Raw genomic sequence first — 72089 nt, 5'->3', positions numbered from 1 at the left:
TGACCACTTTTTTATTAACCGAGTCACTGGTGCTTCCTGCTTTAGTTTTTGCTTATAAGCAGGAATCAGGAGGATAGAGTTATGGTCAGATTTGCCAAATGGAGGGCGAGGGAGAGCTTTGTATGCGTCTCTGTGTGTGGAGTAAAGGTGGTCTAGAGTTTTTTTTCCTCTGGTTGCACATTTAACATGCTGGTAGAAATTAGGTAGAACAGATTTACGTTTCCCTGCATTAAAGTCCCCGGCCACTAGGAGCGCTGCCTCTGGATGAGCGTTTTCCTGTTCACTTATGGCCTTATACAGCTCATTCAGTGCAATCTTAATGCCAGCATTGGTTTGTGGTGGTAAATAGACAGCTATGAAAAATATAGATGAAAACTCTCTTGGTAAATAGTGTGGTCTACAGCTTATCAGAAGATGTCAAGTCAGGCGAGCAAGACTTCCTTAGTATTTGATTTTGTGCACCAGCTGTTGTTTACAAATACAGTGGGGAAAAAAAGTATTTAGTCAGCCACCAATTGTGCAAGTTCTCCCACTTAAAAAGATGAGAGAGGCCTGTAATTTTCAGCATAGGTACATGTCAACTATGACAGACAAAATGAGAAAAAAATATCCAGAAAATCACATTGTAGGATTTTTTATGAATTTATTTGCAAATTATGGTGGAAAATAAGTATTTGGTCAATAACAAAAGTTTCTCAATACTTTGTTATATACCCCTTGTTGGCAATGACACAGGTCAAACGTTTTCTGTAAGTCTTCACAAGGTTTTCACACACTGTTTCTGGTATTTTGGCCCATTCCTCCATGCAGATCTCCTCTAGAGCAGTGATGTTTTGGGGCTGTCGCTGGGCAACACGGACTTTCAACTCCCTCCAAAGATTTTCTATGGGGTTGAGATCTGGAGACTGGCTAGGCCACTCCAGGACCTTGAAATGCTTCTTATGAAGCCACTCCTTCGTTGCCCGGGAGGTGTGTTTGGGATCATTGTCATGCTAAAAGACCCAGCCACGTTTCATCTTCAATGCCCTTGCTGATGGAAGGAGGTTTTCACTCAAAATCTCACGATACATGGCCCCATTCATTCTTTCCTTTACACGGATCAGTCGTCCTGGTCCCTTTGCAGAAAAACAGCCCCAAAGCATGAAGTTTCCACCCCCATGCTTCACAGTAGGTATGGTGTTCTTTGGATGCAACTCAGCATTCTTTGTCCTCCAAACACGATGAGTTGAGTTTTTACCAAAAAGTTATATTTTGGTTTCATCTGACCATATGACATTCTCCCAATCCTCTTCTGGATCATCCAAATGCACTCTAGCAAACTTCAGACGGGCCTGGACATGTACTGGCTTAAGCAGGGGGACACGTCTGGCAATGCAGGATTTGAGTCCCTGGCGGAGTAGTGTGTTACTGATGGTAGGCTTTGTTACTTTGGTCCCAGCTCTCTGCAGGTCATTCACTAGGTCCCCCGTGTGGTTCTGGGATTTTTGCTCACCGTTCTTGTGATAATTTTGACCCCACGGGGTGAGATCTTGCGTGGAGCCCCAGATCGAGGGAGATTATCAGTGGTCTTGTATGTCTTCCATTTCCTAATAATTGCTCCCACAGTTGATTTCTTCAAACCAAGCTGCTTACCTATTGCAGATTCAGTCTTCCCAGCCTGGTGCAGGTCTACAATTTTGTTTCTGGTGTCCTTTGACAGCTCTTTGGTCTTGACCATAGTGGAGTTTGGAGTGTGACTGTTTGAGGTTGTGGACAGGTGTCTTTTATACTGATAACAAGTTCAAACAGGTGCCATTAATACAGGTAACGAGTGGAGGACAGAGGAGCCTCTTAAAGAAGAAGTTACAGGTCTGTGAGATCCAGAAATCTTGCTTGTTTGTAGGTGACCAAATACTTATTTTCCACCATAATTTGCAAATAAATTCATTAAAAATCCTACAATGTGATTTTCTGGATTTTTTCTCCTCAATTTCTCTGTCATAGTTGACGTGTACCTATGATGAAAATGACAGGCCTCTCTCATCTTTTTAAGTGGGAGAACTTGCACAATTGGTGGCTGACTAAATACTTTTTTTCTCCACTGTATACACAGACCGCCACCCCTTGTCTTACCGGAGTCAGCCGTTCTATCCTGCCATTGTAGCGTATAGCCCGCTAGCTGTATGTTGTCCATGTCGTCGTTCAGCCACGACTCTGTGAAACATAATATAGTACAGTTTTTAATGTCCCGTTGGTAGGATAACCGTAATCTTAGGTCATGTAATTTATTTTCAAATGATTGAACATTGGCTTATAGCATTGATGGAAGAGGCAGTTTACTCGCTTGCCGTCGGATCCTTACAAGGCACCCTGACGTACGTCCACGATATCTCTGTCTCTTTATCATTCGAATGACAGGGATTTGGGCCTTGTCGGGTGTCTGTAGGATATCCTTTGTGTCCGACTTGTTGAAGAAAAAAACTTCGTCCAATATGAGGTGAGTAATCGCTGTCCTGATATCCAGAAGCTCTTTTTGGTTATAAGAGACGATGGCAGAAACATTATGTACAGAATAAATTACAAATAACGCGGAAAAACACACATAATAGTACAATTGGTTAGAGGGCTGTAAAACGGAAGCCATCTTCTCCGGCGCCATTTTAGTTGTCTTGTGTCTACATTGCCATTGTTGGGCTGGAAGCAGGTTAAGTGTGTACAGGGCATTTTAGTACAGCTTTGGCAGTTAACAGGCAATAACAAGCTATAGGACATTGATTCATTGATGTTTTAACCTTTTTGGCTTTCAGCATAAACCTGCTCTCCGCCACCAGTACAAAGAGATGATCGAGGGTGAACAAGCAACACTTCATGTATTTTGTATTTTTCCTTTGAGCTTATTGCTTGGACTTGGGGGTTAATTAATGTTATTGCTGGTAAGCAAGGTTTTAATGTCTTGTCTATTTGTGTATGCTTTCCTCCTTTACAGCTTTAATTGTCTGGAGCCTGGTGTTGTTGTGGCCAAGGAGCTTTCACTCAGATGGAACCAGGTTTCCGCTGCTGTGCAATGTTGATGTTCTTCCTCCCAGAGATGTTAAAGCACCTCCCGGACTGGACACAACCCGGCAAATATATATTTTTGAGAAGATTAGGACTTTTGCAATGAAAAGGCCATGGACATTACATGTCCTGCTCCAAAGAGTAGGACAGAAATATGCTCTCAGGCTAGATTCCTTTGTTCATATCTTAACATCACCTGAACCAAAGTTACTCAAAGGATCTTATAATATAGGCCAAGGACTAGATATTGTTTTTACCTTTATGGGTTTGTGTGTTTAATCTTTTTCCCTAATTGTAGGCTAGTACCTTTAGCACTTGAAGTTAATAAAGTATTTTATTGTTGACATATTTTCTTTGTTTTTTAAGCACTACCTCACTGCTTTAGCACATGGCCACATTCACGTGTTCCAATGTGAATTCTTTTAAGAGATGCTTGGGCTGAGTCTTTAGAGGGTGTGAACGATACTAAATGGAACAGCACTGTAGCTGTTCAATGGTATCTTTATACAACAATAGACAATTTAATACTGTAAATGGTTTGACTAATGGGGTAACTTGGTGAGATAATGTTCAGAGAATCCATTTTGGCAATTTGGTGAAAGTATTCCCTTTCTAAATATATGTTTCCCAAAGATTAATGTAGAGCAAGTGTGAAAATCACAGCAAAATGTTAGAAGGCATTTTTCTCAAAAATGGGATTATAAGTTTATTAACTTTTAAAGCAGTATTACTTACCAATGTTTCCTCCAACTACAGTGTATGATATGCCATTTTGAAGTTCTGAGTCTGTACTTCTATCTAATGTAAAAAACACAATTTCAAATTTTGGAACAAAAGACTGAAAAGAGACAGTGGAAAGTATCCAGACCCCTTGATTTTTTCCACATTTTGTTACTTTACAGCCTTATTCTAAAATGTATTAAATAGTTATTTTCCCTCATCTACACACAATACCCCATAATATAAAAGCAAAAACAAGTTTAGACTTTCTTGCAAATTTATAAAAAATATAAAACTGAAATATGACATTTATATAAGTATTCAGACCCTTTACTCAGTACTTTTGAAACACCTTTGGCAGCGATTACAACCTTGAGTCTTCTTGGGTATGACGCTACAAGCTTGGCACACCTGTATTTGGGGAGTTTCTCCCATTCTTCTCTGCAGATCCTTTCAAGCTCTGTCAGGTTGGATGGGGAGCGTCGCTGCACAGCTATTTTCAGGTCTCTCCAGAGATGTTCGATCGGGTTCAAGTCCGGGCTCTGGCTGGGCCACTCAAGGACATTCAGAGACTTGTCCCGAAGCCCCTCCTACGTTTTCTTGGCTATGTGATTACAGTTGTTGTCCTGTTGGAAGGTGAACCTGCACCCCAGTCTGAGGTCCTGAGCACTCTGGAGCAGGTTTTCATCAAGGATCTCTCTGTACTTTGCTCTGTTCATCTTTCCTTAGATCCTGACTAGTCTCCCAGTCTCCCCACAGCATGATGCTGCTACCACCATGCTTCACCGTAGTGATGGTGCCAGGTTTACTCCAGATGTGACGGTTGGCATTCAGGACAAAGAGTTCAATCTTGGTTTCATCAGACCAGAGAATCTTGTTTCTCATGGTCTGTGAGTCCTTTAAGTGGTTTTTGGCAAACTCCTAGCGGGCTGTCATGTGCCTTTTACCTAGGAGTGGCTTTCGTCTGGCCACTCTACCATAAAGGCCTGATTGGTGGAGTGCTGCAGATATGGTTGTCCTTCTGGAAGTTTCTCCCATCCCCACACAGGAACTATGGAGCTTTGTCACCTCCCTAACCAAGGCCCTTCTCTCCCAATTGCTCAGTTTGGCCAGGCGGCTAGCTCTAGGAAAAGTATTGGTGGTTCCAAACTTCTTCAATTTAAGAATGATGGAGGCCACTGTGTTCTTGAGGACCTTCAATGCTACAGACATTTTTTGGTACCCTTCCCCAGATATGTGCCTCGACACAATCCTGTCTCGGCGCTCTACAGACAATTCCTTCGACCTCATGGCTTGGTTTTTGCTCTGAAATGCACTGTCAACTGTGGGACCTTATATAGAAAGGTGTGTGCCTTTCCAAATCATGTCCAATCAATTGAATTTACTACAGGTGGACTCCAATCAAGTTGTAGAAACATCTTAAGATTGATCAATGGAAACAGGATGCACCTGAGCTCAATTTCGAGTCTCATAGCAAAGGTTCTGAATACTGATGTAAATAAGGTATTTCTGTTTTTAATTTTGAATGAATTTGCAAACATTTCTAAAAACCTGTTTTCGCTTTGTCATTATGGGGTATTGTGTGTAGATTCATGAGAAAAAAATATTATTTTATCCAATTTAGAATGAGGCTGTAACGTAACAAAATGTGGAAAAAGTCAAGGGATCTGAATACTTTCCGACTGCACTGTACACACAGAGGTAGGAAGGACTGTAGACAGGTAAACCATCAGTAGTCAATGAGGCATGAACAGAGGTTAACAGACTAGCACATCCAGCAATAAGTGTGTACCAGCATGTGGCATTGATGGAAGGGGAGGGAGGTTGTTTGTGCTGTAGAAGGACAGACAAACATCCAGAGTTCCACTGGAATGTTGGATGCCTAAACAGTGGTGACAACCTGGGGATAGATGGACCGTCCATCATCCAACTCCATACCAAGGGACCGCTACATGCACTAGGGTCCTGAAACAACCTCTAGCCCCTAACCTTACAGTATATCAGACTGTCACAATGTATTATACAGATGTTGGATCACTCTTTTGTCGCAGAGAATGTTCCTGCTGCATCAGGAAATTCAAATGAGCCTTGTGAATCCCTGAAAATGAGCAGTTCTCTTTCTCTCCATGGGGGCAGTCGAGTCATTGGGGATCAGGGCTTGCTAGCAAAATAATATTCTCTCTCGCTCGCTCCCTCAAACGCTAGGCCTAGGTCCTATTACTGCTACATTCAAATGAAAAAAAATGTATCTGAAATGCAGCCATACACATCAACAACCATTATTTTATGTAGCTTAAAGGGGAATTTCACCCTAGCTCTGCTACGGCATATAGTCATTACTATATTTACAACATTGCATTTTTGTCATAAACATCAATATTATCTAAACCACAAGCTAGAACTAGCGCATTTTCATTTCATTGGTAGAATCGGAAAGTTTCATCTGGTCATAGAGAACCACAAAGTCCAAAGTTCATAGTAATTTCAGATACCATCCTGCTAGGTAGATGGCGCCAGCCCACAAACTTGGTTCATAGCGTTGTTTACTTCGAACAACCAACACACAGTAATCTCAGAACTTCTCTAGGCATTTTTTTTTTTACATTTGTTTTTCACTAACATTTCTCATAATGCCAGTGTGGTGTTCTGCCTGGCTGTGGTAATTACAAAGAAGTGTGAAAATCAAATCAAATCAAAATTTATTGGCCACATGCGCCGAATACAACAGGTGCAGACATTACAGTGAAATGCTTACTTACAGCCCTTAACCAACAGTGCATTTATTTTTAACAAAAAAGTAAAAAGAAAACAACAAAAAAAGTGTTGAGAAAAAAAGAGCAGAAGTAAAATAAAATAACAGTAAGGAGGCTATATATACAGGGGGGTACCTGTGCAGAGTCAATGTGCGGGGGCACCGGCTAGTTGAGGTAGTTGAGGTAATATATACATGTGGGTAGAGTTAAAGTGACTATGCATAAATAATTAACAGAGTAGCAGCAGCGTAAAAAGACGGTGTGGGGTTGGGGGTTGGGGGGCAGTGCAAATAGTTCGGGTAGCCATGATTAGCTGTTCAGGAGTCTTATGGCTTGGGGGTAGAAGCTGTTGCAAAGTCTTTTGGACCTAGACTTGGCACTCCGGTACCGCTTGCCGTGCGGTAGCAGAGAGAACAGTCTATGACTACGGTGGCTGGAGTCTTTGACAATTTTGAGGGCCTTCCTCTGACACCGCCTGGTATAGAGGTCCTGGATGGCAGGAAGCTTGGCCCCAGTGACGTACTGGGCCGTACGCACTACCCTCTGTAGTGCCTTACGGTCGGAGGCTGAGCAGTTGCCATACCAGGCGGTGATGCAACCAGTCAGGATGCTCTCGATGGTGCAGCTGTATAATTTTTTGAGGATCTGAGGACCCATGCCAAAGCTTATCAGTCACCTGAGGGGGAATAGGCTTTGTCGTGCCCTCTTCACGACTGTCTTGGTGTGTTTGGACCATGATAGTTCTTTGGTGATGTGGACACCAAGGAACTTGAAGCTCTCAACCTGTTCCACTACAGCCCGTCGATGAGAATGGGGGCGTGCTCAGTCCTCTTTTTTTTCCTGTAGTCCACAATCATCTCCTTTGTCTTGGTCACGTTGAGGGAGAGGTTGTTATCCTGGCACCACATGGCCAGGTCGCTGACCTCCTCCCTATAGGCTGTCTCATCGTTGTTGGTGATCAGGCCTACCACTGTTGTGTCGTCGGCAAATTAATGATGGTGTTGGAATCGTGCCTGTCCATGCAGTCATGGGTGAACAGGGAGTACAGGAGGGGACTGAGCAGGCACCCCTGAGGGGCACCCGTGTTGAGGATCAGTGTGGCAGATGTGTTGTTACCTACCCTTACCACCTGGGGGCGGCCCGTCAGGAAGTCCAGGATCCAGTTGCAGAGGGAGGTGTTTAGTCCCAGGATCGTTAGCTTAGTGAGTAGCTTTGAGGGCACTATGGTGTTGAATGCTGAGCTGTAGTCAATGAATAGCATTCTCACGTAGGTGTTCCTCTTGTCCAGGTGGGAAAGGGCAGTGTGGAGTGCAATAGATATTGCATAATCTGTGGATCTGTTGGGGTGGTATGCAAATTGGAGTGGGTCTAGGGTTTCTGGGATAATGGTGTTGATGTGAGCCATGACCAGCCTTTCAAAGCACTTCATGGCTACAGACGTCAGTGCTACGGGTCGGTAGTCATTTAGGCAGGTTATCTTATTGTCCTTGGGCACGGGGACTATGGTGGTCTGCTTGAAACATGTTGGTAATACAGACTTAGTCAGGGACATGTTGAAAATGTCACTGAAGACACTTTCCAGTTGGTCAGCACATGCTCGGAGTACACGTCCTGGTAATCCGTCTGGCCCTGCAGCCTTGTGAATGTTGACCTGCTTAAAAGTCTTACTCACATTGGCTACGGAGAGCGTGATCACATAGTCATCTGGAACAGCTGGTGCTCTCATGCATGCTTCAGTGTTGCTTGCCTCGAAGCGAGTATAGAAGTGGTGTAGCTCGTCTGGAAGTCTTGTGTCACTGGGAAGCGTGCGGCTGTGCTTCCCTTTGTAGTCTGTAATAGTTTTCAAGCCCTGTCACATCCGACAAGCGTCAGAGCCGGTGTAGTATGATTCAATCTTAGTCCTGTACTGACTCTTTGCCTGTTTGATAGTTCATCGGAGGGCATAGCGGGATTTCTTATAAGCGTCCGGGTTAGAGTCCCACTCCTTGAAAGCGGCAGCTCTACCCTTTAGCTGAGTGCGGATGTTGCCTGTAATCCATGGCTTCTGGTTGGGGTATGTACGTACGGTCACTGTGGGGATGACGTCATTGATGCACTTATTGATGAAGCCAGTGACTGATGTGGTGTACTCCTCAATGCAATCTGAAGAATCCCGGAACATGTTCCAGTCTGTGCTAGCAAAACAGTCCTGTAGCTTAGCATCTGCGTCATCTGACCACTTTTTATTAACCGAAAGTCACTGGTGCTTCCTGCTTTAGTTTTTGCTTATAAGCAGGAATCAGGAGGATAGAGTTATGGTCAGATTTGCCAAATGGAGGGCGAGGGAGAGCTTTGTATGCGTCTCTGTGTGTGGAGTAAAGGTGGTCTAGAGTTTTATTTCCTCTGGTTGCACATTTAACATGCTGGTAGAAATTAGGTAGAACAGATTTACGTTTCCCTGCATTAAAGTCCCCGGCCACTAGGAGCGCTGCCTCTGGATGAGCGTTTTCCTGTTCACTTATGGCCTTATACAGCTCATTCAGTGCAATCTTAATGCCAGCATTGGTTTGTGGTGGTAAATAGACAGCTATGAAAAATATAGATGAAAACTCTCTTGGTAAATAGTGTGGTCTACAGCTTATCAGAAGATGTCAAGTCAGGCGAGCAAGACTTCCTTAGTATTTGATTTTGTGCACCAGCTGTTGTTTACAAATATACACAGACCGCCACCCCTTGTCTTACCGGAGTCAGCCGTTCTATCCTGCCATTGTAGCGTATAGCCCGCTAGCTGTATGTTGTCCATGTCGTCGTTCAGCCACGACTCTGTGAAAAATAATATAGTACAGTTTTTAATGTCCCGTTGGTAGGATAACCGTAATCTTAGGTCATGTAATTTATTTTCAAATGATTGAACATTGGCTTATAGCATTGATGGAAGAGGCAGTTTACTCGCTTGCCGTCGGATCCTTACAAGGCACCCTGACGTACGTCCACGATATCTCTGTCTCTTTATCATTCGAATGACAGGGATTTGGGCCTTGTTGGGTGTCTGTAGGATATCCTTTGTGTCCGACTTGTTGAAGAAAAAACTTCGTCAATATGAGGTGAGTAATCGCTGTCCTGATATCCAGAAGCTCTTTTTGGTTATAAGAGACGATGGCAGAAACATTATGTACAGAATAAATTACAAATAACGCGGAAAAACACACATAATAGTACAATTGGTTAGAGGGCTGTAAAACGGAAGCCATCTTCTCCGGCGCCATTTTAGTTGTCTTGTGTCTACATTGCCATTGTTGGGCTGGAAGCAGGTTAAGTGTGTACAGGGCATTTTAGTACAGCTTTGGCAGTTAACAGGCAATAACAAGCTATAGGACATTGATTCATTGATGTTTTAACCTTTTTGGCTTTCAGCATAAACCTGCTCTCCGCCACCAGTACAAAGAGATGATCGAGGGTGAACAAGCAACACTTCATGTATTTTGTATTTTTCCTTTGAGCTTATTGCTTGGACTTGGGGGTTAATTAATGTTATTGCTGGTAAGCAAGGTTTTAATGTCTTGTCTATTTGTGTATGCTTTCCTCCTTTACAGCTTTAATTGTCTGGAGCCTGGTGTTGTTGTGGCCAAGGAGCTTTCACTCAGATGGAACCAGGTTTCCGCTGCTGTGCAATGTTGATGTTCTTCCTCCCAGAGATGTTAAAGCACCTCCCGGACTGGACACAACCCGGCAAATATATATTTTTGAGAAGATTAGGACTTTTGCAATGAAAAGGCCATGGACATTACATGTCCTGCTCCAAAGAGTAGGACAGAAATATGCTCTCAGGCTAGATTCCTTTGTTCATATCTTAACATCACCTGAACCAAAGTTACTCAAAGGATCTTATAATATAGGCCAAGGACTAGATATTGTTTTTACCTTTATGTGTTTGTGTGTTTAATCTTTTTCCTAATTGTAGGCTAGTACCTTTAGCACTTGAAGTTAATAAAGTATTTTATTGTTGACATATTTTCTTTGTTTTTTAAGCACTACCTCACTGCTTTAGCACATGGCCACATTCACGTGTTCCAATGTGAATTCTTTTAAGAGATGCTTGGGCTGAGTCTTTAGAGGGTGTGAACGATACTAAATGGAACAGCACTGTAGCTGTTCAATGGTATCTTTATACAACAATAGACAATTTAATACTGTAAATGGTTTGACTAATGGGGTAACTTGGTGAGATAATGTTCAGAGAATCCATTTTGGCAATTTGGTGAAAGTATTCCCTTTCTAAATATATGTTTCCCAAAGATTAATGTAGAGCAAGTGTGAAAATCACAGCAAAATGTTAGAAGGCATTTTTCTCAAAAATGGGATTATAAGTTTATTAACTTTTAAAGCAGTATTACTTACCAATGTTTCCTCCAACTACAGTGTATGATATGCCATTTTGAAGTTCTGAGTCTGTACTTCTATCTAATGTAAAAAACACAATTTCAAATTTTGGAACAAAAGACTGAAAAGAGACAGTGGAAAGTATCCAGACCCCTTGATTTTTTCCACATTTTGTTACTTTACAGCCTTATTCTAAAATGTATTAAATAGTTATTTTCCCTCATCTACACACAATACCCCATAATAAAAAAGCAAAAACAAGTTTAGACTTTCTTGCAAATTTATAAAAAATATAAAACTGAAATATGACATTTATATAAGTATTCAGACCCTTTACTCAGTACTTTTTGAAACACCTTTGGCAGCGATTACAACCTTGAGTCTTCTTGGGTATGACGCTACAAGCTTGGCACACCTGTATTTGGGGAGTTTCTCCCATTCTTCTCTGCAGATCCTTTCAAGCTCTGTCAGGTTGGATGGGGAGCGTCGCTGCACAGCTATTTTCAGGTCTCTCCAGAGATGTTCGATCGGGTTCAAGTCCGGGCTCTGGCTGGGCCACTCAAGGACATTCAGAGACTTGTCCCGAAGCCCCTCCTACGTTTTCTTGGCTATGTGATTACAGTTGTTGTCCTGTTGGAAGGTGAACCTGCACCCCAGTCTGAGGTCCTGAGCACTCTGGAGCAGGTTTTCATCAAGGATCTCTCTGTACTTTGCTCTGTTCATCTTTCCTTAGATCCTGACTAGTCTCCCAATCTCCCCACAGCATGATGCTGCTACCACCATGCTTCACCGTAGTGATGGTGCCAGGTTTACTCCAGATGTGACGGTTGGCATTCAGGCCAAAGAGTTCAATCTTGGTTTCATCAGACCAGAGAATCTTGTTTCTCATGGTCTGTGAGTCCTTTAAGTGGTTTTTGGCAAACTCCTAGCGGGCTGTCATGTGCCTTTTACCTAGGAGTGGCTTTCGTCTGGCCACTCTACCATAAAGGCCTGATTGGTGGAGTGCTGCAGATATGGTTGTCCTTCTGGAAGTTTCTCCCATCCCCACACAGGAACTATGGAGCTTTGTCACCTCCCCTAACCAAGGCCCTTCTCTCCCAATTGCTCAGTTTGGCCAGGCGGCTAGCTCTAGGAAAAGTATTGGTGGTTCCAAACTTCTTCAATTTAAGAATGATGGAGGCCACTGTGTTCTTGAGGACCTTCAATGCTACAGACATTTTTTGGTACCCTTCCCCAGATATGTGCCTCGACACAATCCTGTCTCGGCGCTCTACAGACAATTCCTTCGACCTCATGGCTTGGTTTTTGCTCTGAAATGCACTGTCAACTGTGGGACCTTATATAGAAAGGTGTGTGCCTTTCCAAATCATGTCCAATCAATTGAATTTACTACAGGTGGACTCCAATCAAGTTGTAGAAACATCTTAAGATTGATCAATGGAAACAGGATGCACCTGAGCTCAATTTCGAGTCTCATAGCAAAGGTTCTGAATACTGATGTAAATAAGGTATTTCTGTTTTTAATTTTGAATGAATTTGCAAACATTTCTAAAAACCTGTTTTCGCTTTGTCATTATGGGGTATTGTGTGTAGATTCATGAGAAAAAAATATTATTTTATCCAATTTAGAATGAGGCTGTAACGTAACAAAATGTGGAAAAAGTCAAGGGATCTGAATACTTTCCGACTGCACTGTACACACAGAGGTAGGAAGGACTGTAGACAGGTAAACCATCAGTAGTCAATGAGGCATGAACAGAGGTTAACAGACTAGCACATCCAGCAATAAGTGTGTACCAGCATGTGGCATTGATGGAAGGGGAGGGAGGTTGTTTGTGCTGTAGAAGGACAGACAAACATCCAGAGTTCCACTGGAATGTTGGATGCCTAAACAGTGGTGACAACCTGGGGATAGATGGACCGTCCATCATCCAACTCCATACCAAGGGACCGCTACATGCACTAGGGTCCTGAAACAACCTCTAGCCCCTAACCTTACAGTATATCAGACTGTCACAATGTATTATACAGATGTTGGATCACTCTTTTGTCGCAGAGAATGTTCCTGCTGCATCAGGAAATTCAAATGAGCCTTGTGAATCCCTGAAAATGAGCAGTTCTCTTTCTCTCCATGGGGGGGGCAGTCGAGTCATTGGGGATCAGGGCTTGCTAGCAAAATAATATTCTCTCTCGCTCGCTCCCTCAAACGCTAGGCCTAGGTCCTATTACTGCTACATTCAAATGAAAAAAAATGTATCTGAAATGCAGCCATACACATCAACAACCATTATTTTATGTAGCTTAAAGGGGAATTTCACCCTAGCTCTGCTACGGCATATAGTCATTACTATATTTACAACATTGCATTTTTGTCATAAACATCAATATTATCTAAACCACAAGCTAGAACTAGCGCATTTTCATTTCATTGGTAGAATCGGAAAGTTTCATCTGGTCATAGAGAACCACAAAGTCCAAAGTTCATAGTAATTTCAGATACCATCCTGCTAGGTAGATGGCGCCAGCCCACAAACTTGGCTCATAGCGTTGTTTACTTCGAACAACCAACACACAGTAATCTCAGAACTTCTCTAGGCATTTTTTTTTTTACATTTGTTTTTCACTAACATTTCTCATAATGCCAGTGTGGTGTTCTGTCTGGCTGTGGTAATTACAAAGAAGTGTGAAAATCAAATCAAATAAAAAAATTTTTGGCCACATGCGCCGAATACAACAGGTGCAGACATTACAGTGAAATGCTTACTTACAGCCCTTAACCAACAGTGCATTTATTTTTAACAAAAAAGTAAAAAGAAAACAACAAAAAAAGTGTTGAGAAAAAAAGAGCAGAAGTAATATAAAATAACAGTAGGGAGGCTATATATACGAACGAGTTCTTTCACCGTTCTACCCACCCGAGATTTACTCTGATGCTGCCAGTGGTTGGCGGCTATCAAGAATGATGCTTACGGTGACCAAAGATCATTATTCAGGCAGAACGGATGGGGAATCCATTTAGACGACAGCTGAGAAGTGATGCGATACCATCGTTTTCTCCCTTCACAACAAACAGAAGATACTCGATTAAAGGTAATGTAACGTTAGCTGGACTAGGTAAATTAGCTACGTTAGCTAGTGTTACAGTCCTGTATTGAACTCTGAAAGCTATCAGCTAAATCATATAGTTAGCTTTCTTTTGAATACACACTGTCAATACATTTTGTCTATGCCATGGTAGTCACTGCTAGACTGGTAGCTACATTTTTACATTTACATTTTAGTCATTTAGCAGACGCTCTTATCCACAGCGACTTACAGGAGCAATTAGGGTTAAGTGCCTTGCTCAAGGGCACATTTACGTCATTTAGCAGACGCTCTTAGCCAGAGCGACTCACAAATTGGTGCGTTCACCCTATAGCCAGTGGGATAACCACTTTACAATTGGGGGGGGGGGGGTAAAATGATTACTTTATCCTATCCCAGGTATTCCTTAAAGAGGTGGGGTTTCAAATGTCTCCGGAAGGTGGTGAGTGACTCCGCTGTCCTGGCGTCGTGAGGGAGCTTGTTCCACCATTGGGGTGCCAGAGCAGCGAACAGTTTTGACTGGGCTGAGCGGGAACTATGCTTCCGCAGAGGAAGGGGAGCCAGCAGGCCAGAGGTGGATGAACGCAATGCCCTCGTTTGGGTGTAGGGACTGATCAGAGCCTGAAGGTACGGAGGTGCCGTTCCCCTCACTGCTCCATAGGCAAGCACCATGGTCTTGTAGCAGAGCTTCAACTGGAAGCCAGTGGAGTGTGCGGAGGAGGGGGGTGACGTGAGAGAACTTGGGAAGGTTGAACACCAGACGGGCTGCGGCATTCTGGATGAGTTGTAGGGGTTTAATGGCACAGGCAGGGAGCCCAGCCAACAGCGAGTTGCAGTAATCCAGACGGGAGATGACAAGTGCCTGGATTAGGACCTGTGCCGCTTCCTGTGTAAGGCAGGGTCGCTCTCCGAATGTTGTAGAGCATGAACCTGCAGGATCGGGTCACCGCCTTGATGTTAGCGGACAACGACAGGGTGTTGTCCAGGGTCACGCCAAGGCTCTTCGCACTCTGGGAGGAGGACACAACGGAGTTGTCAACCGTGATGGCGAGATCATGGAACGGGCAGTCCTTCCCCGGGAGGAAGAGCAGCTCCGTCTTGCCAGGGTTCAGCTTGAGGTGGTGATCCGTCATCCATACTGATATGTCTGCCAGACATGCAGAGATGCGATTCGCCACCTGATTATCAGAAGGGGGAAAGGAGAAGATTAGTTGTGTATCGTCAGCGTAGCAATGATAGGAGAGGCCATGTGAGGATATGACAGAGCCAAGTGACTTGGTGTATAGGGAGAAAAGGAGAGGGCCTAGAACTGAGCCCTGGGGGACACCAGTGGTGAGAGCACGTGGTGCGGAGACAGCTTCTCGCCACGCCAGTTGGTAGGAGCGACCGGTCAGGTAGGACGCAATCCAGGAGTGAGCCGCGCCGGAGATGCCCAGCTCGGAGAGGGTGGAGAGGAGGATCTGATGGTTCACAGTATCAAAGGCAGCAGACAGGTCTAGAAGGACAAGAGCAGAGGAGAGAGAGTTAGCTTTAGCAGTGCGGAGAGCCTCCGTGACACAGAGAAGAGCAGTCTCAGTTGAATGACCAGTCCTGAAACCTGACTGGTTTGGATCAAGAAGGTCATTCTGAGAGAGATAGCAAGAGATTTGGCTAAAGACGGCACGCTCAATAGTTTTGGAAAGAAAAGAAAGAAGGGATACTGGTCTGTAGTTGTTGACATAAGTGGGATCGAGTGTTGGTTTTTTGAGAAGGGGTGCAACTCTCGCTCTCTTGAAGACGGAAGGGACATAGCCAGCGGTCAAGGATGAGTTGATCAGCGAGGTGAGGTAGGGGAGAAGGTCACCGGAGATGGTCTGGAGAAGAGAGGAGGGGATGGGGTCAAGCGGGCAGGTTGTTGGGCGGCCTGCAGTCACTAGTCGCAAGATTTTATCTGGAGAGAGAGGGGAGAAAGAAGTCAAAGCATAGGGTAGGGCAGTGTGAGCAGGACCAGCAGTGTCATTAGACTTAACAAACGAGGATCGGATGTCGTCAACCTTCTTTTCAAAGTGGTTGACGAAGTCATCCACAGAGAGGGAGGAGGGGGGGTGGGTGGTGGGGAGGATTCAGCAGTGAGGAGAATGTGGCAAAGAGCTTCCTAGGGTTAGAGGCAGATGCTTGGAATTTAGAGTGGTAGAAAGTGGCCTTAGCAGCAGAAACAGATGAAGAAAATGTAGAGAGGAGGGAGTGAAAAGATGCCAGGTCGGCAGGGAGTTTAGTTTTCTTCCATTTCCGCTCAGCTGCCCGGAGCTCTGTTCTGTGAGCTCGCAATGAGTCGTCAAGCCACAGAGCTGGAGGGGAGGACCGAGCCGGCCGGGAGGATATGGGACACAGGGAGTCAAAGGATGCAGAAAGGGAGGAGAGGAGGGTTGAGGAGGCAGAATCAGGAGATTGGAGGGAGAAGGATTGAGCAGAGGGAAGAGATGATAGGATGGAAGAGGAGAGAGTAGTGGGAGAGAGAGAGCGAAGGTTGCGGCGGCGCGTTACCATCTGTGTAGGGGAAGAGTGAGTAGTGTTGGAGGAGAGCGAGAGAGAAAAGGATACAAAGTAGTGGTCGGAGACATGGAGGGGAGTTGCAGTGAGATTAGTAGAAGAGCAACATCTAGTAAAGATTAAGTCAAGCGTATTGCCTGCCTTGTGAGTAGGGGGGGACGGTGAGAGGGTGAGGTCAAAAGAGGAGAGGAGTGGAAAGAAGGAGGCAGAGAGAAATGAGTCAAATGTAGACGTAGGGAGGTTGAAATCCCCCAAAACTGTGAAGGGTGAGCCATCCTCAGGAAAGGAACTTATCAAGGCGTCAAGCTCATTGATGAACTCTCCAAGGGAACCTGGAGGGCGATAGATGACAAGGATATTAAGCTTAAATGGGCTAGTGACTGTGACAGCGTGGAATTCAAATGAGGAGATAGACAGATGGGTTAGCGGAAAAATTGAGAATGACCACTTGGGAGAGATAAGGATTCCTGTGCCACCACCCCCTCTGACCAGATGCTCTCGGGGGTATGCGAGAACACATGGTCAGACGAGGAGAGAGCAGTAGGAGTAGCAATGTTTTCAGTGGTAATCCATGTTTCCGTCAGCGCCAGGAAGTCGAGGGACTGGAGGGTAGCATAGGCTGGGATGAAGTCAACCTTGTTGGCAGCAGAACGGCAGTTCCAGAGGCTGCCTGAGACCTGGAACTCCAGGTGTGTGGTGCGTGCAGGGACCACCAGGTTAGAGAGGCAGCAGCCACGCGGTGTGAGGCGTTTGTGTAGCCTGTGCGGAGAAGAGAGAACAGGGATAGGCAGAGGCATAGTTGACAGGCTGTAGCAGATGGCTACAATAATGCAGAGGAGATCGGAATGAAATGAACTAAACATCTGGGAAAGGAGAGAGCAAGGCCTCCCTCACCAAAAAAATATAACTCTCCCAACTTCCACCTCAGAAACTATAATTGTTTCACTGAACCACCCGAATAAAACTCTCCCAACTTCCACTTTAGAAATTAGAATTGTTGTAAGCTACAGCGGTTCAATGTTTCAAGGACTAGACTCAACTTACTTTATTCAGCTAGCTAACTATGACGCCATAGCTAACTAGCATGCTAGCATCCAATAACACACAGTTTAGCACCAATACTTGGTTACAACAAACTACCAATAGTGTGTTAACACACTAAACAGATAATTCGTGTCCGTGTCTAGTTCTTTCATAACGCAGCAATGATTAAACGTTGGCTAGCTAGCACAAAGATATTGTATTTAGCTACCACAGTACAGCCAGCTGGTAGTGTTGGCTAGCTAGCAATGGCTGCTGTGTTGACTTTGTTTGAAAAACGGCGTCGCTGCGAACGAATGTGGCTGGCTAAAAGGATAATGTATTTAGTTGCTACCGTTGCTAATAGCTACTAGCCAGCTAGTCCAGGAGGTGAGTTAGCTAGCTAGCTTCGTGCTACACCCGGCACCGCCGAATACAAAAGTAACCTACAATAACTACATACAATAACTACCCACAACAGCCCACGATGCCTACCTATAATACCTACCTTCAGCAGAGTCAACATGTTTGTCTGTTCGTTCTAAATTTGGCTAACGTTAGCTAATGTAAGATAGCTAATATTAGCAAATAAGAGTAACACAATCTGGTAGCCATCTCTTCCACTCGTAGCAATTATCAATGTGTATAAATTATATATGGTTAGTTAGTTGGTTCTCAGCTGGCTAGCAATCTTGCTGCCAATTTAGTGACGCTAAAAGCAAGCTGACAATATTGAAATGTCCATGTTAGGTGTGCTAAGCTAGCCAGTCTAATAGAGATCAATACAATTTGTGGGGTGGTTAAATTGTGTGTTGTTGTGTGTTTTGTTGTAGGTGGTACATAATCTGATTCCACCAGCATGTTTCCAACCCCTAGCTCTACACAAGGTGAAGGTAAATTGGCAAACATATTTACAAACTGACAGCAATTTACAGTAAGCATGGCATAAACATGAATTGGGTAGTGTTTGTATGTGTTTGTGTTATGGCGTTAAAGGTGGTTAGATTTAGTTACAGGTGGTTAGATGTAGCCTGAGGACCACAGAGTACCATCCAGACCATGTAATCAATTTAGTCTACCCCTTTTCTCTTCTTAACTTTTCTCTTTGTAAAACTCAGGTTATCTGGAGTCCTTCCGCAGGCCCTGCTGAAAAACACCCCAAAGTTGGAAGGTGCCATTTCTCCTCAATCTCCTATACACAACAATACACACTGTGTATTGCCCTCCTAAGACTTTTCACACCTTCTGTAGCCCCCCACCCCCAGCCCATTCACTTTGTTGAGTGACCTTTGCTCTCAAAACAGCTCCCAATGTCCCTCATTGTCCCTAAACAATACACTAGCCTGTCCCTAAACACTTAGGTCCCATTCGGTTGACACCTTCACCGACAAAGGCGTGCTGCCCTATGAACCTTCCATAAAAAGTGTAAAATGGTAACACCACAACCATGTCTTTCCAGGAGACGTGCAGTACCAGCAAATCTTCTGCAAGAGGTCCAAACAGTTGGAGGTTAAGGTCTATGAGCCCTACACCACTTCCGGCAGTCTTATTACATTTACATTTTAGTCATTTATTTTATCCAGCTGGCCGTACACCGCAGACAGCACTAGACCATTCACCACAAGCACTTGGCTTCCACAGCCCACCATGCCAAACACCATTGCCAGTGTACCAAAGCCGGATAAAGGTCCATAAAATAAATATGGATATTTTTGATCAATCCTCGAAATTTGTCTGCCTTTATGGATTCACAGAAGATATTTATATAAGCTGTACAGGGCATTGTAGCTTCAAACAGATGTTAGACATTCAGATTTATCCAAATAATGTTTATTTGTCAAAATCTAAAATACAGGGGAGTGCACAATATTTAATGCTAACTCTAAAAGAGAACTGGGTATTCAATAAGAATGTAATTTAGCAAAAGCATCATACAAAAAAATACAGTACAGTGTAGTACAGTTTAGTGTTTCTCAGGTGTAGTAAAGTGTAGAGAACTGTAGCTACAGATTGTTACAACAGATAATGTGATTTAACCAAAGATTTTTGGTATCCATTAGAGAGAGTTACAGGATGTAGTACAGACAATTTTCGACTAACTTTGGCGATGCTGTTTTCGTCCTCGATTTGTGGAAACAGGAGTCTCAAAATGTCAGTGTCCAGTTGCAAGGGGTCTGTTTGAATTTAGAAAATGCTCTGTTATTAAAATAAATACTTTTTTGCTTCATTAAGTAATTCAACAGTGTACGCCGCCATCTTGTCTCGATCAATGATTTAATAACTGAGCGTTTTCTAAATTCAAACTGACCCCCTGCAACTGGGCTCGGCCATTTTATGAGACTCCTGTTTCCACGAATCGAGGACGAAGACAGCATCACTAAGGTTGGTTGAAAATTATGTGCTACACCAAACAGTATCTATCCTGTAACTCCCAGTAATGGATATCAACATTTGTTGGTTAAAGCACATTTCCTGGTTTAACAATCTGTAGCCAAGAGAACTGGTGGTCAGCATATGATGAGAGAGGTGGTCATGATGAAATTGCCATTCCAAAGAAACATACAGTAAGTTCAGGGAACGCAGTGGGAGGAGTGTTGTCATGATCATACTGCCATTCTGCGCCTCTTGAGTCACCTTCTGCTTGAAATCCAGCATAATGTCCAATCCATCGAGAGGGATGCAGTTCACGGGATACAGTTCTGCTACAATGACACACGCAGGCAAAGGAATTCTGTTTCTCTCCAAGAATCAACTCCAGGAAGAATCCCAGGCACCACACGGTATATTCTACAAGACAAAAAAAGGTTATACATTATACTTCATTGCACAGTTTGAACTGTACTGGCATAATGCCATTAGGGTTGACTAGTTGAACATGCATACATGTGCATAGGCACAGAGATTACATTTAGAACAATATCTAGCCTAATAACAATAAATATGGCATGAACCTTTGTACAGTGACCAGACCTAGGTAGGTAGGCAGACAGTATCTAGCTACAGCCATGTCTAACAGGCATGCTTAGGCAAATATTTGTGTAGTAAAACCAGATTATCAGTTTTACAACAGTTACATTGTTGTATTATTGTTTCTCCTCACTGTTTGCTAGTAAACTTAGCTAGCTAGCTTGCTGGATAGCCAATAATTGTTTTTACATCTGTTTGGAATCCTATTTTGCATCATGCCTATAATTTTGTGATTTTGAAATGCATCCACGGTCATAATCATAACCAATGTCAACCCTCGTCAATTATATTACATAGCTAGCTAGTAAAACTATTTACAGTTGCTGATGTTACATGTTTGCTAAGAAATGACAAAGGGTAGGCTTGGCGCAAGTTAGCAGGTGACAGGCTAACTAGCTAGCCAACTCCAGTCATGTGCTAACGTTTGCTGGTAAACCTAGATTAAAGTGGCTGGTTGTAATGTTATACCTTGCTGTTAAGTAGCCATATCTATGAAAAAAAGACAAGAGGTTTTACAATCAAGATACAATAGATATCCGATTGTAAAACCTCTTCAATTTTTTGTCATAGATATGGCTACCTCTAGTTGTTTAGCTAACCTAGCTACTTAGCTACCTAAGTTAGCAAAAAGAAAAAAAAAATTGATTCCCCCCCACTGTAACACAGTAGTATTTTAGCCAGTAACACACAATATGAGTTTCAGTAGCTAAACTAGAGTTAGCTAGCTAGCTAGGTGGCTTGCAGGATAAAAAACGTACTTAGCTTATCACCGTATTTGTAATCTGCCCTCTTGGTGCTGTTATCGGCTGTAGCTAAATCCAACTTTTTGTTTCTCATCCTCTTTGCTATATTCCGGTTGAAACATGTATTGTTGAATGTCAGGAGTAATAAAGGCCTAGTTCAAAAATAAATAAAAAAGTACTTTCATTTTTTTTATTAATATACGAAAATAAACATCTATTTATCCCCTCAGCACCCCTTCTTCCCGCGGCTATGTATTGATGGTTTAACGAGACATCAACCGGATAATAATAAAGTGCCATCAATGGTTGTAAAAAGCCCCTTGTTATTTGATTATTTCAATAGGCTATATCAGGCTATCCATTTTACTTATAAATAATAAATAAATTACATTAACTTGTGGGCCTAATGTAGGCTCTGGCTTGTCACTAGACCATGCAGAACTGGACGCAAACTCATGAGGCTCGGAGCCGGAGCTTGCTGCTTGGACCACTGTGCTACGGCAGTTCACAATGCTCTAGCAAGCACTAAGAATGTAATGAATACTGATGATACACAAATGATTTTGTTTTAAGCCTTCTCCAAACCATAGCTCGCCCATAACCTTAACCACTTGGAATTAATGTCTAAACTGTTAACCTTTGAGTTGTTTCTGTTTCAACCCTGTAACCATGCGGAATTAACCCTGCAACCACGCAGTATTAATGCATGAGTCAAAGGGCAGTGGGCCGTATTCAAACCCATCCCAACTCTGGCAAATGTGTGCTAGGGTAAGCAGCTGTTTCCAACAATTGATTACAGACAGATTATTTCACTTATAATTCACTGTATCACAATTCCAGTGGGTCAGAAGTTTAAATACACTAAGTTGACTGTGCCTTTAAACAGCTTGGAAAATTCCAGAACATGATGTCATGGATTTAGATGCTTCTGATAGCCTAATTTACATAATTTGAGTCAATTGGAAGTGTCCCTGTGGATGTATTTCAAGGCCTACCTTCAAACTCAGTGCCTCTTTGCTTGACATCATGGGAAAATCAAAAGAAATCAGCCAAGACCTCAGAAAAAAAATGGTAGACCTCCACAAGTCTGGTTCATCCTTTGGAGCAATTTCCAAATGCCTGAAGGTACCACGTTCATCTGTACAAACAATAGTACGCAAGTATAAACACCATGGGACCACTCAGCCGTCATACCGCTCAGGAAGGAGACGCGTTCTGTGTCCTAGAGATTAACGTACTTTGGTGTGAAAAGTGCAAATCAATCCCAGAACAACTGCAAATTACCTTGTGAAGATGCTGGAGGAAACAGGTACAAAAGTATATACAGTGGGGAGAACAAGTATTTGATACACTGCCGATTTTGCAGGTTTTCCTACTTACAAAGCATGTAGAGGTCTGTAATTTTTATCATAGGTACAGGGATGTAGCTCAATTGGTAGAGCATGGCGTTTGCAATGCCAGGATTGTGGGTTCGATTCCCACGGGGGGCCAGTATGAAAAAATAATAATGTATGCACTCACTAACTGTAAGTCGCTCTGGATAAGAGCGTCTGTTAAATGACTTAAAATTTAAAAAAATGTAAACTTCAACTGTGAGAGACGGAATCTAAAACAAAAATCCAGAAAATCACATTGTATGATGTTTAAGTAATTCATTTGCATTTTATTGCATGACATAAGTATTTGATCACCTACCAACCAGTAAGAATTCTGGCTCTCACAGACCTGTTAGTTTTTCTTTAAGAAGCCTGCCTGTTCTCCACTCATTACCTGTATTAACTGCACCTGTTTGAACTCGTTACCTGTATAAAAGACACCTGTCCACACACTCAATCAAACAGACTCCAACAACTCCACAATGGCCAAGACCAGAGAGCTGTGTAAGGACATCAGGGATAAAATTGTAGACCTGCACAAGGCTGGGATGGGCTACAGGACAATAGGCAAGCAGCTTGGTGAGAAGGCAACAATTGTTGGCGCAATTATTAGAAAATGGAAGAAGTTCAAGATGACGGTCAATCACCCTCGGTCTGGGGCTCCATGCAAGATCTCACCTCGTGGGGCATCAATGATCATGAGGAAGGTGAGGGATCAGCCCAGAACTACACGGCAGGACCTGGTCAATGACCTGAAGAGAGCTGGGACCACAGTCTCAAAGAAAACCATTAGTAACACACTACGCCATCATGGATTAAAATCCTGCAGCGCACGCAAGGTCCCCCTGCTCAAGCCAGCACATGTCCAGGCCCGTCTGAAGTTTGCCAATGACCATCTGGATGATCCAGAAGAGGAATGGGAGAAGGTCATGTGGTCTGATGAAACAAAAATAGAGCTTTTTGGTCTAAACTCCACTCGCCGTGTTTGGAGGAAGAAGAAGGATGAGTACAACCCCAAGAACACCATCCCAACCGTGAAGCATGGAGGTGGAAACATCATTCTTTGGGGATGCTTTTCTGCAAAGGGGACAGGACGACTGCACCGTATTGAGGGGAGGATGGATGGGGCCATGTATCGCGAGATCTTGGCCAACAACCTCCTTCCCTCAGTAAGAGCATTGAAGATCGGTCGTGGCTGGGTCTTTCAGCATGACACCGACCCAAAACACACAGCCAGGGCAACTAAGGAGTGGCTCCGTAAGAAGCATCTCAAGGTCCTGGAGTGGCCTAGCCAGTCACCAGACCTGAACCCAATAGAAAATCTTTGGAGGGAGCTGAAAATCCGTATTGCCCAGCGACAGCCCCAAAACCTGAAGGATTTGGAGAAGGTCTGTATGGAGGAGTGGGCCAAAATCCCTGCTGCAGTGTGTGCAAACCTGGTCAAGACCTACAGGAAACGTATGATCTCTGTAATTGCAAACAAAGGTTTCTGTACCAAATATTAAGTTCTGCTTTTCTGATGTATCAAATACTTATGTCATGCAATAAAATGCAAATTAATTACTTAAATATCATACAATGTGATTTTTTGGATTTTTGTTTTAGATTCCGTCTCTCACAGTTGAAGTGTACCTATGATAAGAATTACAGACCTCTACATGCTAAGTAGGAAAACCTGCAAAATCGGCAGTGTATCAAATACTTGTTCTCCCCACTGTATATCCACAGTAAAACGAGTCCTATATTGACACAAACTGAAAGGCCGCTCAGCAAGGAAGAAGCCACTGCTCCAAAACCACCATAAAAAAGCCAGACTACGGTTTGCAACTGCACATGGGGACAAAGATCATACTTTTTGGAGAAATGTCCTTTGGTCTGATGAAACAAAAATAGAACCGTTTGGCCATAATTATCATCGTTATGTTTGGAGGAAAAAGGGGGTTTCTTGCAAGCTGAAGAACACCATCCCAACCGTGAAGCACGGGGGTGGCAGCATCATGCTGTGGGGGTGCTTTGCTGCAGGAGGGACTGGTGCACTTCACAAAATAGATGGCATCATGAGGAAGGGAAATTATGTGGACATATTGAAGCAACATCTCAAGACATCAGTCAGGAAGTTAAAGCTTGGTCGCAAATGGGTCTTCAAAAATGGACAATGACCCCAAGCATACTTTCAAAGTTATGGCAAAATGGCTTAAGGACAACAAAGTCAAGGTATTGGAGTGGCCATCACAAAACCCTGACCTCAATCCTATAGAACATTTGTGGACAGAACTGAAAAAACGTGTGAGAGCAAGGAAGCCTACAAACCTGACTCAGTTACACCAGCTCTGTCAGGAGGAATGGCCAAAATTTACCCAACTTATTGTGGGAAGCTTGTGGAAGGCTACCCGAAACGTTTGACCCAAGTTAAACAATTTAAAGGCAATGCTACCAAATACTAATTGAGTGTATGTAAACTTCTGACCCACTGGGAATGTGATGAAAGAAATTAAAGCTTAAATAAATCATTAATTTTAAATGTCAGGGATTGTGAAAAACTGAGTTTAAATGTATTTGGCTAAGGTGTATTTAAACTTCCGACTTCAACTGTAATAAAACAATTGATCTAAAAAACAGGATTGTCCCTAACGAAAAATACCTCTACCACCTACAAATATGTAAATGTATGATACGAATTAGCCTGCATGTAGCCTACATAAGGTACGATATTGCATTGTATACAAACATTTTAGTCATTTAGCAGACGCTCTTATCCAGAGCGACTTACAGTTAGTGCATATATTTTCATACTGGCCCCCCATGGGAAACGAACCCACAACCCTGGTGTTGCAAGCACCATGCTCTACCAACTGAGCTACAGGGGACTACAAACATTGTTGCTGGCGGCAATTCTAAATATTTATTCCGATATTCAAGTCATCATGTTGCAGGATTATTTACCTTCTGCGACAAAAGGGGTCAAATTAAAGTCAGACATCTCTAACCCCAACCTTGTATTATATCAGATTATATAAGAGTAAATGTGACCAATCGCCTCAATTCAGTCTTATGTAGCAAAATTTGAAAGAATGTTTTTTACATTGGATAAAAGTAGACCCGGAGCTAGAATATGGTATGTCATACACTGCCGTTGAGGAACAATGGGAAAGTCATTCTGCTTTGAGAAAATGGCCCTTGAATGTTTTGGTACACCTACTGGAGAGCTCTTCTTTGTCTACAGCCATTCAGCATCTTTCACACACTCTTAAGCTTTAGCCCCACCCATCTCTTTAAGGATCCACATGTGAGGCCATGTGGTAAACACACGCTTTATCAAATAAAATATACGTTTATTTGTCACATGCACAGGATACAGAAGGTGTAAACGGTACACTGAAATGGTTACTTGCATAGTAGCAATATCAAACTCAGAAAGTGTCCAGATGAAAATATTGTAGAAATATTTTATCTTTTTATGATGACGCTTACCCGACACACTTGTCTAAATTGATGGGTCATGTGAAGGAAATGCTATAACCACCCCCCAGCCACATCTAGCTAAGTGGATGGGTCACTATTGTCTAGACATGTACACAGGTGCTTCAACAAAGTACAGAGTAAAGGGTCTGAATACTTATGTAAATATGGTATTTCTGTTTTTTATTTTTAATACATTTGCAAACATTTCTAAAAACCTGTTTTCACTTTGTCATTATGGGGTATTGTGTGTAGATTGATGAGGAAAAAATGTGGAAAACGGGAAGGGGTCTGAATACTTTCCGAATGCACTGTATATGAGTATGTGTTAAGATGGCGGCGCTGAGGAGGGTGCACGTCTTGCCAGTTCCTTCTCAACTTTTTTATTGCTATTTTTGCATTAATTATTACTTTGTTTGGTCAGAAGGCAGCACTCAGCTAACTGTACAAGAACATTAGCCAGCAAAAATCCTCTCACCCGGAAGCAGTCTTTATTGTCCTGGGAGATTTGAACCAAGCAATTTTAAACAAATTATTCCAAAGTATCACCAACATGTATCCTGCCCCATGAGAGGAAACAAGGTGCTGGACCATGTGTATACAAACATCTGTGATGCGTACAAAGCCATCCCCCGCCCCCACTTCGGCCAATCAGATCATGTCTCTCTGTTCCTACTCCCCGCCTACAAGCAACAACTCAAGAGGGAGCCACCAACACAGAGAATAGTGAGGCGCTGGACGTGGCAGACTCAATGCTGCAGGATTGTTTCGAGAATATTGATTGGAATATGTTCAAAGATTCATCCACCCCAGGAGTCATCCATCAACATTGAGTATACATCATCAGTCACAGGCTTCATTAGGAAATGTCTTGATGATATTGTACCCAACCAAAAACCCCTGATGAACGGAGAAATCAGTACCATGCTGAAGGCCCATACTGCAGCATTCAACGTAAGCAAGGACTACAGGCTATCACGGACTACAAAGGCACATCCAGCTGTGGGGTGCCCATCGAAGCCTCCCCCAGAGGAGCTTAACACATTCTATGCTCGCTTTGAGGCAGAGAGGAAGGCTGGAGGGAATAGCAGCCGTTTTACGGGCTCCTGACCAATTGTGCTATTTTGTGTGTTTTTTCCCGCTGATCTTAACTTTTTTGCACATAATGTTACCGCCATAGTTTCCTATGACCCAATAGAACTTCTGGACATCAGAACAGCGATCTCTAACCTCGATTTGGATGAGGATTTCAACTTCAATGAGTCGGAGGCGGAAGACATACTGCTTATCCCGGACCAGGCCCAAATCTCTGGCACTCGGAAAAGGAGTGAATAAAACGCCTCAGCCCACCGTTCAATTGGCGAATGTGCAATCACTGGAGAATAAACTGGATGAGCTCTGTTCAAGACTATCCTATCAACGTAATCTGAAGAACTGTAAGATCCTGTGTTTCTCAGAGTCGTGGCTGAACAAGGACATGGAAAATATAAATCTAGCGGGTTTTTCTATACATCGGCAGGACAGAACGGCAGCGGTAAGCTCGGGGGGGGGTCTCTTTATTAACAACAGCTGGTGCGTGATCTCTAATATTAAGGAAGTCTCAAGGTGCTGCTCACCTGAGTTAGAATACATCATGATAAGCTGTAGACCAGTGCTTCCCAAACTAGGGGTCGCGACTCCATGTGGGGTCGCCTGATATGAAAATGGGGTCGTGGGTAAATTTCCAAAATCCTGAAAAAATTTAAATATATACGAAAAATATATATTATAATATCGTCTTTGTATGTCAAAGTCACTGTAATGTGGTTAACCTTAAAAGTCTAAATGAAAATTATTCAAATCTTGTCAGGTTTTGGCCAAGACTGTTCGGGTTTTGGTCACTAGATGTCCCCATTGCACCTTTTTTGTACCTTTTGTTTTTCTTGCTCTAATTATTGTTTGCACCTGTAGGTCATTCCCTTGTTAGTATTTAAACCCTGTGTGTTCCTCAGTTCCTTGCTCAGTGTTTGTAAGTTAGCACCCAGCCCCAGCCCAAGCCTTGTTTTATATAGATATTTCTCTGGTGGGATTTTCCAGAGGTTCTCTGGTTTAGTTCTTGTGTTTTGTTTCAGTAGTCTTTTGAGGTTTGTTTTTCCCTGCTGTTTTTTACCACTTTGTGGAGTTTCTTTTGTTTTTTGGAGGTTGTCCTCTTTGTGCCTCTTGGCTTTATTTTTGGACATTGTGGATTTAGTTTCTTTGCCTGAAGATTTTGTTCTTTAATTAAACCACCATCTCTAGTACAGCTGTGTCTGCCTCATCTTCTGGGTTCTGACAATTATTAGTGACTGTTTCTCGCACCGGGTCGTGACAATCTAAAAGATAAAATTCATCTAGAGAGTGCCCTTAGATCATGGGAAAAGGCCATTGACCATTGCACTTGAATCACTATTGCAGAGACTTTGATATTACCGGCTGCAATTGATAAGGTGAAAACAATGTGTGGGGTGGCAGAGGCACAGAAACTCACATCAATACCTTTGTCAGATAACACTGTTAAACAAATAATATATGTCTGACTGAAAGACTCAAAAACTCCCACACTTATGTTCTCCAAATGGACATTAGCTATGAGGGCAGAGATGCCCATGCATTGACTTTTGTTCACTATACATGCACAAAACTCTGAGATATACTGCAGCAGGTAACTTCTATTGTAAACTACATCAAACCACATCCACTGCGTACACACCTGTTTCATAGTCCCTAAATTCAGAACAAATTCAAGAAAGCGTACAGTGTTATATAGAGCCATTATTGCATGGAACTCCGTTCTATCTCATATTGCTCAAATGAAAAGCAAACCTGGTTTCAAAAAACAGATAAAGCAACACCTCACGGCACAATTCCTCTCCCCTATTTGACCTAGATAGTTTGTGTGTATGTATTGATATGTAGACTACGTGTGCATTTTTAAAAAAATATGTAGTTCTGTCCTTGAGCTGTTCTTGTCTATTAATGTTCTGTATTATGTCATGTTTCATGTTTTGTGTTGACCCCAGGAAGAGTAGCTGCTGCTTTCGCAACAGCTAATGGGGATCCTAATAAAATACCAAATACCAAAAATCAGAGCATGACAATGTTCTATTTCACACTGAGGCATGGTGGTTATCGAGGGGGATTCTTGGAAAGATTTTGAGAGAGGAACTCTTGTCATTCACAATGGATGTAAAAAAAAACAGACTTGGTTGACTTTCTGTGTAAATAAAATAAAATAACAGAAAATCAGTAAGTGTCCCACACTCACCTCCAACGCTTGGAAGACCACTTTGGGACCTACTTCCCAATCCATTTGACTGTGATCCTGGCTCAGTTGACATGCCTGTAAGTGAAATCGAACAGCTGATCGAGCTGTCATGTGACTAAATGCTGCAGACATTGCATTCACGGGTCACTACGGAGGAGTTTTGATTCCTGAATCAAAGAGAATACCCTGCCGTCTCCCTCTGAACATTAATGTCGCATTCAAAACAACTGGGAACATTGGAACTGGGAACTCTGAAATCTCAGACTTAGGTAAATTAGGTTAAGTTAGGTAAATCACCCTTTAATTTCCTTGCACCTTACGTGTGGAATGATCTACAATACATTTTAAATTGGAGGAATTGGTGCCTCCACGGCATTTCAGACGGTTGTTAGGGGACCTTTTTACTGAAGAATGTGTCTGTTTTTTATGATTGTGTTTAGCTTTGTGAATTGTTGTGTATAATAACATGTATTTTATTGTGTATATGAATGTGTAGTTGAATGTGTTTATTGTATTTTTATGTGTATTGTGGTGCTATACAGGGCTCATCTGGAAAAGAGACCTTGGTCTCAGCATTGACTCCTTGTCAAAATAAAGGTTAAATAAAATACTACAGTTCAGCATTCAATGCTATCGTTCCCTCCAAGCTCGTCACCAAGCTCAGAGCCCTGAGTCTGGACACTACCCTCTGGATCCTGATCTTCCTGACGGGCAGACCACAGGTTTTGAGGATTGGCAACAACACCTCCTCCACACTTACTCTTGACACAGGGGCCACCCAGGGGTGTGTCCTCAGCCCTCCGCTGTACTCCCTGTTCACCCACGACTGCGTGACTTTGCACGACACCAACTCCATCATCAAGTTTGCTGACCACGGTTGTAGGCCTGATAACCAACAACAACGACTCAGCCTATAGGGAGGAGGTAAGTGAACTGGCATTGTGGTGCCAGGGTTAGGGTTTGGGTTAGGTCTGATACCAACAGGCCCAGAGAGTTTCTATTTACAAGCCATCAGACTGCTGAACACTTGAACTGGACTGACCACCTGCACTGACTCTCCACACCTTAGCACACATGCACTCACGATCACACACCCGCATGTTACAGGAGTGGGTTGCAGTTCCAGAGCGACCCACTAGGTGTCATCCTCCGACAACCTTAGGCACCTCTTCACTCACAGTCGGGACTAATCACCTTCCTATTGGTGTCACCTGTGTCTATCTGATTCACCTGTGTATTTATGCCCTCACTTCCCTGTTTTCCCTTGCTCAGTTTTCTCTGCTAGTTTTACTATGCCAAGCAGTACTAATTAGTGTCTGATCGCAGGACGTATGGACAGGTACGTGAGAAGTGTTCTCCCTGTTTACTTATTATTTCAGTCATAGTTAGCATTTTGTATTTTTGGCTGTCTGCCTGTTTTTTTTAGTCTTATTTGCTCCGCCTTTCTTTTTAGTCTAAAGTCCGCTATTTTGTATCCTGGCTTCGGGACCATCAGTCAAGTTCCTTGTTTCACCATCTCTGCCTACTGCCTACTGTCTAACCTGCACCACACCTGGGTCACACCTCACACCAACCGTTACACCACACACACGCTACACACACATCACAACTGCTGCTACCAGACTCTTATTTACTATTGCTAATACTGCACAATTTAAACATTTGGCCCCTAATCCCCTCTTCCCTGATACATAAATATTGTGTTATAAATTGTGCCTTCCTGTATTATACTTATGCTAAAATGTTTATTCTATTCTACTGAGCCATTTACTTTATGTTCGTATTCTTATCTTTTATAATTTCTTATTGTTGTTGCATTGTCGAGAAGGAACCTGCAAGTAAGCTTTTTGTTGGACAGTGTATACCATGTGTATCCTGTATATACAGCTAATAAAACTTGAAACTTGAAACTTGAGTAGTGTCTCAAATGTATCATTACCCCAAAACTTATATCAGAGTACTGTCATAACGTATCATAACCCAACCTTATACTCCGAGTCGCTATTCACAATTTCCCCACCATGGGGGAAAACTCGGGGGAGTTCTCAAAGACGACCAGCAAAAAAAGCCGTTGACACTTTATATTAAGGTCCCTTAATAAACCATTTATGTAAAGAGTTTACTTACCATTTTCTAATCATTGTTCCTACATTGGTAAATGTCAATAAGCAATCTCTAAATATTAATTTACCAATTTATAAACACTATTTTAAATGATGTATTAATGATTTAAGATAATTAATAAGGTGTTTAATAATAGGTATGTTCACAATTTGTAAATTATTAATAATGTAAATGTATAGAAAATGAAATATGGAAATATCTAATTTACATAAGTATTCACACCCCTTAGTAAATACTTTGTAGAAGCACATTTGGCAGAGATTACAGCTGTGAGTCTTTCTAGGTATGTCTCTAGAACTTTCCACACCTGGATTGTGCAACACTTGCGCATACTTTTTTTTGTATTCTTCAAGCTCTGTAAAATTGGTTGTTGATCATTGCTAGACAACCATTTTCGGGTCTTGCCATAGATTTACAAGTAGATTTAAGTCAAAACTGTAACTCCGCCACTCAGGAACATTCACTGTCTTCTTGGTAAGCAACTCCAGTGTAGATTTGGCCTTGTGTTTTAGGTTATTGTCCTGCTGAAAGGTGAATTTGTATCCTAGTGTCTGATGGAAAGCAGACTGAACCAGTACTTATAAACCAGTTATAAAGTAGTTATTGTTTAAGCATACGTTTATTTATAAGGAATTTGTTAATGGTTGATTAATGGGTTGACTCACCATTTATATACATTTTTATCAATTGTATTTATTACTTGTTAATGACTTACTAATACTTCAGCTGATGATTCATGTAGATCTTTATAAACCATTTGCTAATTGTTAAACTATTTTGCAGCTCCTAATCTAAAGTGTGCACTATAATACTTTTCAAACTTTTACAAATGAAGTGTTATTCCCCAAAAGCACCATCACAAATAAATCATTTTTTTTCTTCATTTAGGCAGGTCTTAAAGAGCAACTGCCCCTAAAAACCAACATCTCCTTTTGCAAACTGCCTATGTGGTATCGATATGAGTCAGAAACATTTATTATATTGTCAAAATCGACTACAAAGTGTAAATAGGATGATTTTGGTCATAAAGTCAGTCTCGTCCAAAACTGAGTTTTGTAAGTGAGTTTGTCACGACTTACTTGAGGGTTGGGTATTGATTACTATATTACATGCCCACTTTTGCCAATGATGCCCAATAGAGCTCGCCAGCTTGTAGTCCTAAAACCCGGAAATGAGTTACCTCTGGTTCTTTCAGCCATCCCTACATGGAAAATGTATGGGGAAAGAATAGCGTTTTGGGATAAATGCCAAAAATAAGGTCTGAGGTTAACACAGGCTTAGGAGATCTTATACGTTTTGTCCTATGAGTTAATCAGTCAGTTAACATGACCTTTATGAATTATGAAGCCTTTCATGTGCTTAATGTGCTTTTTTCACAAAAAGTGACGTTAGCTGATGAAGATTATCTCATAGAACAAAACGTATAAGATCTCCTAATCCTGTGTTTACCACAGACCTTATTTTCGGCGTTTATTCAAAAGCCTACAAAAACACCATTCATTTCCCCATAGGCTTTGTCAAACGAACCATTGCCGAGTTAGTGCCTACAAAAAGATGCCTTTACTATTTCTCTCTATTGTCCAGAGACAACACATTGTGATCCACCCCAGCTGTCATGTGGACAATGTTGTCAAGTCTGCATATGGGTCCAACGTATGCACATTTCACTCGGCAAAAAGGAGTGAAAATGGGCTTCCATAAACTTGGTGCAAACATCCAATGCATTTCAACAATATTGCCAAATGGCCAGGAATGGATTACATCCGACTGGGTCACTTCTGTGACTGATGTTGGTGAGTATGTTAGCTAAGTAGATAGCTGGTACTACTGGCTACTTTTGGTTATACAACATTATTTGATCACGCTAGCGAGCCAGGCTAGCTATGATACCACAGATGAAGGGGAATGATACTGTAGCTAGCTAAGTACATCAAGCTAACATGTAATGTGATGTAGCATGTCAGAGGAAGATGTGCATAGCTCACGTTAGCTAGCTACCTTGCTAACAACAGCTAACTGTAGCTCATTGGCATTTAGGGTCAATTCAGGGCAGGCATTTGGATAGCCAGCTTGCTTTCAATAATGTTTCAACTTGAACTGGCTAGTTAACGTTACCTAGCTAGCCACCTCATTTAAACTCTTACAAAATATTGATAGCTAACCCGGATTTGTAAGTTAGGTAGCTAGCATTCGGGGGCTTCGTCTGCTAACCCAAAACAACATGGCTGTTCTCATAAAAGTTGATAGTGTATTTTCTAGAGCAAAAATAAATGAAGGATGGTACTTCTCTACTACAAATATAGCTGTTATGTGACTTGTTAAACACATTTTTACTCCTGAACTTATTTAGGCTTGCCATAACAAAGGGGTGATTATTTATTGACTCAAGACATTTCAGCTTTTCATTTGTAATTAATTTTGAAAAATGTTGAAAAAAATAATTCAATTTTGACATTATGGGGTATTGTGTGTAAGCCGGTGACATTTTAAATTCAGGCTGTAACACAACAAAAGGTGTAAAAAGTCAAGGGGTGTGAATACTTTCTGAAGGCACTGTAGATATTGCACATTACATACAAAACATACACACAAATGCAGAGAGAGAGAGAAAGAGAGAGAGAGAGAGAGAGCAAGAGAGAGAGATATTAGAGACACATATTTCCCTCAGATTACAGCGATCCACAAAGAATTCGAAAACAAACCCAATTTTGATAAACTCCCTTATCTACTGGGTGAAAAACCACAGTGTGCCATCACAGCTGCAAGATTTGTGACCTGTTGCCACAAGAAAAGGGCAACCAGTGAAAAACAAACACCATTGTAAATACAACCCATATTTATGTTTATTTATTTTCCCATTTGTACTTTAACTATTTGCACATTGTTACAACACTGTAAATATACATAATATGACATTTGAAATGTCTTTATTCTTTTGAAACTTCTGAGTGTAATGTTTACTGTTAATATTTGTTGTTTATTTCACTTTTGTTTACTATCTACTTCACTTGCTTTGGCAATGTTAACACACGTTTCCCATGCCAATAAAGCCCTTAAATTGAATTGAATTGAGAGAGAGAGAGAGAGAGAGAGAGAGAGAGAGAGAGAGAGAGAGAGAGAGAGAGAGAGAGAGAGAGAGAGAGAGAGAGAGAGAGAGAGAGAGAGAGAGAGAGAGAGAGAGAGAGAGAGAGAGAGAGAGAGAGAGAGTAGCACAATCACCAGACTGTGCCGCAAAGTATTTGCAAAGTACTATGGGTTGCACCTCCGTTACTCGGTCACGTCAATGCCATTGTTATCAAAGTTCCACAGACGACACAGCCACATAGGTGTCCAAAAGTAGAACGGGGGCTAATGACTTTGAACGGGAGCTAAAGACTGTTTTGCCCAGTGATGTAGTCGAGTCACTAAACCTCGAATCGAGTCCCAAGTTCCCTGTGCTCGAGTCCGAGTCCAAGTCCGAGTCACCAATGGTCGAGTCACGAGTCCCTATGACTGAAGCCTGCATCACAGTGATCGAGTCCTGGTCCAAGTGCTCATGACCGAGTCACTAGGTCTACATTAACTCAAAATAAAGTGATTTACCCAGTTAGATATAGTGTAGTGGCAAGAGGAATGTTGTAAAAAAATTGTTTGCTATCCATTTACTTTTATTTCTGTGCCACCAAATGTTTGCATATACCGGGGGGTTGATGGGGTGTGTGTTTGTTCCCTAATCATAACCCCCCCAGAAAGCAAACATAATTAGCCCAAGCAAATGACCCCTCATGCTACCTGCCTGCGTGCGTGCTTGTCAATTTCTGTTTGTGTGTGTGTGTCTCATTTGTCATGTGTTCCTTGTTTTCTCTCCTCTGTGTGTGTGTTTGTGTTTACCTGTTGGTCTTATCTGATCTAAATCCTGATGGGAGGCCACACAGACAGACGGAAGGTGAGATGGATTGGATGTCAAACTCAGGGAAAGATTCTTTAAGGACAGAGACGTCACTCCATTGACTTTCCTCTCCTAGGTTACAAAATCACTTTGCATTGACAAGCACGCTTCTTGAAAATACTATAACAATTTTGGGACCGTGTCAACTCATGAACTAATGGAGAAAATATCAAAAGATAGTTTTTGAGTGGACTATTCCTTTAACTCAGACTTTTGAATAAAATGTCATGCATTGATGTCAATGAAATATTTCTGCTAAATCTTATATAATGTGTACAAATCTCAGGTTAGGATTTTGGTCAATACCTGATTTAGGGTCAGCCATCCCAATAACAATCCATACCCCAACCACTAAAAACTGGACTAAAAAGTCAGTGAAATTTGTCGTTACATCCTCTGATAGGCTGGTGGAATACTATCCTATACTACACTATCCTCTCTTCAGAGATTAACATGGGGTTAGGGTTATGAGACATTATAATACACTGTTAAGGAAACAAAACCAATATGAAGTTGGGGTTGTGACACATTGCTCAACAGCAGCCAGTCTGTGACCCCTCCCTGCTCACTAACTAAGGGAAGGAATTCAACCATGATGAGGACAGATAAGTGCTGACCAGCCTGACCTGGTTGCCTGTCAGGTGACAGAGTGGGACACACGCACGCACACACACACGCACACAGAAACACACTGTCGGCTGACGGAGTGGGCCTGGCTGCCGGTTGCTTCTGGCGATGCCCTCACGTCATCTGACCCCTCCAGAACAGAGACACTGACCCCCCCCACCCCAAAGGCACAGAGAAGATGACCTTTGACCCCAAACAGGATCCCAGCCAAATTAAGGGACCTACCTGATTTATTAGAAGAGCTGGGTGATGCGCCACGGCGTCTGCGGAGAACATGGGAATGTAATTCAATCATATAAATCTTACATAAATTAAATGAATAATATTTAGTAGACTTAAAGAGGAATTTCACCCTGGGAGACCCTGGGTTTGTTTTGATCATGTCCGAGAGATTTGTAGGTCAGTTTCACACATAATTGGCCACGAAGAGGGCGGGACTGGACTTTGCGTGCCGAATGATACACTCTATGATGGCTTCCGCTGTATTGAGGGGGCTACGAGATCTAAAAATCAATGTAGTCCTGCTTTGTGGCATTTCAGCAATGTTCCCAACGGCGGATTCATTGCTAAATATACAAGGTGCCACATTTTCATGTCTCAAAGAGTATCAATCAATCAATTTTATTTTATATAGCCCTTCTTACATCAGCTAATATCTCGAAGTGCTGTACAGAAACCCAGCCTAAAACCCCAAACAGCTAGTAATGCAGGTGTAAAAGCACGGTGGCTAGGAAAAACTCCCTAGAAAGGCGAAAACCTAGGAAGAAACCTAGAGAGGAACCAGGCTATGAGGGGTGGCCAGTCCTCTTCTGGCTGTGCCGGGTGAAGATTATAACAGAACCATGCCAAGATGTTCAAAAATGTTCATAAGTGACAAGCATGGTCAAATAATAATCAGGAATAAATCTCAGTTGGCTTTTCATAGCCGATCATTAAGAGTTGAAAACAGCAGGTCTGGGACAGGTAGGGGTTCCATAACCGCAGGCAGAACAGTTGAAACTGGAATAGCAGCAAGGCCAGGCGGACTGGGGACAGCAAGGAGTCACCACGGCCGGTAGTCCCGACGTATGGTCCTAGGGCTCAGGTCTCTCAGTTGGCTTTTCATAGCCGATCATTAAGAGTTGAAAACAGCAGGTCTGGGACAGGTAGGGGTTTTGTAACCGCAGGCAGAACAGTTGAAACTGGAATAGCAGCAAGGCCAGGCGGACTGGGGACAGCAAGGTGTCATCATGCCCGGTAGTCCTGACGTATGGTCCTAGGGCTCAGGTTCTCAGAGAGAAAGAGAGAACGAGAGAATTAGAGAGAGCATACTTAAATTCACACAGGACACTAGATAAGACAGGAGAAGTACTCCAGGTATAACCAACTAACCCCAGCCCCCCGACACATAAACTACTGCAGCATAAATACTGGAGGCTGAGACAGGAGCGGTCCGGAGACACTGTGGCCCCATCCGAAGAAACCCCCGGACAGGGCCAAACAGGAAGGATATAACCCCACCCACTCTGCCAAAGCACAGCCCCCGCACCACTAGAGGGATATCCTCAACCACCAACTTACAATCCTGAGACAAGGCCGAGTATAGCCCACAGAGGTCTCCACCACAGCACAAACCAAGGGGGGGGCGCCAACCCAGACAGGAAGATCACGTCAGTAACTCAACCCACTCAAGTGACGCACCCCTCCCAGGGACGGCATGAAAGAGCACCAGCAAGCCAGTGACTCAGCCCCTGCAACAGGGTTAGAGGCAGAGAACCCCAGTGGAGAGGGGAACCGGCCCGGCAGAGACAGCAAGGGCTGTTCGTTACTCCAGAGCCTTTCCGTTCACCTTCACACTCCTGGGCCAGACTACACTCAATCATATGACCTACTGAAGAGATAAGTCTTCAGTAAAGACTTAAAGGTTGAGACCGAGTCTGCGTCTCTCACATGGGTAGGCAGACTGTTCCATAAAAATGGAGATCTATAGGAGAAAGCCCTGCCTCCCGCTGTTTGCTTAGAAATTCTAGGGACAATTAGGAGGCCTGCGTCTTGCGACCGTAGCGTACGTATTGGTATGTACGGCAGGACCAACTCGGAAAGATAGGTAGGAGCAAGCCCATGTAACGCTTTATAGGTTAACAGTAAAACCTTGAAATCAGCCCTTGCCTTAACAGGAAGCCAGTGTAGGGAAGCTAGCACTGGAGTAATATGATCAAATTTCTTGGTTCTAGTCAGGATTCTAGCAGCCGTATTTAGCACTAACTGAAGTTTATTTAGTGCTTTATCCGGGTAGCCGGAAAATAGAGCATTGCAGTAGTCTAACCTAGAAGTAACAAATGCATGGATTAATTTTTCTGCATCATTTTTGGACAGAAAATTTCTAATTTTTGCAATGTTACGTAGATGGAAAAAAGCTGTCCTTGAAACAGTCTTGATATGTTCATCAAAAGAGAGATCAGGGTCAAGAGTAACGCCGAGGTCCTTCACAGTTTTATTTGAGACGACTTTACAACCATCAAGATGAATTGTCAGATTTAACAGAAGATCTCTTTGTTTCTTGGGACCTAGAACAAGCATCTCTGTTTTGTCCGAGTTTAAAAGTAAAAAGTTTTCAGCCATCCACTTCCTTATGTCTGAAACACAGGCTTCTAGCGAGGGCAATTTTGGGGCTTCACCATGTTTCATTGAAATGTACAGCTGTGTGTCATCCGCATAGCAGTGAAAGTTAACATTATGTTTTCGAATAACATCCCCAAGAGGTAAAATATATAGTGAAAACAATAGTGGTCCTAAAACGGAACCTTGAGGAACACCGAAATGTACAGTTGATTTGTCGGAGGACAGACCATTTACAGAGACAAACTGATATCTTTCCGACAGGTAAGATCTAAACCAGGCCAGAACTTGTCCGTGTAGACCAATTTGGGTTTCCAGTCTCTCCAAAAGAATGTGGTGATCGATGGTGTCAAAGGCAGCACTAAGGTCTAGTAGCACGAGGACAGATGCAGAGCCTCGGTCTGACGCCATTAAAAGGTCATTTACCACCTTCACAAGTGCAGTCTCAGTGCTATGATGGGGTCTAAAACCAGACTGAAGCATTTCGTATACATTGTTTGTCTTCAGAAAGGCAGTGAGTTGCTGCGCAACAGCTTTTTCTAAAATTTTTGAGAGGAATGGAAGATTCGATATAGGCCGATAGTTTTTTATATTTTCCGGGTCAAGGTTTGGCTTTTTCAAGAGAGGCTTTATCACTGCCACTTTTAGTGAGTTTGGTACACATCCGGTGGATAGAGAGCTGTTTATTATGTTCAACATAGGAGGGCCAAGCACAGGAAGCAGCTCCTTCAGCAGTTTAGTAGGAATAGGATCCAGTATGCAGCTTGAAGGTTTAGAGGCCATGATTATTTTCATCATTGTGTCAGGAGATATAGTACTAAAACACTTAAGTGTCTCTCCCGATCCCAGGCCCTCGCAGAGCTGTGCAGATCCAGGACAGCTAAGCCCTGGAGGAATACGCAGATTCAAAGAGGAGTCCGTAATTTGCTTTCTAATGGTCATGATCTTTTCCTCAAAGAAGTTCATGAATTTATTACTGCTGAAGTGAAAGCCATCCTCTCTTGGGGAATGCTGCTTTTTAGTTAGCTTTGCAACAGTATCAAAAAGAAATTTTGGATAATTCTTATTTTCCTCGATTAAGTTGGAAAAGTAGGATGATCGAGCAGCAGTGAGGGCTCTTCGGTACTGCACGGTACTGTCTTTCCAAGCTAGTCGGAAGACTTCCAGTTTGGTGTGGCGCCATTTCCGTTCCAATTTCCTGGAAGCTTGCTTCAAAGCTCGGGTATTTTCTGTATACCAGGGAGCTAGTTTCTTATGACAAATGTTTTTCGTTTTTAGGGGTGCAACTGCATCTAGGGTATTGCGCAAGGTTAAATTGAGTTCCTCAGTTAAGTGGTTAACTGATTTTTGTCCTCTGACGTCCTTGGGTAGGCAGAAGGAGTCTGGAAGGGCATCAAGGAATTTTTGTGTTGTCTGAGAATTTATAGCACGACTTTTGATGCTCCTTGGTTGGGGTCTGAGCAGATTATTTGTTGCGATTGCAAACGTAATAAAATGGTGGTCCGATAGTCCAGGATTTTGTGGAAAAACATTAAGATCTACAACATTTATTCCATGGGACAAAACTAGGTCCAGAGTATGACTGTGGCAGTGAGTAGGTCCAGAGACATGTTGGACAAAACCCACTGAGTCGATGATGGCTCCGAAAGACTTTTGGAGTGGGTCTGTGGACTTCTCCATGTGAATATTAAAATCACCAAAAATTAGAATATGATCTGCTATGACTACAAGGTCTGATAGGAATTCAGGAAACTCAGAGAGGAACGCTGTATATGGCCCAGGAGGCCTGTAAACAGTAGCTATAAAAAGTGATTGAGTAGGCTGCATAGATTTCATGACTAGAAGCTCAAAAGATGAAAACGCCATTTTTTTTTTTGTAAATTGAAATTTGCTATCGTAAATGTTAGCAACACCTCCGCCTTTGCGGGATGCACGGGGAATATGGTCACTAGTGTAACCAGGAGGTGAGGCCTCATTTAACACAGCAAATTCATCAGGCTTAAGCCATGTTTCAGTCAGGCCAATCACATCAAGATTATGATCAGTGATTAGTTCATTGACTATGACTGCCTTTGAAGTGAGGGATCTAACATTAAGTAACCCTATTTTGAGATGTGAGGTATCACGATCTCTTTCAATAATGGCAGGAATGGAGGAGGTCTTTATCCTAATAAGATTGCTAGGGTGAACACCGCCATGTTTAGTTTTGCCCAACCTAGGTCGAGGCACAGACACAGTCTCAATGGGTATGGCTGAGCTGACTACACTGACTATGCTATTGGCAGACTCCACTAAGCTGGCAGGTTGGCTAACAGCCTGCTGCCTGGCCTGCACCCTATTTCACTGTGGGGCTAGAGGAGTTAGAGCCCTATCTATGTTGGTAGATAAGAGGAGAGCACCCCTCCAGCTAGGATGGAGTCCGTCACTCCTCAGCAGGTCAGGCTTGGTCCTGTTTGTGGGTGAGTCCCAGAAAGAGGGCCAATTATCCACAAATGTTATCTTTTGGGAGGGGCAGAAAACAGTTTTCAACCAGCGATTGAGTGCTGAGACTCTGCTGTAGAGCTCGTCACTTCCCCTAACTGGGAGGGGGCCAGAGACAATTACTCGATGCCGACACATCTTTCTAGCCGATTTACACGCTGAAGCTATGTTGCACTTGGTGACCTCTGACTGTTTCATCCTAACAACTCAAGTGGGGCGGTGCTTCGTGCTCTGGCCCTGTCCCTTCCCCAAGATGGGCTTTTTTGAAAGGGTGGCGGACACAACAGAAAATCCTATGGGCAAAACTAAAAGAACTGACCAGACTGCAATTGCTTCAAGTGATTCCTCTCATCAACACAAATTTGACTATGGAGCATTTTTTTTATATTCTATTAACTACATGGTGACATTCAACTGGACTATAGAGAAGAGGATTCGAAACAAATATGTATTTATCTAGAAGCTCAGCTACCACCGATGCCAACACCAAGAGGGCAGATGACAAATACAGTAGCTAAGTAAGTTATTTTTCATGCAAGCCACCTAGCTAAATTACTTTAATTTATCTACTGAAAGCCAAATTGTGTATTGCTGGCTAACATACTCTGTGTTACTGTGGGGAGCAATCAAATAATTTTTCTGATTGTTCATTTAGGTAAGTTAGCTAGCTAGGTAGCTAGTCTAGCTAGCTAGCTTAGTTAGCTAAACAGCTACTGATAGCCATATCTATGATTAAAAAGAGAAAAGGTTTTACAATCGTAGATCTATTGTATCTCAATAGTAAAGTCTCTTCTCTTTTTAGTTGCAGATATGGCAACTAAACAGCAAGCTACTAACATTACAACCAGCAACCTAAAGCTAGGTTTATCAGCAAACATTAGCACATGACTAGATTTAGCTAGCTAGTTAGCATGGCGCCTGCTAACTTGCTACAGTGGGGGAAAAAAGTATTTAGTCAGCCACCAATTGTGCAAGTTCTCCCACTTAAAAAGATGAGAGAGGCCTGTAATTTCCATCATAGGTACACGTCAACTATGACAGACAAAATGAGAAAAAAAAATCCATTAAATCACATTGTAGGATTTTTAATGCATTTATTTGCAAATTATGGTGGAAAATAAGTATTTGGTCAATAACAAAAGTTTCTCAATACTTTGTTATATACCCTTTGTTGGCAATGACACAGGTCAAACGTTTTCTGTAAGTCTTCACAAGGTTTTCACACACTGTTGCTGGTATTTTGGCCCATTCCTCCATGCAGATCTCCTCTAGAGCAGTGATGTTTTGGGGCTGTCGCTGGGCAACACAGACTTTCAACTCCCTCCAAAGATTTTCTATGGGGTTGAGATCTGGAGACTGGCTAGGCCACTCCAGGACCTTGAAATGCTTCTTACGAAGCCACTCCTTCGTTGCCCGAGCGGTGTGTTTGGGATCATTGTCATGCTGAAAGACCCAGCCACGTTTCATCTTCAATGCCCTTGCTGATGGAAGGAGGTTTTCACTCAAAATCTCACGATACATGGCCCCATTCATTCTTTCCTTTACACGGATCAGTCGTCCTGGTCCCTTTGCAGAAAAACAGCCCCAAAGCATGATGTTTCCACCCCCATGCTTCACAGTAGGTATGGTGTTCTTTGGATGCAACTCAGCATTCTTTGTTCTCCAAACACGACGAGTTGAGTTTTTACCAAAAAGTAATATTTTTTGGTTTCATCTGACCATATGACATTTTCCCAATCCTCTTCTGGATCATCCAAATGCACTCTAGCAAACTTCAGACGGGCCTGGACATGTACTGGCTTAAGCAGGGGGACACGTCTGGCACTGCAGGATTTGAGTCCCTGGCGGCGTAGTGTGTTACTGATGGTAGGCTTTGTTACTTTGGTCCCAGCTCTCTGCAGGTCATTCACTAGGTCCCCCCGTGGTTCTGGGATTTTTGCTCACCGTTATTTGTGATAATTTTGACCCCACGGGGTGAGATCTTGCGTGGAGCCCCAGATCGAGGGAGATTATCAGTGGTCTTGTATGTCTTCCATTTCCTAATAATTGCTCCCACAGTTGATTTCTTCAAACCAAGCTGCTTACCTATTGCAGATTCAGTCTTCCCAGCCTGGTGCAGGTCTACAATTTTGTTTCTGGTGTCCTTTGACAGCTCTTTGGTCTTGGCCATAGTGGAGTTTGGAGTGTGACTGTTTGAGGTTGTGGACAGGTGTCTTTTATACTGATAACAAGTTCAAACAGGTGCCATTAATACAGGTAACGAGTGGAGGACAGAGGAGCCTCTTAAAGAAGAAGTTACAGGTCTGTGAGAGCCAGAAATCTTGCTTGTTTGTACGTGACCAAATACTTATTTTCCACCATAATTTGCAAATAAATTCATAAAAAATCCTACAATGTGATTTTCTGGATTTTCTTTTCTCAATTTGTCTGTCATAGTTGACGTGTACCTATGATGAAAATTACAGGCCTCTCTCATCTTTTGAAGTGGGAGAACTTGCACAATTGGTGGCTGACTAAATACTTTTTTTCCCCACTGTATGTAATTTAGATATTTCTGTATTTCATTTTCAATACATTTGCTAAAATTTATAAAAACACGTTTTCACTTTGTCATTATGGGGTGTTGTGTGTAGATAGGTGAGAGAAAACATATATTTAATCCATTTTGAATTCAGGCTGTAACACAACTAAATGTGAATTAAGTCAGGGGTAATTAATACTTTCTGAAGGCACTGTAAAAACCATCATATCGAAGTAAACTTGGAGTCACGCGATGACATGTTGTGTGGTCCTCCCACTACTACTCATCGGGAAAGCATGCAGTTTATTAGGCTACAGATGAAATAAATTATGATGAACTTCACAGGGTGGTGAAGTGCAAGGTGATGAGCTTGATGCTCCTTTCCAATAAATATTGAGGGTCTTATTCTGATACAAGATAATCGATGTTTGGCTGACGTTTGACAAATAAAAATAATGTCGCTCTTTTGTCCATAATAATAATCTCATAATGTAGGCTATACGTGCGCTCTAGCCAACAGTGCACAGATAGCGCTGTTGGCTAGAGCGCACGTGACAATACCAGAGTGGGCACACTCGCTATATAATGTAACATTTTTTGTGAGAAAACTATCAGTAGAGTTGAAAATGTGATGGAAACCCATTTAACTTGTCTTTCTTATTTCGGTACATGGGAATTTAATCGCAAAAGTTATTTTTATGTGCACTACGTCATCATGCACAGGATATTATCTTCAACATGTCAATTTGATGGAAGCACATCTGTGGTGGGAAAATGTGCATATTGTTTTCATGCGGATTTTAAAATATACAAATCTGTCACCAATTGGATGGAAACCTAGGTAATGGAAAGAAATATTCAACAGTATTGAACTTTCCAAAATCTGATTCAGTATTGGCGGCCATATTGGATTATGTAAAAAATAATAGGGATGCCATGCCCCGAATTTTGGGCACCCCTGCTAATATCAATTAATACATCCCATAGAGCAGGGTTCTTCAATTCCGGTCTTGGAGGGCCGAAACACCTCTGTTTTTCATCCTCTCCTTCTAATCAGGGGCTAATTCAGACCTGAGACACCAGGTGAGTGCAATTAACTACCAGGTAGAAATAAAAAACAGAAGTGTTTCGGCCCTCCAGGACCGGAATTGAAGAACCCTGCCATAGAGCATCTCTACCAAATATGATGCTTTAATCCGCTGCGTAACTGTTTCATATCAAGGTGATATTACATAGGTCCAGTGTAGCTCAGTTGGTAGAGCATGGCGTTTGCAACGCCAGTGTTGTGGGTTCGATTCCCACGGGGGGCCACTATGAAAAAATAATAATTATGCACTCACTAACTGTAAGTCGCTCTGGATAAGAGTGTCTGCTAAATTACTAAAATGTAAAATAAGTTGTAGCATAATGTAAAAGCCTATGTTAGAACGACCATCTTGAGTTTAAGGTATTCAGAGTAAATTACCCATGTTCTCAATAAATTAGCTACATAATGTAACTCCTAGGATATGTTGGCAATTTGTAAACTTGATAACATGGTGTTTTTCACCTTTTAAAGATATTTGTTCAGGTGATTCATGTAGTAGTTAAAACATTCTTTGTGGTTTACAGGTTGATTTTGGGTGTTTCCAGGCCATTTCTGCCATTTTAGGCAGGTTGATTATGAAATATAATGGCATAATATTGAAAACTGGTCCACTACTTACAAATACACAATATTTGTATTATATATGGCTACAAAAAGTGAACAGTAATATCACGTCTCCAAAATCGGATTCAGTATTGGTGGCCATATTCGATTATGTAAAAAATTAAAAATAGATTAATACATCCCAAAGAGCTTCTCTACCAAATTTGATTCTTTAATCTGCTCCGTAACGGTTTCATCACTTTTTGACGCTAAGGCCCTAGACTATGAAGACATACAAGAGAGGCTATTTCTCCAAAGGGGGTTGTTGCAGTAACAGTAAAACTGAACAAGCAGACAGCGCAGCTCCCCCGTACGTAGTGAAAGGAAATGCACCACCACTGTTTGGCAGACAGAGGCTGAAGAAAGTCCAGTTGAACTGGCAGGAAATAAAGACTCACAACAAGTGCACCGTGACACCCTGGAGAGTGTGTTAAAGAGACATTCCAATGTTTTTGCTAATGGCCTAGGTACAATGAAAGGCATTAAAGCCAAGGTGCAGCTAAAGCCCAAGCACACACCAAAGTTTTGTCAGCCGGGCATCGTCCCATATGCCATGTGACCTAAGGTGGATGCTGAACTGACACGTTAAACTGAAACTGGAGTACTATCAGCAGTACGGTACAGTGAATGGGCCACACCTGTGCTCCCAGTCATTAAAAAAGATGGCTCAGTGAGACTTTGTGGTGACTTTAACCTGGCTCTCTGTGTGGAACGCTATTCCATTCCACGCATTGAGGACCCCTTTGCATTGCTAGCTGGAGGCCAACGCTTCAGTAAGATGGATTTGTCACATGCCGACTTGCAGACTAAAGTAGCTGAAAATGCATGAAAACAACTCACCAGCACTTCTCAGAAAGGAGTGTTTTGCTATAACCATTTACCATTTGGAATAGCTTCAGCCCTGGCTATGTTCCAACTTGCGATGGACCAGGTTCTCCAAGGGCTCCCTAACGTGCACTGTTACCTCGATGACATCTTGGTTACAGGGCGAAGCGACGCAGACCACCTCAGAATGCTGGATGCTGTTCTTGGAAGGCTGGAGGAGTTTGGCCTTCGGGTCCAGCGAGGGAAGCGTGATTTCTTCCGGAAGTCTCTGGAGTACCTTGGCCACACTATCGATGCTACAGGGCTCCACAAGTCACCAGAGAAAGTGAGAGCAATCGTGGAAGCACCTGCTCCAACCAATGTGAGCCAGCTCCGTTCCTTTCTCTGAATGATTAACTACTATTACAGATTAATCCCGGATCTAGCCTCGATCCTCAACCCACTCAATGCACTCCTGTGAAAAGGCAAATCCTGGTGCTGGTCAGCTGACTGTGAGTCAGCCTTCCAAAAGGCAAAAGAAAAGCTGGTGTCTCAAAGTGTACTGACTCATTATGACCCAGAGCGAGAAATCAGGCTTGCATGTGACGCATCACCCTACGGTGTGGGCGCTGTCCTTTCTCACATCTTCCCAAACGCTATCAGAACACTCAGCAAAGCCGAATAGAACAACGCCAAGATCGAGCGTGAGGCTTTGGCCATTGTCTTCGAACAGGACGTTCTTTCAGTACATATACAGTAGAAAGTTCACTCTACTCACCAACCATCATCCCCTGACCACCATCTTCGGTTCACAAAAGGGAGTTCCATCTATGAGCACTGCTCTTGTCAGCTCATGACTACACCATAGAGTACAATAAGCCCCCTACCTGTCAGCAGCTCTGAAATCAGGAGGGACACGAGTGTTGGAGATGGTGACCACAGGACAATTCCCAGTGAACAAGAACACTACTGGTGAGTTGTCAGCGTTCCTGGCAAAACAGAACGAGCTCACGGTCCAACAAGGATGTCTGATGTGGGGCTTTCGCTTGATCGTCCTTGCCAAGCTACTTCCCCATGTGTTGGCAGAGTTGCATGTAGCTCACCCCGGAGTAGTCAGGATGAATGCTCTGGCTCGCAGTTATGTCTACGGTGGCCAGGAATCTATGCTCAGATTGAACATCAGTCAATGACCTGCCATTCCTGTCAGCGAGTTCAGAAAATGCCAAGCCTTGCACCCCTCTACCCCTGGATATGGCTAAGCAGTCCTTGGGAAAGGATTCACGTGGACTTTGCTGGTCTGTTTGAAGGACACATATACATGGTGGGTGTGGACGCCCACTCTAAGTGGCCTGAAGTTCACCTCATGGACAGCAAATCCACAAGCAAGACCATACAGGTGCTGAGGGGCCTGTTCATCTGCTGCGGAGTTGCCCAAGTTATAGTTAGCGATAATGGGCCACAGTTCAGTTCAGGATCCACCTTAGGTCACAAGTTTCAGCCTTGTCTCAGGGTAGTAACTTAGTGGCCTGTTGATATCCCTTTAGTGGTGTGGGGGCTGTGTTTACCAAAGTGGGCGGGTTATATCCTGCCTGGTTGTCCCTGTCCGGGGGTAACTTTGGACAGGGCCACAGTGTCCCCCGACCCCACCGTCTCAGTCTCCTTTATCAGTCTGTTATATCTGGTGTAATGTTCCTGTCTTATCTGGTGTCCTGTGTGATCTTAGATAGGCTCCCTCTAATTCTCCCATCTCTCTCTTGCTCTCTCCCCTCTCTCCCCTCCCAGAGGACCTGAGCCATAGGACCATGTCACAGGACTACCTGGCCTGACGACTCCTGGCTGTCCCTAGTCCATCCGGTCATGCTGCTGACCCAGTTTTTGCAGTTCTGCCTGCGGCTATGGAACCCTAACCTGTTCACCGGACCCCCTGCACATGCTGTCTCGACCTCTAAATGCTCGGCTATGAAAAGCCAACTGACATTAACTCCCGAGATGCTGATGTCGTGCACCCTCTTCAACCACTGTGATTATTTGTGTGCAAAGCTGTCATCAAGGCAAAGGGTGGTTATTTGAAGAATCTCAAATTTAAAATATATTTTGTTTTGTTTAAGACTTTTTTGGTTACTACATGATTCCATATGTGTTATTTCATAGTTTTGATGTCTTCACTATTATTCTACAATGTAGAAAATAGTAAAAATAAAGAAAAACCCTTGAATGAGTAGGTGTTCTAAAACTTTTTTCCGGTGGTGTATAATATATTGCTTTTCAATGAAGCCTCATGCCCTGCTGTTATTTTACCTAACCAATTAAGTTGCATACATGGTCCACAGTATGAAATCAACAGATCTTGACCCTAGGCCAGCGGTGTCAAACTCATTTTGCCCCGGGGGTGCATTCGGTCTTCAACTGTAAATGTGTTATAGTTCCTTGCCGTCAAAATATGCATAAATAGTCCTCTATCCATCGATTCTGTATGGAAGAATGGTCTAAGATCCCTCCCAATGTGTTCTCCAATTCATAAAACATTTTAGAAAGGGGCTCAGTGCCGTTATCCTCACAAGTTGAAGTACTGAAAGGCATTGAAAACAGGGGTGTCAATATTTTTTATCCCTACCTTTTTGAGAAAAAATTATTACTTGTTAAACAACATCTCTTTCTCTGAGCAATTCTATTAGTAGAACATAATATACATTTGAGCATATGATATAGCTCAGTATTTTAATAATTGTTTTTTTACAGTATTTTTTGCCCATCTTTATCAAGGGTGTCAATCATTTCGGACCTTACTGTATGTACAGTATATCTAATAAGATCAACATGAATCTGTCTGGTTTAGCATGAATTGGATTGTTAGTTTGAAAGAATGCCAATGGATTTAGTTGGATCAAAAGATCACACACACAGCGCATGCACGAGAGACAGGAGGTAGACACTGGATACTGAAAGCAGGAGACGCACCGTCATAGCCGTGGGAAGTAGGAGGTGCTGCAGCAAAAATGATATTCCCTTTCTGCTTTAGTAAGCCACTGAAAAATAGCACCAGAATAGTTAATTAGGTTTACTGACAGGGCTGACTGACACAGACTGGCTGCTGCTGTCTGGCTCAGTGAGGAGAGATGATGGCAACTTTGATAATTGTAGGCTACTTTTGGATTGTTGAAATTCTACAAGTTCTAAAAGTCATTTCATGATCATTATTTCATATTTAATTTATTGTTTAAAACATTTTTATCCTCAGATGTGTTGTGAGCTTAAATAGAAACAAATAAACAGTCTGCTTTTTTCTTATCTTCAGATGACATTGGATGCATTTTTGTTGTGACCTAAGCACTTCACTTCCTGACTTCTTTGTTGCGGTAAGTACAGTAGTTAATTTGTTAGCTGGAATTCCCCCTTTACAGCGCACAAAAGTAGAGAGTTATGTGTGAAAGTTATGTGTGGCCGCCGCTATTGGAACAGAAGACACCAAGTCCCTTCACCTACTGCAACTCAGCCTGCTAGCTATCACTCTGTGGTACAGCGTTGTAGCCAATAGGAACTACAGCTAAAGGGGGTAAGTGTTTGCATGCATATATATGTTTGCATGTTACAGTACTGACTGTGTTGTCCTGTTGGCAGTGTCAAGGCTGGCAGTGGTGAATGGAGAGATGTGGGAGTGGTCAGCTGTCTAGTGATCTACCCTCACTACCTGCTAGTCTTCCCTTTCTTCCGGATAAGCCGTGGCAAGGTGACACATACACACACCTTTATAACTCACACACACTTTCATAACTCAAACACACACACCGTTGCATCCATCCACAAGTGTGTTTGTGTGTGTTGTCACTGTGTGTGACCTCCTCCCAGGTGGACCAGGAGTCAGTGAATATAGATTACTTTCTATATAACCCCATTGCAGGAAGCTCCTTCCTCATCTTCAATGGGATCCCTTGAGAGGTACTTGTGTGTGCATTGATAACTCTTCTGGTCTTCTGGTAAAAAGTAATGCACACACACTCACTCTCTCTAACAGTTGTCCTCTGTTTAATTTTTTCCTCTGTTTCTGGTGTTTAAAATAAATGGGTTGCAAGATGGATAGTCCAGTTAGGCTGAGAATCGTATTTGGAGGAGACCATGACTCCAGAAAACTAACCCTTGAGTCAGGAATTCCCAAGTCTGTGGATGAACTATGCCTTGAGATAAAGAACATTTTTGGACTCAAGCTCCAGTACATGGATGTTGACTTTGGAAATTAATACATGACTCTGACATCGACAACTGAAATTGAAGATAAATGTACTTTGAAAGTGATATACTTACCCAGTGAGAACACTAGCTCTGGCATCCCAGTAACCCCGCCCAGTGGGGCCACCAGCTCTTGCATCCTAGCCCCACTCCGAGGCCCAGATGATTCCATATCCATCTCATCATATGACAGCAACAATACTGTCATACTGTCATCTACTGAGTACATCGTCAAGGTTCTGCTCTTGTCCAGATGTCTTTATGGTACCTCACTTTTCTTACAGTGCAGAAATACAACTTGAATGGGGAAATGCAGATTTCAGCGTGAATGGAACTTTCTTGACTGAATCTAAGTCAATCTTGATATCAACCACTGGTTTCAAAGTTTGTCAGATGTTTTCAGACTTCAAAGGTATGTCTAGATGAATTAATGTTCTATGCTTTCCGTTGTGTAGATCCAGCTACATGTCACAATCCAACATTTATGGAAAAGATGAAGCCATAAATGTTGTGCTTCTCTGTTGTGCTTCTCTTAGCTATGGTGTCATAGTTAGCTAGCTGAATAAAGTGGGTTGAGTCTATTCCTTTAAACATTGAACCGCTGTGGTTCACAACAATTCTGATTTCTAAAGGTGGAAGTTGGGAGAGTTTTTGTTCGGGTGGTTCAGTGAAACAATTTTAGTTTCTGAGGTAGAGGTTTTTGGTGAGGGAGGCCCTGCTCTCTCCTCTCCCAGATGCTTAGCTCATTTCATTCCGATCTCCTCTGCATTTTTGTAGCCATTTGCTACAGCCTGTCAACTATGCCTCTGCCTATCCCTGTTCTCTCCTCTCTGCACAGGCTACACAAACGCACCACACCGCGCGGCTGCTGCCTCTCTAACCTGGTGGTCCCTGCACGCACCCCTCACCTGGAGTTCCAGGTCGCAGGCAGCCTCTGGAACTGCCGTTCTGCTGCCAACAAAGCTGACTTCATCCCAGCCTATGCCAACCTCCAGTCCCTCGACTTCCTGGCGCTGACGGAAACATGGATCACCACTGAAAACACTGCTACTCCTACTGCTCTCTCCTCGTCTGACCATGTGTTCTCGCATACCCCGAGAGCATCTGGTCAGAGGGGTGGTGGTACAGGAATCCTCATCTCTCCCAAGTGGACATTCTCAATTTTTCCCCTAACCCATCTGTCTATCTCCTCATTTGAATTCCATGCTGTCACAGTCACTAGCCCATTTAAGCTTAATATCCTTGTCATCTATCGCCCTCCAGGTTCCCTTGGAGAGTTCATCAATGAGCTTGACGCCTTGATAAGTTCCTTTCCTGAGGATGGCTCACCCCTCACAGTTTTGGGGGATTTCAACCTCCCTATGTCCACATTTGACTCATTTCTCTCTGCCTCCTTCTTTCCACTCCTCTCCTCTTTTGACCTCACCCTCTCACCGTCCCCCCCTACTCACAAGGCAGGCAATACGCTTGACCTCATCTTCACTAGATGCTGCTCCTCTACTAATCTCACTGCAACTCCCCTCCATGTCTCCGACCACTACTTTGTTTCCTTTTCTCTCTCGCTCTCCTCCCACACTACTCACTCTGCCCCTACACAGATGGTAATGCGCCGCCGCAACCTTCGCTCTCTCTCTCCCACTACTCTATCCTCTTCCATCCTATCATATCTTCCCTCTGCTCAATCCTTCTCCCTCCAATCTCCTGATTCTGCCTCCTCAACCCTCCTCTCCTCCCTTTCTGCATCCTTTGACTCTCTGTGTCCCCTATCCTCCCGGCCGGCTCGGTTCTCCCCTCCAGCTCCGTGGCTTGATGACTCACTGCGAGCTCACAGAACAGAGCTCCGGGCAGCGGAGCGGAAATGGAAGAAAACTAAACTCCCTACCGACCTGGCATCTTTTCACTCCCTCCTCTCTACATTTTCTTCATCTGTTTCTGCTGCTAAGGCCACCTTCTACCACTCTAAATTCCAAGCATCTGCCTCTAACCCTAGGAAGCTCTTTGCCACATTTTCCTCCCTCCTGAATCCCCCCTCCTCCTCTCTCTGTGGATGACTTCGTCAACCACTTTGAAAAGAAGGTTGACGACATCCGATCCTCGTTTGTTAAGTCTAATGACACTGCTGGTCCTGCTCACACTGCCCTACCCTATGCTTTGACTTCTTTCTCCCCTCTCTCTCCAGATAAAATCCTGCGACTTGTGACTGCAGGCCGCCCAACAACCTGCCCGCTTGACCCCATCCCCTCCTCCCTTCTCCAGACCATCTCCGGTGACCTTCTCCCCTACCTCACCTCGCTGATCAACTCATCCTTGACCGCTGGCCATGTCCCTTCCGTCTTCAAGAGAGCGAGAGTTGCTCCCCTTCTCAAAAAACCAACACTCGACCCCACTGATGTCAACAACTACAGACCAGTATCCCTTCTTTCTTTTCTTTCCAAAACTATTGAGCGTGCCGTCTTTAGCCAACTCTCTTGCTATCTCTCTCAGAATGACCTTCTTGATCCAAACCAATCAGGTTTCAGGACTGGTCATTCAACTGAGACTGCTCTTCTCTGTGTCACGGAGACTCTCCGCACTGCTAAAGCTAACTCTCTCTCCTCTGCTCTTGTCCTTCTAGACCTGTCTGCTGCCTTTGATACTGTGAACCATCAGATCCTCCTCTCCACCCTCTCCGAGCTGGGCATCTCCGGCGCGGCTCACTCCTGGATTGCGTCCTACCTGACCGGTCGCTCCTACCAAGTGGCGTGGCGAGAAGCTGTCTCCGCACCACGTGCTCTCACCACTGGTGTCCCCCAAGGCTCAGTTCTAGGCCCTCTCCTTTTCTCCCTATACACCAAGTCACTTGGCTCTGTCATATCCTCACATGGTCTCTCCTATCATTGCTACGCTGACGATACACAACTAATCTTCTCCTTTCCCCCTTCTGATAACCAGGTGGCGAATCGCATCTCTGCATGTCTGGCAGACATATCAGTATGGATGACGGATCACCACCTCAAGCTGAACCCTGGCAAGACGGAGCTGCTCTTCCTCCCGGGGAAGGACTGCCCGTTCCATGATCTCGCCATCACGGTTGACAACTCCGCTGTGTCCTCCTCCCAGAGTGCGAAGAGCCTAGGCATGACCCTGGACAACACCCTGTCGTTCTCCGCCAACATCAAGGCGGTGACCCGCTCCTGCAGGTTCATGCTCTACAACATTCGGAGAGTACGACCCTGCCTTACACAGGAAGCGGCACAGGTCCTAATCCAGGCACTTGTCATCTCCCGTCTGGACTACTGCAACTCGCTGTTGGCTGGCCTCCCTGCCTGTGCCATTAAACCCCTACAACTCATCCAGAATGCCGCAGCCCGTCTGGTGTTCAACCTTCCCAAGTTCTCTCACGTCACCCCCCTCCTCCGCACACTCCACTGGCTTCCAGTTGAAGCTCGCATCCGCTACAAGACCATGGTGCTTGCCTATGGAGCAGTGAGGGGAATGGCACCTCTGTACCTTCAGGCTCTGATCAGTCCCTACACCCAAACGAGGGCATTGCGCTCATCCACCTCTGGCCTGCTGGCTCCCTTCCTCTGCGGAAGCATAGTTCCCGCTCAGCCCAGTCAAAACTGTTCGCTGCTCTGGCACCCCAATGGTGGAACAAGCTCCCTCACGACGCCAGGACAGCGGAGTCACTCACCACCTTCCGGAGACATTTGAAACCCCCACCTCTTTAAGGAATACCTGGGATAGGATAAAGGAATCCTTCTACCCCCCCAATTGTAAAGTGGTTATCCCACTGGCTATAGGGTGAACGCACCAATTTGTGAGTCGCTCTGGCTAAGAGCGTCTGCTAAATGACGTTAATGTGCCCTTGAGCAAGGCACTTAACCCTAATTGCTCCTGTAAGTCGCTCTGGATAAGAGCGTCTGCTAAATGACTAAAATGTAAATGTAAATGTTTGGAGTTTAGGTATATACGTAGCTAGATCTACACAACCGCTTAAACGGTTCTGATCCTATCAGACCTACATGAGTGCATAGGGAGAACGGTCTAGGGTTGGATTTAGAATTCAGCATTTGGTATAGTGGGGAGAGAGAGAGACCTTTCCAATTACACATCATGGGAGGATGACATGAGAGAGGTTGGCTCATGGCCAGGCTAGAGCATTTTATTGGTCTCTGCCTCTAGAACTAACGGCATTATCACAACTGGAGAGTTTCTCACAAGCTTCTGCGTTCATATGCTACCCACATCTTGTTTAGCCACAGCAACACCCCTATGTGTGTCTGTGTGTGTGTGTGTGCGAGTATATGCTTCTCTGTAGCTGATTCCCATCAAACACTGCTGGTAACAGTCTATCAATTATATAGATCACAAAGCTGTTTGTGTGTGGTGCGTGTATGTGTGTGTGCATGCGTGTGTGCACGAGCATGCGTGGGTTCACATACAGTACAGGTCAAAAGTTTTGACATACCTATTCATTCAATAGTTTTTCTTTATTTTTTACTATTTTCTACCTTGTAGAATAATAGTGAATAGATCAAAAATATGAAATAACACATATGGAATCATGTAGTAGCCAAAAAAGTGTTAAAAAAATCTAAATACATTTTATATTTGAGATTCTTCAAATAGCCACCCTTTGCCTTGATGACAGCTTTGCACACTCTTGGCATTCTCTCAACCAGCTTCACCTGGAATGCCTTTCCAACCATCTCAATTGGGTTGAGATCTGGTGATTGTGGAGGCCAGGTCATCTGAAGCAGCACTCCATCACTCTCCTTCATGGTAAAATAGCCTCTGCCACATACTTCTTTATGGCCTCAGTCTCCACTATGGAGAGGGAGTAAATGCGACTCTTCGGGGGGTGTTGTCCCTCCAACAGGTCAATGGCGCAGTCCCAGGGCCTTTGAGAAGGGAGACACTTAGCCTTGGAGGCAGAGAAGACATCGGAGAGATCTGCGTACTCACGTGGAATGTTGGGCTGGAGGGCGGACTTCGGACTCTCCACTGACGTGGAACAACAAACCACCGGCAGGCAGGTCCTCCGGCATGAGGGGGACCAGGCTGTGATCCTCTTGGTGATCCAATTGATGGTGGGGTTGTGTAGTCTGAGCCAGGGCATTCCCAAGATGATCCGGTGAAGGGGTGACGTGACGATGTGGAAGGACAGCTCCCCTTGGTGCTCCGGTAGTGTGGGAATGGTGATGGTGATGGGGAGAGTGACGTGCGTAATGGTGCCTGATCCAAGTGGTTCATTGTCCCGACATGCGAGTTCCGTTTAGATGTCCTCCCGTAAGCCTCTGCTGAAGGCCGTGCGCAGAGCACACTAATTCCAGCCGGAAGACGCCGCTACCGTGCAAAAGCTCAGGGTGTACTCGCACGCTGCCCCCTCTCCCTGTTGTAGCCAGAGAAGACGCTTAACCCCGTCCATTCCCTCCATGGGATGATTGAACACCGCCCTGAACCGAGCGAGGAAGGTGGAGTAGGGAAGCGCCACGGCCTCACCTCCTTCCCAGACTGCCATGGCCCAATCCAGCGCCTTTCCCTTCAGTAGCGAAATCACCAGCGCTATCCTGGCTTGGTCCGATGGAGATGTCCCACGCTGCCACGCCAGATACAGTGAAAACTGCAGCAGGAAGCCTCTACATTTCGTTGTTTTCCCATCATAGCGCTCCGGCAGGGCGAGGGGTCCCTCAGACATTGGTGATAGCACGGGAGGAGGTGGACTAGTTGCACTCGCCGCTCCCTGAGGGGGAACCGGAGCGATGGTCAGTTTATGCAGCGTTTGGAGCACTTCTTGCATGGCGGCGTTCAGCTGGGCAATCTGCTGCTGGTGCTGGTCGAGGCTCTGGGAAACTCCAGGAGGATTACCTGCTGCATCCATCTTCGTGATTGGTGTGTGATTCTGTGACGAGTTCTGAGGATATGAAGAGGCAGGACACAGATGCAGGAATCAACAATGTAAAGGTTTACTTAACACTGAGCAACAAAGAGCGAGTACACGACAAGACACTAACAATCACACACAACACAACACTGAACAGTCCAGGGCTATATAAGGGTGGTGGTGAGATGATGAGGTGCAGATGCGCTGGAGGTGATTAGGGTGCATTGGGTTTCCATTCCGGTGTTGCCGAGGTGGTGCGCTCAGACCGGTGGCTCAGTAGACCCGCGAATCAGAGCGCCGGAGGGAAGCAACTGGAGGAGACGTGACACATGCTGGTTAAATGTGCCTTGAATTCTAAATAAATCACAGACAGTATCACCTGCATAGCAACCCCACACCATCACACCTCCTCCTCCATGCTTCACGGTGGGAACTACACATACGGATATCATCCGTTCACGTACACTGCGTCTCACAAAGACACAGTGGTTGGAACCAATCATCTCCAATTTGGACTCCAGACCAAAGGACAGATTTCCACCGTCTAATGTCCATTGCTCGTGTTTCGTGGCCCAAGCAAGTCACTTCTTATTATTGGCATCCTTTAGTAGTGGTTTCTTTGCAGCAATTTGACCATGAAGGCCTGATTCACGCAGTCTCCTCTGAACAGTTGATGTTGAGATGTGTCTGTTACTTGAACTCTGTGAAGCATTTATTTGGGCTGCAATTTCTGAGGCTGGTAACTCTAATGAACTTATCCTCTGCAGCAGAGGTAACTCTGGGTCTTCCTTTCCTGTGCCGGTCCTCATGAGAGCCAGTTTCATCATAGCGCTTGATGGTTTTTGCGACTGCACTTGAAGAAACTTTCAAAGTTTTGGACATTTTCCAGAATGACTGATCTTCATGTCTTAAAGTAATGACGGACTGTCGTTTCTCTTTGCTTATTTGAGCTGTTCTTGACATAATATGGACTTGGTCTTTTACCAAATAGGGCTATCTTCTGTATACCACCCCTACCTAACTGATTGGCTCAAACGCATTAAGAAGGATAGAAATTCCACAAATTCACTTTTAAGAAGGCACACCTGGTAATTGAAATGGATTCCAGGTGACTACCTCATGAAGATTGTTGAGAGAATGCCCATAGTGTGCAAAGCTGTCATCAAGGCAAAGGATGGTACTTTGAACAAACTGAAATATAAAATATAATTTGATTTGTTTAACACTTTTTTGGTTACTGCATGATTCCATATGTGTTATTTCATAGTTTTGATGTCTTCGCTATTATTCTACAATGTAGAAAATAGTACAAATTAAGAAAAACTCTTGAATGAGTAGGTGTGTCCAAACTTTTGACTGGTACTCTATATGTGTATGATAGTGTGTAATACAAAAATAAAATTGAAACAGGATGTGTGTATGCAGTCTGAGGTTTGGCATGGCTAGTTTTTAAATTGGCAAGAGTGAAGGCAATTGTTGAGTGCTGGCGGAAGGCTAAGTTGCAACCATAAATACTACCATAAACTACTCCCTCTCCTTTTCCTTGCCTCCCTTTCCTTCTCTCTTTATCTCCTTATCTTGTATACTTCTCTCTTCTCACCATGTCATCCTCTTTTTCTGGTTAGATGTGTTACATCTGGAGCCTCAAGGAGGAAGAGAGGATAGAAGAAAGAGGGAGAGAAGAAAGAGGATGAGAGCCAATGATGAATCAGAAAATCAGAGAATTTTGGCAGAGATGCGTAAATAAATGATGAAATAGGAGAGAGTAGGAAATAGGAAGAGAGAGAGAGATAGAAAGAAAGAGGAGGGGATGAGACAAACAGACAGACCCCTAAGGTCGATGTCCGCACCCGCGAGGAAATCTAATTTGCAAAACAAAAAAATCCCCATGAAAATCCAATAGTTTAAGTTAGACATTTCTGTTTTTTTGTATTGGATGCATCTCAACCCACCACATCCGCCTACAGTGGCTTGCGAAAGTATTCACTCCCCTTGGCATTTTTCCTATTTTGTTGCCTTACAACCTGGAATTACAATTTTGGGGGTTTGTATCATTTGACTTACACACCATGCCAACCACTTTGAAGATGCAAAATATTTTTTGGGGTTAAACAAACAAGAAATAAGATTAAACAGAAATCTTGAGCGTGCATAACTATTCACCCCCCACCACAAAGTCAATACTTTGTAGAGCCACCTTTTGCAGCAATTACAGCTGAAAGTCTCTTGGGGTATGTCTCTATAAGCTTGGCACATCTAGCCACTGGGATTTTTGCCCATTCTTCAAGGCAAAACTGCTCCAGCTCCTTCAAGTTGGATGGGTTCAGCTGGTGTACAGCAATCTTTAAATCATACCACAGATTCTCAATTGGATTGAGGTCTGGGCTTTGACTAGGCCATTCCAAGACATTTAAATGTTGCCCCTTAAACCACTTGAGTGTTGCTTTAGCAGTATGCTTAGGGTCATTGTCCTGCTGGAAGGTGAACCTCCGTCCCAGTCTCAAATCTCTGGAAGACTGAAACAGGAATGCATCAAGAATTTCCCTGTATTTAGCGCCATCCATCATTCCTTCAATTCTGACCAGTTTCCCAGTCCCTGCCGATGAAAAACATCCCCACAGCATGATGCTGCCACCACCATTCTTCACTGTGGGGATGGTGTTCTCTAGGTGATGAGAGGTGTTGGGTTTGCGCCAGACATAGCATTTTCCTTGATGGGCAAAAAGCTCAATTTTAGTCTCATCTGACCAGAGTACCTTCTTCCATATAAATATTTTTAAAAAAAAATATGTTTGGGGAGTCTCCCACATGCCTTTTGTCGAACACCAAACGTGTTTGCTTATTTTTTTTTAGCAATGGCTTTCTTCTGGCCACTCTTCTGTAAAGCCCAGCTCTGTGGAGTGTCTGGCTTAAAGTGGTCCTATGGACAGATGTGGTCCTCTGTAGCTCAGCTGGTAGAGCACGGCGCTTGTAACGCCAAGGTAGTGGGTTCGATCCCCGGGACCACCCATACACAAAAAAAATAATATGTATGCACGCATGACTGTAAGTCGCTTTGGATAAAAGCGTCTGCTAAATGGCATATTAAATTTATTATTAATTAAATTTTTAATGAATTATATTAGATACTCCAATCTCCGCTGTGGAGCTTTGCAGCTCCTTCAGGGTTATCTTTGGTCTCTTTGTTGCCTTTCTGATTAATGCCCTCCTTGCCTGGTCCTTGAGTTTTGGTGGGCGGCCCTCTCTTGGCAGGTTTGTTGTGGTGCTATATTCTTTCCATTTTTTAATAATGGATTTAATTGTGCTCTGTGGGATGTTCAAAGTTTCTGATATTTTTTTATAACCCAACCCTGATCTGTACTTCTCCACAACTTTGTCCCTGACCTGTTTGGAGAGCTCCTTGGTCTTCATGGTGCCGCTAGCTTGGTGGTGACACACAGGTGGACTTTATTTAACTAATTATGTGACTTCTGAAGGTAATTGGTTTTACCAGATCTTATTTCGGGGCTTCATAGCAAAGGGGTTGAATACATATGCACGCACCACTTTTCCATTATTTATTTTTTATAATTTTTGAAACACGTTATTTTTTTAATTTCACTTCACCAATTTTGACTATTTTGTGTATGTCCATTACATGAAATCCAAATAAAGATCCATTTAAATTACAGAATGTAATGCAACAAAATAGGAAAAAGGCCAAGGGGGATGAATACGGTTTGGCCTACAAACTATTATGACCCCTTTATGGAAAGATGACTCTCATGAACACGATGGTGGGACTCCGATCCAGCCGATCTGCAAACTTCTGTCTGTAGCGTCCAAACCGTTTGGGCTACACACTAAGATGACCCCTCTGTGTAAAGGTGAGACTCTCACGAACATGTACATGTTGGTTGTTTTGCTCTAGGAGCCCACAGGCCTCACAAGATTCGTCTGAAGTTCCCCCGGTACCAGTTGAAAACATTTATGGAAGTACTTTATATATGGAGACTGTTTAGTGACAGAAATAAGGAGTTAAATACATGTGACCTTGCTTATAACTCTCAGATATAGGACAGACACTTCAGAACAAACTTCCTTTGATTTTTTGGAGGGACTATCTGTTGTTCCATGTAGTGAATATGTTCTTCAATACATTTGTATGGGGTAATAGCAGTTAGGCCAAAAATAATTTTTCATCCACATTTTTTAAAATATCTTTTTTGGATACTTCAAGGGGTCTTAACATTCCAAATCAAATAGCAAAATGATCCTTGGTATGATGTCTTTAAAACAATTCCACCCCCCTCCCCCCACGGCTCAGACAGGGCTTAGACTCATTTGTTAAGACTCCCTTGAGATTGTATTGTGCCACTCTACCTGTGTGTGTGTGTTCTCATAATTCTCAGAAGAGAGAGAGAATACTGAGAAGAGAGAGAACACTTTATGCCCCCCCTCTCTCTCTCTCTCTAGTTCTCTTTCTCTAACCCCCACACTTCCTGCCCCCTGTAGCCTCCTCTGTGTGCTCCTTAAGGCGTTCGCGTGCTTCCCATCAAAAACAGTTCGGAACAGTTTGTGCATATATTATAATGACATTTTTGTGACATTTTTGTTCGCAAGGGTTTTCAGCTGTTCGTGCACACAACATTTTTTGTCAAGGCTAACCGAAGTTGGTAGCCAAAGTCTACGCCCCTTAGTCGGTGATTGGTCAACAGTAGGGATTCTTCAATTAAGTGTTTGTTGTCATTCCATGAGAGACTAATCGTTTTCATGCACATTTTTCACTTGAGAAATACTGAACCAAACATCTTAGATATAAAATCGTGTGTCTAAGATCTCGCTGGCAAAAACGTCAAAATTAGTGATCGATTTCTAGAGTTATCTTAGAGTAATTCAGACTATTTTAGCTACAGCGTCTCAAAATGGAGAAACAGTGCTATTGCTGCTTTTTTCTCATTTTTCAAGCGAAGGCTTTAACCCCCTTGTGTCCTTCCAGGGTTAGGGCCGAATGAAGGCTGCGGAGTAGGTTCGGCCCTAAACTATGTGCTCTTTGTCAACTGGGGCTGCATAGCAAATGGCCCAGGAACACAAGGAAGACACAAAGGACAATGATTTAAGGGCCAGTGCGGCCTTCCTCCCTCCGAGGGGCCAAAATGTATCTCTCTTCAACAGTAACCAGAAAATTGACTACAAAAATGTGTGTTACAATAACACTATCGCATCTATGTCTGGTATCCATCAAAAACTTGTCCTCTGAGGAGAACTTTGATGCCATCTATATGGATGTATGATCTCTGTGGTTACTTGTAGTTGTTCAGAGTGAACTCTGACAACACGGTATGCAATTTTCCTCTCAGGAATGCTGTCTTATCTCTATTGCATCCAGCCCACCCCCTCAGGTCATCATCACAGGTCATAAATGTGACCCACTTCCTAGAGGATGTTGGCTGGTTCCATCCGATTGGATATTTTAGTTTTATTACCTTTGGTTTGGTCTGTGGATTGGTCAACAAGTCAGATCTGGTATTAATGGAATGAAGGTCTGTTGTTCTCTCCCTTATCCTGTGTCCATGGAGTAAGGTTGTATGAAATGCCTTGGGCCTGAGTAGGTCTGATTAGTTCATGCTTTGTCTTGTAAGTTAACCTTAGGATCTGTATGCCTAGATTGTGAATGCTACGTTAATGTCAGTGTTGCCTTGTAACTTGCGCTTTATGCGTTGTATGTGATTTCATTTATTTGACGAAGTTATAAAATAATACTTTCATTTTGCATTCGCTTCTCATGACCATTTTTTGATCTTAGTCAGCTAAACGCATAATAATTGGTTGCACATGGTTTTACTATAATATTAAATGGAGTTAAAAATTATTTATCACTACGGGGGGCTCTGTCCGGCCATCATATGGCCCAGAACGTTCCACCATGTCTGGGGCAGGCCCGCTCCATGATCCCCCTCTGCCCTCCATGGCCTAGGTTGGTCCCTAACCGTGCCTACCCTCCTCTCCCCCGCTCTGGTCTGGGCCATTCTACTTTACAGTTCCACCGCCCCAACCCTGTACCCACTTCCTGCATACTGCTTTATCACCGCGTCTCACTTCCACTTTTCTGATGAGCCCCCAGAGTGTCACTATGTGTGTGTGTGTGTGTGTGTGTGTCGGCACAGCCACCCGAAATAGACTAGAGAGTGTATCCAATCTTTCTTTGCGCGTTCTATGTTTTCCCCATGTTTTTAATCTCGCTGTCCATTCGTCCATCACGGAGCGGCTGGCATTTGTTGTCTGTGTCGCCGTGGTGATGAGTACATAGCCCATAAAAACTCAAACAGGAAACCGAGCGGACAGCCTCTGATTGTTCCAGAGGTGTTTGGACCAGGAGTCCCCTACCAACACATCCACCATGCTCTTTCCCTTTTAGTTGCCTACACAAACATACAGATAAATTAACACACACACGTGCGCATGCTCACACACACACAAAGGATGCGTTGCTTCCTGAGCATTGGCCTCAATGAGTCAGAACTTTTCACTGTTGTTGTTCTTTTGCTGTCTGTCTGTTATGGTTGTCCCTCCCTTCGACACCTAAGAACATAAACGTGTGTCTGTGTGTGTGTATGTGTGTGTAATTGGCTGTTGTGATGTTGACTCTACAAAATATGCTAGTGGACACAAGGGTTAGCACTCCTACTTGTGATAAGTGCCATTGGATGTCTAGTGACCGTAGAGTCAGAACCTCAGTTTAACATTTACGTAATGTTTCTTAATTGAAGGACGGCACACTTTGCAGGGCATTGTCCCACATCACTGCCCAGGGGGAATTGGGGTGTCCTTAGGTCAGAATGAAGAGTGCCCTCTACTACCCTTCTAACACTTTTATAATCAACCTGGGTTGTGTTCAGCAGGGCACACCATAGCAAAATGTTTTGCCCCCCAAAAAAGTATTTCTTATTGGACACGTTCTGGTTGTACATTCCTGTTTCAAAAAAAATTCTCCCTACTGTACATAACCCAGGTTTTCCCAGGCAGTCTCCCATCAAAGTACTGACCAAGGCCATCTCTGCTTAGCTTAGCATCAGAGCCAGCAGAGGGATGCAGGGTGGTATGGCTGCTGCTGTTTTTCTACTACAAAATCTAGCTATATTGTTACTCTTTTTTTTGTATGGTCATTTGCAGAGTATATTTGATCCTAATTTTAGCTTCAAGACACTGACAATTTGAAAAACTGAAAAAGTAGTTTTTTTTTTGCCATATCGGACGCTGTAGTGTAAAAACTCAGTGGATAGTGCTAAAACAATGACGTCATATTTGAATTCTGTCATCTTTATGCACATTCGCCATTAGGACTTCTGTAAGAGGATTTTCTCTCTCACTAGGTGGTCGTTTTCACATCTGGAATGTGTGTGTGTGTGTTTCTTTATGTGTGAGTGTGTGTGTTTAAGTGCGTTTGTGTGTGTGTTGGTGTGGATTTATCAACAAGCTCTCACAGTCTCACAGCAAATTTCGAAGTTGCTCTAAACGTCAAGTGTTTGCCTATCACTGGGATTTGTTTACTGTGTATTTATCCAGTGAGGGTGAGGTATGTCTTATCTCCCTCCTTATCCCTCTGCCTTTGCATCACAGCTATATTGCCGAGGATTAGGGTTGATCTGAGCGTTCTGTCCTAACAACAGCACTCAAGCACCCAAGCTAACTGGCTAACATTGGCTAGCTTGCTATCTACTTCCAGACACAAATGAGAGAACAGCTCACTCTGACCATTTTAATCGCCCTAGCAGAGCTGGTTAGTCTGTTTTTATGTTATCCAAAGCGTTGGTGACTGCAACTGTGCTGATGGCAACAATTTAATTACGCTTTTTTGCCAACGTTTACTGACACCGGCCATATTCAACGGGGGTTGAGTGTTCGTAAATTCGTCAGTTATTCTGCGCTCTGGCACACTCAGATGAGAGTGCTCTGAAATCGGAGTAGATAGCCAGAGCGGATTTACCAGCTACGTCTATCAACAGTTGTCGCAGTGACATCATGAACATTCTATTGAAATGGTTACTTGCATAGTGGAGTCTTTTGTTAAGACATGTAGCTAGCTAGCTAGCTAAACAATGACCCATAATCCCAACTCATGATGTTACTACCCTGCATGAATCTGCAGGTAGCTAACCAACCAGGTTCAATGTTAGCCAGCTAACATTGGGCTATAACTAGCAAAGCAAATGGCTCTGAGATACAACTAATATTACTACACAGATCATACACATAATGTTAGCTAGCGAGACAGCCAGCTAACGTTAGCTAGCTAGTTAACAGTACACTTTAACTTGAAATGAAAACGACTTTCTGACCAAATTTGAAATGTGTAATATCTGAAAATGAAGTTAACTTGACTATCTTACCCATTTACATGGATGGACGCTTCTCCCTCTCTGTCACAGATGCCATGGTTGCCCTTAGTTTGAAGATGTAATCTGGAGACAGGTGTTTTCTCCATCTCCTTAGCTGTCATACTCTAATTCCACTGATTTCAAAACTCGGTACTCCAGAAAGTGGAGAGCAACACTTATGCAGTTCTACTACATGATATCTTTCAACAAAAGCAGTGTTAGAAAGGATTACCTACTAAACATACTGACCAACTCAAATAGACAGAAGCCTGCTACATGGCAGACCAATCAGAACTCATCTCTAGGCATGTCCAGCCCACACATTATCTCAGCCAATCATGGCTAGCGGGAAGGTTGCTGTCTTTTTCTGTGGCTAAATCAGCTAGGCTCGTAATTTAACAATGTTATTCGTATATACAGATGGCACACAAGTTTGTTATTGAGGCACATGAAACTTCACATGTTCCAGAAGGTATTTCTGGCAAAAAAAGTTTACGTTGAAATGGCTCTCCTGTGACATACACCTAGTTTCCTGAAACGAGTTAGATATTGTCACGTCTCCTCCCGTCGCTCCCCTCCGGCACTCTGATTCGCCGGTCTACTGAGCCACCGGTCTGAGTGCACCACTCGGCAACACCGGAATAGAAACCCAACGCACCTTAATCACCTCCAGTGCACCTGCACCTCATCACCACCCCTATATAGCCCTGGACTGTTCAGTGTTGTGTGTGTGATTGTTAGTGTCTTGTCGTGTACTTGCTCTTTGTTGTTCTCTTGCTCAGTGTATCCTCAGTACTCGTCACACATACAGTCGGGAAAAAATGTATTTAGTCAGCCACCAATTGTGCAAGTTCTCCCACTTAAAAAGATGAGAGAGGCCTGTAATTTTCATCATAGCTACACATCAACTATGACAGACAAAATGAGAAAAAAAATCCAGAAAATCACATTGTAGGATTTTTAATTTATTTATTTGCAAATTATGGTGGAAAATAAGTATTTGGTCAATAACAAAAGTTTCTCAATACTTTGTTATATACCCTTTGTTGGCAATGACACAGGTCAAACGTTTTCTGTAAGTCTTCACAAGGTTTTCACACACTGTTGCTGGTATTTTGGCCCATTCCTCCATGCAGATCTCCTCTAGAGCAGTGATGTTTTGGGGCTGTCGCTGGGCAACACGGACTTTCAACTCCCTCCAAAGATTTTCTATGGGGTTGAGATCTGGAGACTGGATAGGCCACTCCAGGACCTTGAAATGCTTCTTACGAAGCCACTCCTTCGTTGCCCGGGCGGTGTGTTTGAAATCATTGTCATGCTGAAAGACCCAGCCACGTTTCATCTTTAATGCCCTTGCTGATGGAAGGAGGTTTTCACTCAAAATCTCACGATACATGGTCCCATTCATTCTTTCCTTTACACGGATCAGTCGTCCTGGTCCCTTTGCAGAAAAACAGCCCCAAAGCATGATGTTTCCACCCCCATGCTTCACAGTAGGTATGGTGTTCTTTGGATGCAACTCAGCATTCTTTGTCCTCCAAACACGACGAGTTGAGTTTTTACCAAAAAGTTCTATTTTGGTTTCATCTGACCATATGACATTCTCCCAATCCTCTTCTGGATCATCCAAATGCACTCTAGCAAACTTCAGACGGGCCTGGACATGTACTGGCTTAAGCAGGGGGACACGTCTGGCACTGCAGGATTTGAGTCCCTGGCGGCGTAGTGTGTTACTGATGGTAGGCTTTGTTACTTTGGTCCCAGCTCTCTGCAGGTCATTCACTAGGTCCCCCCCGTGTGGTTCTGGGATTTTTGCTCACCGTTCTTGTGATCATTTTGACCCCACGGGGTGAGATCTTGCGTGGAGCCCCAGATCGAGGGAGATTATCAGTGGTCTTGTATGTCTTCCATTTCCTAATAATTGCTCCCACAGTTGATTTCTTCAAACCAAGCTGCTTACCTATTGCAGATTCAGTCTTCCCAGCCTGGTGCAGGTCTACAATTTTGTTTCTGGTGTCCTTTGACAGCTCTTTGGTCTTGGCCATAGTGGAGTTTGGAGTGTGACTGTTTGAGGTTGTGGATAGGTGTCTTTTATACTGATAACAAGTTCAAACAGGTGCCATTAATACAGGTAACGAATGGAGGACAGAGGAGCCTCTTAAAGAAGAAGTTACAGGTCTGTGAGAGCCAGAAATCTTGCTTGTTTGTAGGTGACCAAATACTTATTTTCCACCATAATTTGCAAATAAATTCATTAAAAATCCTACAATGTGATTTTCTGTACCTATGATGAAAATTACAGGCCTCTCTCATCTTTTTAAGTGGGAGAACTTGCACAATTGGTGGCTGACTAAATACTTTTTTTTCCCACTGTTTACTGTAGGTAGGAGCAAAGTGACTAGGCAACAACATAGATAATAGACAGTGGCAGCAGTATATGTGGTGAGTATGTGTGTGTGGTGTCAGTATGCATGTGTGCGTGTTACTTGTGTGTGTGTGTGTGCGCATGTAGTGTGTGTGTGTTAGGGTGTCAGTGTAAGTACACTACATGACCAAAAGTATGTGGACACCTGCTCGTCATTCCAAAATCATGGGCATTAACATGGAGTTGGTCCCCCCCTTTGTTGCTATAAAAGCCTCCACTCTTCTGGGAAGTCTTTCCACTAGATGTAGGAACATTGCTGTGGGGACTTGCTTCCATTCAGCGACAAGAGCATTAGTGAGGTTAGGCACTGTTGTTGGGCGATTAGGCCTGGCTCACAGTCAACGTTCTAATTCATCCCAAAGGTGGGTTGAGGTCAGAGCTCTGTACAGGCCAATCAAGTTCTCCCACACCGATCTCGCCAAACCATTTCTGTATGGACCTCGCTTTGTGCACGGGGGCATTGTCATGCTGAAACAGGAAAGGGCCTTCCCCAAACTGTTGCCACAACGTTTGAAGCACAGAATCGTTTAGAATATCATTGTATGCTGTAGCTTTAAAATGTCCATTCACTGGAACTAAAGGGCCTAGCCTGAACCATGAAAATCAGCTTTAATATTGCAAATAGATTGTGGGATCAGCTTTAATATTGCAAATAGATTGTGGCTTCCATCAATGTAATTGTCTGCATCATTGCCAATCCCCCATATATATATATTTTTAAATAAATATATACATTTTATATATATTCCTTAATTTTTTTTCCCTAACCCTAACACCCCTCCCATAATTGGAGTGAACTAATGGACAACAACACTTAGGCTTCTACTTCCAGCTTATACATAATATATACATTTTACGAACACAGTGTATTTTATATTAGTTATTTTTTGTTTGTTTTTAGTCCCATCCGATCAGCTACCCTCAACCCATCCCATCTATCTCTGAAGACCATCCAGTTTTTATTTATATTTGCCATATATTTTTCAACTGTGCTGTGATGTTTCACAAAAGTTCTGAACCTATATACATTTTACTGACACAGTATATTTCACATTAGTTAGGACAGAAGATTTTTACCCGCTACGCGCTTCAGCACTCGGCAGTCCTGTTCTGTGAGCTTGTGTGGCCTACCACTTTGCGGCTAAGCCGTTGTTGCTCCTCGACGTATCCATGTCACAATAACAACACTTACAGTTGACCGGGGCAGCTCTAGCAGGGAAGACATTTGACTGACTGACTTGTTGGAAAGGTGGCATCCTATGACGGTGCCACGTTGAAATTCACTGAGCTCTTCAGTAAGGCCATTCTACTGCCAATGTTTGACTATAGAGATCGCATGGCTGTGTGCTCGATTTTATACACCTGTCAGCAACGGGTGTGGCTGAAATACCAGAATCCACTAATTTGAAGTTGTGTCCAGATACTTTTGTATATATAGTGTAAGTGTGCGTGTGTGGGTAGAGTCCAGTGTGTGTGCATATTCCAGTGTGTGTGCATAGAGCAGGGATCATCAACTAGATTCAGCCGCGGGACAATTTTTTCTTTAGCGGATGGTCGTGGGGCAGGAACATAATTACAAATAATTTGTAGACTGCAAATTGACTGCAAGAAGCACAAACAGATATAATATTTGACTAAAACATAATAATTTCAAACCTTGCTTACATTTGTATACAATCACCTATCTCTCTATTATGCGTGAGAGTATTTGGGAACAGATTTCTTAAATTAAAATAACTTGGAGCTGATTTCCTGGTGATTTTACAGTCTTTTATATCCAACAAAACTTGGGGGGACAAATAAAACCATCTGCGGGCCAAATTCCCCATTTGGGGAACCCTGGCATAGATTCAGTGCAGGAGAGTTAGTGCAAAAAAGTGCTTTAAAATCACCTGCCACGAGAAACGCCGCCTCTGGATGTGCATTTTCTTGTTTGCTTATGGCCCTATACAGCTCGTTGAGTGTGTATTTATGCAGTGAAATACTACTTAAGTAGTTTTTTGGTGTATATGTACTTTACTTTACTAATAATATTTTTGACAACTTTTACTTTTACTCCACTACATTCCTAAAGAAAATATGTGACCCGTTTAAGGAAATTAGGCTTATGTCGCAAGTCACGACTTCACAGGAGAGCCATTTAAAGTGATACAAAAAAAATAATTATGCCTTTCATGTGCCTTAATAACAAACCTGTATGCCATCTGTAAACACAAATACAATTGTTAAATTGCGAGCCTTGTTGGTTAAGCCACAGAAAAAGACAGCAACCTTCCCGCTAGCCATGACTGGCTGAGATAATGAGTGGGCTGGACATGCCGAGAGAGGAGTTCGGATTGGTCTGACACATAGAAGGCTTCTGTCAGTCTGTGTTGGTAATCCTGTCGAACTCGGCTTTTTAAAAAATGTATCGTGTAGTGGAGCTGCATAAGTGTTGCTCTCCACTTTCTGGAGGATCGAATTTTGAAATCAGTTTAATTAGAGTATGATTGCTAAAGAGATGGTGAAAACACCTGTCTCCGGATTACATCTTCAATCTAAGGGCAACTGTGGCATGGCATCTAAAGGAGACGTGTCCATCATGCATGATGATGTATACGGATAAGATAGTCTAGCTAGCTATATTTTCAGATATTACACGTTTCTAATTTTGATATGAAAATTGTTTTCATTTCAAGCTAAAGTGTACTGTTAGCTAGCTAGCTAATGTTTTCTGGCTGGCTCCCTAGCTAACGTTACTTGTATGACATTATTATTCGTATACCAGAACCGTTTGCTTTGCTAGTTAGAGACTAATGTTAGCTAGCTAACATTGAACCTGGTTGGTTAGCTCCCAGCAGATTCATGCATGGTAGTAACGACATGGTTTGGCACTATGTTCATTGTTGTTTAACTAGCTAACGTTAGCTGGCTGGCTTGTTACTAACGTTACGTGACGTGTGTGATCTTTCACATTGTTTACCTAGCTAGGTTCATTGTTTACCTAGGAACTATATTATGTACTTCTCACTCCCATACATTTTCCCTGACACCCAAAGTACTCGTTACATTTCAAATGCTCAGGCAGGACAGTAATATGGTTCAATTTACACACTTATTAATATAATGTGTTGTCACCTCTACAGCCTCTGATATGGCGGACTCACTAAACACAAATATTGCGTTTGTAAATTATGTCTGATTGATGCAGTGTGCCCCTGGCTCGCCGTAATTCATTTTTTGCTCAAAATAAAGAATTTGATAGCATTTACTTTTACTTTTACTCAAGTATGGCAATTGAGTACTTTTTCCACCACAGTACTTAAGTACATTTTAAACCAGATATTTTTAGACTTTTACTCAAGTATGACAATTGAGTACTTTTTCCACCACTGCACACACACAAAAACTGGTAACTTCCTCAGTGTTTACAACATGCACACTTTGATAAATGAACACAGTGTGTGTCTGTGTGTGTGTGTGTGTGTGCCCTCAGGACTTACATTTGATCATTCATTTCTTTGTGTTATGTATGATAGTATTGTGTGTATTCTCATTCCCATGTTCCCACCGGACTTCCCAGTAATCAGCGTTCTACACACACCACACACACCAATACCCTACTCCTGCAACTTGGAGATTTTCCGTTGAATCATATGAGGGTAGGGAGAGTGGCACCCATCCTCCAACACACATACTTATCTTCTACCCCCCCTTTTAAATCTCTCTCTCTCTCTCTCTCTCTCTCTCTCTCTCTCTCTCTCTCTCTCTCTCTCTCTCTCTCTCTCTCTCTCTCTCTCTCTCTCTCTCTCTCTCTCTCACAACCACGCTAATAGTTTTTATCCAACACAACACCTAAGCGACTCTCCCCATCCCTCTTCCATCTAAGACCCCCTCCTTGAGTTATATTTTCAAAGCACTTATTAACAGACACAAACTCTAGGGAGACGACTTAATAAAACACAAGTAAACGCTCTATCGCATGTATTCATAATCATTTTAGGCCCTTTCAATTCCCCAGTAGAATATTTTGTCTTATATTACCACGGCGATGCCTCTATGTGTGTGGGGTATTCCATTACATCATGAGCCTGTTTGAGTGGCTAATTGGCATACTCGTTAGGATCGTTTTCTTGTTAGCTAATTGAGTGGACCTCGGTACTGGCGGTGAACGTCAGGGTTACGAAGCAGGTTAGAGACGCTTTGTGCTGTGCTATTGAGTCTGGTTGATCAGAAATTAGAGTGCATAGGGAGAACGTCTTGGCAACGTAATGAAAACCTTTTGTGGAACGAGTCTCAGATGAGAGGCTGCGGCTAGGCAGCTCACACACACGCACGCGCACCACACGCGCACCACACACACACACACAGCTTTGTCATTAAAAAATCATGGTAAACACTATTATTGGACACAGAGTGAGTCCATGCAACTTATTATGTGACTTGTTAAGCACATTTCTGCTCCTGAACTTATTTAGGCTTGCCATAACAACGGGGTTGATTACTTATTGACTGAAGACATTTCAGCTTTTCATTTTGTATTAATTACTAAACATTTTGAAAAATGTAATTACACTTTGACATTTTGGGGTATTGTGTGTAGGCCAGTTACCAAAAAATCGAAATGTAATCCATTTTAAATTCAGGCTGTAACACAACAAAATGTTGAAAAAGGAGTGTGAATACTTTGAAGGCACTGTAAAACTTTATATTTCATTCCTGGATTGAGTATAGTCTTTTTAATCTAATAGATAGCAGGTTCCTCTTCAGTATCAGCACAAACAACAAACAAACACATTTGGGGCCGAGAGGAACAGAGAGGTTTTTCTTCAAACGAACGGAAACACAACAAACTAACAACAAACACCAGCTTCCATGCCGCTTCCTTCAAGGGGCTTGTTTAAACAACTCCCCCATTTGCTTAAAGTGGCTCATGGTTTTCTGGAAGAGGATGGCCTGAGGAAAAGGGGGGAGGAGGGGGAGGAGTGGGAGGATAGAGGAGGGGAGTTAACTTTTGGGTTAATTTGGCCGTATTTTGGCCGTGGTCGTGTTGAATCACTACATGGGGACACACACACACACACAATTGGAAACACTGGTAGCACTTAAGTAAAGCTAAATAAACAATTTGGGCCC

This window comes from Coregonus clupeaformis, chromosome 33 (assembly GCF_020615455.1).
Source record: "Coregonus clupeaformis isolate EN_2021a chromosome 33, ASM2061545v1, whole genome shotgun sequence".
Classification (NCBI taxonomy): domain Eukaryota; kingdom Metazoa; phylum Chordata; class Actinopteri; order Salmoniformes; family Salmonidae; genus Coregonus; species Coregonus clupeaformis.
The sequence above is the reverse complement of the archived record's forward strand: the minus strand, read 5'-3'. Positions refer to the sequence as shown.